The sequence below is a fragment of the Lampetra planeri genome, chromosome 30 (genome assembly GCF_965212315.1).
Source record: "Lampetra planeri chromosome 30, kcLamPlan1.2.h2, whole genome shotgun sequence".
Taxonomy (NCBI): Eukaryota; Metazoa; Chordata; class Hyperoartia; order Petromyzontiformes; family Petromyzontidae; genus Lampetra; species Lampetra planeri.
Window position 1 is genome coordinate 5260201 of NC_136136.1, and position 71844 is coordinate 5332044.

General features: G+C 48.4%; 4 protein-coding genes across 4 annotated transcripts in view; 2 read left to right on the forward strand and 2 right to left on the reverse strand.

The window, feature by feature from the left end:
* Nucleotides 1–4436: 4436 nt before the first annotated feature.
* Nucleotides 4437–13327, reverse strand: LOC144728834 (breast cancer metastasis-suppressor 1-like protein). The gene is made up of 10 exons (XM_078608518.1): nt 13056–13327; nt 11233–11323; nt 10350–10477; nt 8661–8740; nt 8441–8537; nt 8229–8318; nt 7655–7725; nt 7491–7530; nt 6072–6198; nt 4437–4963 (listed from the first exon to the last, which is right to left on the reverse strand). Exons 1-10 carry the CDS (start codon nt 13192–13194, stop codon nt 4846–4848), a joined length of 981 nt encoding a protein of 326 aa, XP_078464644.1. The 5' UTR covers nt 13195–13327; the 3' UTR covers nt 4437–4845.
* Nucleotides 13328–23624: 10297 nt separating this feature from the next.
* On the reverse strand, nt 23625–24741 carry LOC144728740 (insulinoma-associated protein 1-like). The gene is made up of 2 exons (XM_078608347.1): nt 24674–24741; nt 23625–24445 (listed from the first exon to the last, which is right to left on the reverse strand). The coding sequence occupies exons 1-2, from the start codon at nt 24739–24741 to the stop codon at nt 23773–23775; spliced, it is 741 nt and encodes a 246-aa protein (XP_078464473.1). The 3' UTR covers nt 23625–23772.
* Nucleotides 24742–29302: 4561 nt separating this feature from the next.
* On the forward strand, nt 29303–58356 carry LOC144728833 (tubulinyl-Tyr carboxypeptidase 1-like). Its single transcript, XM_078608517.1, has 9 exons — nt 29303–29928; nt 31807–32099; nt 45501–45589; nt 46368–46424; nt 47727–47801; nt 52586–52871; nt 53636–53725; nt 54152–54288; nt 55401–58356. The coding sequence occupies exons 1-9, from the start codon at nt 29859–29861 to the stop codon at nt 55468–55470; spliced, it is 1167 nt and encodes a 388-aa protein (XP_078464643.1). The 5' UTR covers nt 29303–29858; the 3' UTR covers nt 55471–58356.
* Nucleotides 58357–63342: 4986 nt separating this feature from the next.
* The window catches only part of LOC144728741 (uncharacterized), a 14098-nt gene continuing 5596 nt past the window's right edge, over nt 63343–71844 (forward strand). Inside the window, exons 1-8 of the mRNA XM_078608348.1 lie at nt 63343–63421; nt 64854–65014; nt 65722–65829; nt 65917–66010; nt 66698–66747; nt 68539–68620; nt 69259–69344; nt 71316–71510. Of these exons, the coding sequence (XP_078464474.1) occupies nt 63343–63421; nt 64854–65014; nt 65722–65829; nt 65917–66010; nt 66698–66747; nt 68539–68620; nt 69259–69344; nt 71316–71510 (855 nt within the window). The remainder of the gene's footprint in view (nt 63422–64853; nt 65015–65721; nt 65830–65916; nt 66011–66697; nt 66748–68538; nt 68621–69258; nt 69345–71315; nt 71511–71844) is intronic.

The window sequence follows — 71844 nt, forward strand, 5'->3', positions numbered from 1 at the left end:
TTGCGACCCTGGTGCGGCCGGGTACGGGTAAGGAATCAAAACCCGTTTGCGACCTCTGTTCCGAGGTGGTCGGCCTCATGTCGCCAAGAACCGTATGAAATTACGTCAAAGACCGCATACATTTCCAAACAACAAGATGCTTTTCTTACGCTCAAGCTTACTGCTTAAACTCGTTTAAAAAAACAAATGCCAAATTGTGATATACGTTTCAAAGTTTTATTATTCTCATAGTAAAGATTCAAATATGCTTCCCTGTCAGTATCTAAAAAGACAAATACACCAAATCAACTACTCGGCCGTATGTACACGTAACTAGAAGCCCTTGCTGTACCCAAAACCATTGGCAACGCCACAAACCAAATACAATTTACAACAAATGAACGAATCAAAACACTGAACGAAAAAAAACACAAGTGTCAGTGATACATCATGAAGCTGAAACTACAGCGACAATATCATAAAGAGGTGGGGGTGCTTTTCTTTCCAGGAGCAACATCAATAATCGGAGGGATGGGCCAAAAAATGCAATGCCTATTCTCAGAAACATATTACTGTGAACTGATGTGAACATATATTCATTCACATAAAGTTCACGAACAGTTAGTTAATTTTCAAGTCTCCATCCTTTACTCTTGTGCCGTTATGGAACCAGGGCAAGCATTGTATCACAGCTGAAGAATTCATCAACGTTGCACAAGCGGACTCAACCATCTGCGGATAACATCCAGTAGAGCGGTATCATTTTCAAAATGATGTCCACACAGAGGAGCGAGTTACACACACAGTCCAAATGAACTCTGTAATGGCCACCGAGGGGTTCTCAGGGCAGAGGTTACAAACGGGTTTTGATTCCTTACCCGTACCCGTTCCCGAACGTACCAGGGTCGCAAACGGGTACCCGTACCCGGCCGGGTACGGGTAGCCGGGTGTCGGGTAGGGTACGGGTATCGGGTACCCGGTTGCGACCTCTGTCTCAGGGTCATGTTTGGTCTTGCACCATGGTGTCATAAGAGAGTTTTATCCGCCAGGTGACAAATGTGGTTTGACATAATATCAGCAAGAAAACACAAGTTAAGATATTCATAAATCCTTCAACAGTGATGTTCCGCTGGCTCCGGCTCTACATTGATACAAGAGTGAATAGAAAAGTAAAAAAAAAGCCAAATGTTCATGACACTCACACAATTAAATAACAAACATTTTGTATTACTTTTGCAAAAAATAAAGGCATTCTTTTTGGGTATACCTCGTACAATGTCGAATGTCACAAAGGGGATAATCGTCTTGTAAAGTTGTTGTGTTTATGTAATTTCTTTATGTAAATACTCTTTGGTTCTTTCGGTAAAGTCACGTAGGTATAAAATAAACTAAATCACGACGTTTCGGGTGCAACACAAGCGTCCATCATCAGGTGGGAAAGCATGGTCTGCTGCTGAGGCAGACTGTTTAAAAAAAAAAAACTTTTTTTATAAAAAAATGTTTTAACAAAAAAAACGTTTTTAACAGTCTGCCTCAGCAGCAGACCATGCTTTCCCACCTAAAGATGGACGCTTGTGTTGCGCCAGAAACGTTGTGATTTATTTTATTTTATACCCACGTGACTTTACCAAAAGAACCAAAGAGTATGGATTCCTGCAGTCACGAAAGCTTCAAATCAAGATTCTTTATGTAAATCGATTATACATGTTTGGCACAGAGCGGTACTGTTAGCATGTAGAACATACACTGCAAAGGTTTATTCAAATCATTTAAATCAACACGTTCCAGGACTCACAATGTTTTGTATGAGAGGTTATTAAATGAAAATGACTAGTTACATCCCTTCATGTCTATTAATTCTGTACTCGGAAAGTAAATGGTAATATGCCTATTGAGCTGCATTACCGATGAATCTGCCCTTCAGACCAGTTGTTGCAGCCTTATATAATAATAATAATAATAAAAATGGTAATGTGTGAATATTAGGAGGCGATTCAAAACGTCCCTCCACCAACCCTTACTGTGTCCTCCCGCAGAGCACAGGTTCCATTGCTCTGCGGGAATTCACGAGGCTCAGCAAACCAAATCAAGGCACGTGACCAAAAGACGCGGAATTGAGTAAAGAATGCAGGCCACATAAAATTGGAATTGAACCGTTAAAAACAGGTTTTCTCATCCTTATTTAATGTATCGACGTGGGCACTGATCACATTCTTACTTGCAAAAAGCTACCAAATGACCTGGTTAGGCAGGGACAGTCCTGTGTCCCAAACGATTGTGACATTCAGAGATTTTGTCCCGGTTTCAAGTATTCTGGTTCCCAGCTTGACTCATGATACATAGGGCAGGACTGCCTGGGTATAGGGCAGGGTTGGCAGAGGAGTGGGGGGGGGGGGCACGAGCGAGGAAACTCACTCTGTGAGTGCCGCTAGTGGCTGAATGAGTGTGGCTATTGATATATGGGCAGGTCTGAAGGAGGGAGGAAGCTGACTCACCCCGTGTTCTGGTTGAGCCTCCCAGAAACCTGGTAAGCTTTACCTTTCCACAATCATGATCAGTGACATTTCTTCTTTAATCATCTGTTCCCTCTCTCCCACTGCCCTTGAGTGGGGTGCACAGTCAATAATCACTGTGCTGAAACGTTCTCTTAAAATGTTAAACTATGACACAGGGCAGACATGAGCCATTCGAGGCTTTATAACTTACGCCTAGCTAGCTGTTGTACTTAAGAGTGAAGTTAGGAAATAGATGACATTAAAATGGACTTAAATCTGACACACAATAGCTAGAGATGATATCCAACCCAGGAATCGGGTCGAAATGAGAATTTTGGAGATGGGATGGATGCAGCCATGACCCCTTCTTGGTAAAGGAATAATAATAATTGCAGGACAATACAATTGAATTTGAATTTGTATAGCATCTTATTGCCACCAAATTGCAAGATTCCGAACGGGCCAAATGCGAGCTTTCACTCTGAAGTAAAAAAGAAAATCCACCTCAATTGCAATGCGAGTGTTGCATGTAATGCTGATCATAAAGTATTTTTGCTACCTGCCTAATAACATGCCAGGATCAAACTCTATTTCCAAGGACTGCGAAAGAAAAGCAATTTACATTGCAAAAACAAAAGAAAAAAATTATTCACACCAAACATTCTTCAAAGACATAATCATTATGTACATCGTCTAATATACAACACAAGAGTGCAAGCAATAAAGTTTCCATGCTCTTCTCTCCAACAGTGCAGCCACGCACTTACGCTAAACGCAACGCTAACTTGACAGGGAGAAAACCCCACCATCTCGGCTGAAACTGCCACTTTAGCACGCTGTACAACGTTGTTGAATTAAACGAACGTGCAGTATTTGGATGAATGCTGAGCCAGGTTCACACGTTGACGAGGCAACCAAAACTCACACAAAGGTAGATATAATGACTATTGGTGTGTACGAATTTTAATGATGTCTCCAGCAAATAAATGATCTTATTTAACAGGTTTTGGCCGTGATGCTGCAGACAGCCACATTTTCATCACAGATTGGATGAAAAGTACTTTAGACAACGTGTGAATCGGGCTCAAAATATGGTTGCTTTTTGCTTTGTGTAAATGTCTGCCAAAATGGTTTCCGTTTTTATATAATCTATGCGATAACATTTACTGTCGCAGCCCAAGAACGTCCAAACGATTCGCCTTATCAAGCATGTCTGTGTTACCCAGAAGGCAACGTGTCGTTGAAGGGCATGCAACTGTTCAATTGTCGCAGTTTCGGGGTGGCGATTCGATTGTATCGTATTGAACACGTCCATTGTGTTGTTTCTCCGGGATTCTTTTTTTTTTGTTCTCAGCGATTTGATGAATTGTCACGATTCGTGGTCGTCATTCGATAAAAAAAATAAAGATCCTGATTTGTCTCGTTTGTAATGTCTCCTTTTTTACATCTTGTTTTAAACAGTTCTGTCTGCTCCATTTGCCTAAATGCAATATTGGAATATAATTGTAATATCATTTATGTTAATCTAAAATCATCCAATTCTCACACGCACAGTGAAAAACGTGTACTTTTGAGTGCAAGAATCGATTTCCACTGATGAATCTACACCGTCACATTCCTCGTCTATGCAAATAGCACCATCTAGGCGATGCACTGCATTCCACTATTAGCTTGGTCAATAATTTCACTTTGACTGAACGATGTCACACGTCAGACAAGGGTAGGAGTACATCACCCTCGCGTTTAAAGCTACAATCCATTGCAATGCATTGTAGTTGCTTGTATATTCCCAACGGTTTGTCAAAAAAAATGACAAAACGGTTTAGGAATGAGTTTAGGATGGGTTTTGTTGTTAAAAAAATACTGTACACAACTACAAAAACACAGAACTGGAAAAAGGCTATATAGATATTTACGTTTAAAAAAAAAATGTGTGTAAAAACCATTACAATGCTTGCTGTATACTTTCAAACAAAATTTTATTCGGTAAAGCTAGCCTATGTTCATTTAAAATTAAGATTATAACTTTTATGAATAAGTTATTAACAAAAAAAGACCCACATGCAGCTTCCTATTTCCCTAAAAACGGCATAACAGCAAATCCTGCAAGGAAATCCTGTTTTTGTTTATCGGGTTGCTGTTGTCTTGTTAGCTGTTTAAAAGTGTCCATTTATAACTACTTTGCACATCACAGCTGCATTGGGAAGTTCCATAGCCCACACAAATAAAATAAAAAAACTGGGCTTACACAAACCCCTTTTTAAAAAGACAATGATACACCGCTGATTATATATTTTAAAAATTCACGTCCTTTTTCTGTTTTGCTCCAGCATGGTGCAGGGGAGTTGGAATCCACTTGTAAGGCAGGCGGCTACGCGTGCCTGATTGTATACTTTCCCTTCTGCAGCTGAGAGATGTACAGCTTTGACTTGCTGTTGTCCGACCGCTTGATCCACACCTCCAGGGTGTTGATGGCTGTTATCGTAGCGCTACAACGGCAAAGGCACGATCCAAAAACAACTCATTAGTTCTAGTAACGTGCAAATTATAAAAACCTCACGCGATTTTATCATCATAATTATTGATACTACACTTGTTTACCCAGTAAGGCCTCACAGAGTGTCGACACTTCTCAGCAAGGTCCTTCCACGTTTTCATAGCAGGGGGTGGCGATGTTGCTACTGTGACTGGAGTAATTTGCAGGTAATATTTCAGCATTGGGAGGTTTTGGCTAATACCGGCTGGATAGTGGGTTTTTTGTTCGCAATTGTAGGAAACTTGGAAAACCCACGGAAAACCCATGCAAACAGGCAGAAAACATATAAAATGCACGCAGAAAGGTGCCCGAGTAGGGAACAGAACGCCAGGACCTTCTTGCTGTGAGGAATAAATGTTACCATTGCACCACCGTGCTGCGCATAACACGAGCGATGACTAAAAAAACATGATTATCACGAGAGGTGATGGAAAAAAAAAGTTAACTATGGGCAGCAGAGGGCAGTCAAGCAACATCCATTGTATTGGATTACTGCCTCACATTAATGCTCCCCAACTTCAACAAACCAGCACCAACTAACGTGGTAAAGTGTGGCCAATTAACCCCCATGACAAGTATGCCGTTGGTAAGGCAACCATGTACACTTTCGCTCACTGCTGTGAAGGAAACATTTTCTGTACTCGTATACATGTACATATTGACAAAGGAATACCGTATACATGTTCACTCCTGAATTCCTCCACCCTTATTGAGGAGGAATCGGGTGGACTGAAGTTATTCTACCCTTGCTCAATTCAAGAAGTCTGAACTTTCCCTTATCTATTACACCTTTAATTTGAATGATTGTTCGTAGAAACTTGGCATTTTTGGCCATTGGGCCTGTGGTCTACAACCGTCATAATACAAACAACAATAATCACACCATGTAACAACGCAATGCCTGATCCACAAAAACAAAAGAGACATCACAGCGATACAATCCGCTACTCCTGACGCGGATATCTGGCTTGACCAACTGAATTGTGACATTGTAGTTGTTGCTTTGCATGTACATCAGCCGTATGACAAGAATATAATAATAAGAGATCAGCGTGACGTACAACATTGGCGAATCGTCCTTGGTGTCGATGATGATGCTGTGTCCCCGGCCATACCAGTCACCCTCGTAGAAGAGCCTCCCCTCCTCGAAGCGAGCCGAGTATTGGTGCTTATCCTGCTTGAACACCACTGCAAGAAATGCGTGGGAAATCACACGTGGCTATGTGTAGCCCGGCCAACGCCTTCCGTATTACCAAATCATCGTGGTCATTAGCGATGTGGCAGAACAAGCTATGAGAAGGAGATTGGATGTGACGAGGGAACAGGCGTAGAGTACAAGTAAATGAAGAGAAATTACACTGGTCAACAAAAAATAATTCTGGCCTGGACTTTTGCAGCTGTTTTAGACTAATTTCAGGGTGCTGATTCCAAATCTGATCTCAGATTTGCTCTATCACATCTCTTTTTTATACTATCGGCATACCCCATTTTCATTGATTTTACCCGAAATTAACTCTGTCACTTATGATTGCAAGTTGTTGCGAGTCAGTGACTGCTTTAGTGTTAAAATATGGTGCTGTATTTTTTAGGATAGTGTGTTTATAATATCATTTTATGTAGATATCCACATTTATTTAATATTTTTCTTCTGCAGTTTTTTTTGAAAATGCAATATTTGATATCTAAAAAACCTGATGTAATAGACAAAAACTGATGCCAGATTTGGAATCAGCACCCCAAAATTACCGTAAACCCGTTGGAATACCTTATGCCAGAAAAAGTGTGTTGACCAGTGTTATCAAAGCAGCCAACCACATACACTAATGGCAAAAACTGGACTTCTGACTTTGGAGAGCATCAGCATCGCATACAGAATTCTAAATGCTCAGGGACGTTGTCTGTGGTGCTGGTAAAAGATCCAGTAATTAAAGGAATTTCATGATTAGCAGAATTGCTCTATCTACTGCTAGATATATACCTTCCCCTGCCATCTCCACTTTGTGCTTTCTCACAATGCAACAATCCATCTAGCTCCTGCACACAGCCTAATGCCATCGCTCCACCTTTGCGGTGCATGTCCTCTTCGGCGTGCTCTCCTTTAGCTGCTATTCCATTGTTAGTCTCGATCGTCGGCCATCATCACTTCGAACGACGTGTCCTGTCCAAGCCCACTTACTTTGTCTAACGCCAACGTTGTCTGTAACGTGTGTATGTTCTCTGATCCATGGGTTACTTCTCTCAGTGAAATTCCAATTATACACCTATCCAAGATTATTTGTGCATCATTCAGTATTTGTTCCATTGTCCGAGTTAATGTCCACGTTTCTGATCCATGTCATAGCAAGTAGAATACAGTGACCAACAACATTTACTTTAGGCACATTGGTCATCGTTGTACTAAAATATCACTAAGTCATAGTGAAAACAACGACTATAAGCATATGCACGTCTTCAAAGCATTCATTTATAACTTTCCTTACCATCAGGTTTCCTCCTTGGCTGGCTCACTGCAGCTTTACCCTGCACGTAAAAATATAAAAATAAACATGGCTTAATATGGCAGTTAATCAGGTAGTATTAAATTGTACAGGGCATACAGATGATGTGACAAAACATTATTTCGTGTAATGAGAAAACACCGTACCGTTATCTTTTTGATAGTCGTCCAGTCTTCTAGAATCTCACTGTCCCAAAGCATATAGACGATATATGGACGTGCAAAATGTTAACGAAATTAAGATGGATATTGTAAGGACACCTTAAATCCAAAGCACAATGTAGCTGTTTGAAAAAAACATGGAAAATATTTCTGTTGCTCAACACATTGAAAAGTTTCCACTGAGTTTATCAAGTCACAAAACCATAGGGAGATTACTTGAATATAAAGGTACAGAATGCTAACAAAACAATTAGTGATATAATGTATAACATTACAGGAGTGCAGCAATGGTGCATTGGCTAGTACACAGCACTATTAACCCAGAGAACTGAGTTTGATTCCCAACTACGGCTGAACGGGTCCTGGGCAGCCCCGGTTAACCAACCTGTACCACCAAACAGCGTGGAGAGGTATATCCAAACAACTCCCGTTACTGATACAACATGGGGAGGCCTTCATTCAATCGTGGATTTATATAGGCTGTGATTATCAACTAACAACTAAATACCAAACATACCTCCAGGATATAAATTAGCATAATATAGCTTTAAAAGGATATCAGTAACAGTAACTGGTTTTTTTCTTTTCTCTGGATTAAACGGATCAAATTTCTTCTTCTTTTTCGTTCTGAGTTCGTCACCCCAGAGTTCTAGGGGGGAAAAAACAGAGGTAAATACACGTGGCACATCAAACACAGAAGAACATTATACATTGTGAAGCGAAATCAGCCTTCGCGCAGATGTAACATTCCAGTCCGGTATGAGGACTTACCAGAGGTGATGTCAACATTCTGGCGGTCCTCTTCCAAACGCCTGATCTTCTCCTCCAGCTCATTTTGGACCGTGTCATACAACAGAAGTTTTTCACTCTAGCAAAAGAATCATAACCACAATAAATGTCCATTGAATCCCACCATAAGTGACACTGGCAGTGAAAAATAAGCAAGTGTAAACACACAATATATTCTTACGTAAAAACAACTTCAACTCACCTCCAGGTGTTGACGAGCACCTTGTAGCTCACACTCATACTTGTGTTTGACGACCGTCAAACAAAATTCCTTGTACACCCCTTGAAAAATACAAAAAATAAGTGTATTAATTTGTACAATAACAAACCACATTTTTGAGAATCTCAACCACCTCATATTTGCTAATGACATAGTTATTTTAACACGTAGGCTTTCGCGACCAATATTATTCATAATCAACGTTTTTCGGTTTAGATCGCGTTATTTATAAATGTGTCGTAACCCTCCACCACCCGACATGGCCAATCTGTAAAAAAGTGTCACGTTGACAAAAGACAAATAGTTCACTGCTTTAGCCCACCGGTGTGTTGAAGCGTGAAACCACAACATTTACAATTTTTGAGTACGACGTTTCGCTGGTAATTGCATCCAGCATCATCGGGCAATTCGCCAGAATGGTGAGGCTCTGCTCTGTCTCCCGTTCTTATATAGAGCAGCAGCAGGGTGACGTCATCATTAACTCATCAACTCATCAGGTGCAACGATTTGAGACGATCTAAACCCAAAAACGTTGATTATGACATAGTTATTATAATAACTGTCACAGAAATATGGCATTGCCAGCGATTGGCTCAGGGTCCACCAACCAACAGAGATGAACACTGAGCAAAGATGGTGGTTAAGTAGCTAACAATGATGATGGAGTTAACATTAAGCTTATGCAGATACAGCACCAAGATTTTTCCATGGTTACGAATACAGATGAAATGTCTTGATATGCCAAAATGCAAACCATTGCTTTGCAAACTCGCCACACTAATTTAAAACTGTATTTTACCAATAAATAACAAGATATATGAAATTAGCAGTTGTACAAAGACAAAGATCCCCTGTATAGCCTTAACAGACTGTGGGGGCAAGTGCTGTTAGCGAGCACCTATAAAGGCCGGCACGGCACAAGAGGGGGTGGGTGGCGATGTTTACATATCGCACCGGGTACTCATTTGAGGCCGAGTTGACCTAGGGGAGGCCCAGGACCGGTTCAGATAATAGTCACTGGGTGTTGGCCGTGCGCAGGAATCGAACCCGGGTCGCCAGGTTCATAGCGCAGCGCGCTAACCACTACACTACTGCTCCCCACCATTGTACAACACACGCTATCATATGCAAATCATATTACGAATTTTTTTTTATGATAGAAAGTATGGGCATTAAGGAAATTAATGCAATTACACTCGAGTGTACAGAGGTAAGTGGTCAAGCGAGACTCCTCTTTTAAAAATAAAAAGCTGAGGTTACTGTTCCCAAGAGATGTGAGGTAAGCAAGCTTGTATTGGGAACTACTGTCCTTATTCCTAAAACCGAAATATAAAACATATCCCTTTACCATTACTCCATAATCCTGACCCCACACCCCAACTCCTAACAATGAGCATAAACCCTAACCCTTCACAAAGACCAAAGAAGCAGCAGCATCCCTTCATCTTACATAAATGTAAAGCTACATAAGGAAATGGTGGAGAGGACCACTTACATGTAAGCGCAACTTAAAGAAAATCTTTGATTGGCCGACAATCTTCTCCATGATTGGATAAAAAAAAACTGTGGGAACAGCGGTGCCAGACTAGGTCTCTATCTCCACATCTATAGGGTCGGCATTAATTTCCTTGACAAGACTCATCCACAAGCGCCTGCCTCTCAATGACACACCTGCCACCTCAGTCCGGATCTGCATGTTCTGCTGCAGGGCAGCAAGTGGCTCCAGGTATTCAGACGCCTTCCCAGTCTTCACTTCCTCAAGTTTGGCATCAACTTGGCTTATCCGCTCCCGGTAGAGCCTGGCAGTTGCAAAAAAAGCAGTATTGTCAACCTCCAGCATACCCAGAAACCAAGTTATCACCTCATGCAGCAAGTGATGTTATAAATAACATGCGTAAATGCACAGACAATGGCACAACAAGATAAACGTTTCTGAGCGGGATAATTGTTTCTTTCCACTGTAATACAAAGTCACAAATTTTCAGAAATAAAATTGATTGCATATAAATAACAATAGTATCATAATTGGTTTTTTACCCTTTCATCTGCCAACAATTATCATATTTTGCTACTGGCAAAGGAGGTTCCAATGGTGTAAACAATAGTATCATAATAAATGTATATTGCATTATTACATTTATAAAATATCTCAAACATTGGTGCACCTGTGTACACAACCCTTTTTGTCAGACCACTGTTCGATCAGGGCCTCTCCATTTAACAGATCGATCATGTCGTTTGTTCTACCCTACTTCCCCACGCTGCTCAGTGCACATTCGCGCAAGGTGCGAGCACAATCGCAGGAGGGTGATGTAGCACAGCCAACCTATGACAATCTGCTGTGCATGGCGGTCACCCATCCAAGCATTATCCAGGTACAAGGCTGCTTAACATCAGACGTCTGACGAGATGGGGAGCATTCAGGGTGATTTGGTTATAGGCATTATGAATAAATAATAACGGCGATCCCACTCAGGCTGACAAGGACACAGGCAACATCACGGAATATTATACGTATGTATGTGTTGAACTTATTTCTCACAACCGCACTCACTGTTCCTTCAAGTCTGAAAATTGCCGCTCCAAGTCAGACATCTCACTGAGGCATTCGGTCCTCCGCCTTTCATAGTCCTCCTCGTTCATGTCTGCCACGTGAAGCACAAATAATAAAGCAGGTGAGCTGTACGCAGACAAAATTCGTATATTCATACGAACCCTGGGAAGCCCCTTCACGAACAGGTAACTTGGTTTTTTGCGAATAGCTGACGCATTCTCTTACGGGAATATAGACACACATTGGTTGAGACTGCCAGAAGCTTAACAAAACACGAATGTGTGTACTTTGATTTTATGTTACTTTAAATATTTAAAAAAAACTTACATTTAGATTTAAAGCTTTCGGGACTGCAGGGATTCATATTCTTAGTTCTTTCGGTAAAGTCACGTAGGTAAAAAATGAAATTAATAAAAATAAAACAATAAAAATCACGACGTTTCGGAGGCAACACAAGTCTCCGTTATCAGGTGGGACCATCACAGCCAGATTTGCTGCATCAAGTGAGGCAAGGATTCAAGATGCAGTCACGAAAGCTTCAAATCTAGAATTCATATTCTTGTTTTTTTCGGTAAAGTCACGTGACTTTACCGAAAAAAACAAGAATATAAAAAAAAACTTAGTCTAGACCATGATGCTAAACTATATCTGGCGAAGGTATGCCCTAATCGCCGCTGCTGATGATGATGAAGGAAGGCAAGGGCCAGATAGTTCAACTCTCTCCATTGCATCCAATAACAAGGAGTGGGATGCAATCTCAGGAGAGGTTCTTGAGCCATAGACCTGCACTCGGGCAGAGTCCTGAATAATAAGAAATCAAAAATAGCATATTATTGAAAAGGGAAGAGTTAAAAACAAATCATGATGGCTATATTATGCAAATAACATAGTGGGGAATAATTGTGAAGCTGGATTTGGAAACGGATAACGCGATGATAGACGTTTGTTTGTATTCCATCTCAAAATACTCAGTGCTGTGTGCCTTCATAATACACCATGAAGATCTGAGATGATTATAAAGTTCATCAAGTTAATGATGGTGACGATGACTAGGATACACCCGGGACAGACTCATTGTTTTACGAAAGCAAGTAATGTTCAATTTGCATCGACGAAGAGGATTTCACTTAACCTCAAGACTTAGTTCGTGTTCAAGAGGATCCCATGTTACATTGTGATGTTTAATAATTGCCGTAGTAAGAGTTTGTTTGGCTCAGCGCGTGCGGAAACGCTTACAACAGATTCAACAAATCCACTGCCTTAATCCTTGCCACCGGGCAGCAACAACAACAACAACAACAACGAAAACAATCGTCGTCGAAAGTGAAGCTAAAGATATATTTAAGCGTTCTGCAGCAACATAACAGCACTTGCGTGTGCGAATGCATTTACGGATGATCGACAGATGATTGGAATTCCATCAGGAGCAAGGATCACTCGCAATTCTTACTCCTCGATGTGCAGTTTATAAACACAATCTACAGACATGTTAGCGCATCAGTCGCCAACAAAACGCCATACGTTCAACACCAACATTCGGCAACTCGTTAAACTTGTAAAGCGTTTAAATGTTGTATTCCGTAGCGTTTGCAACGCGGGCTGACAAAATAAACACTTGCAACTTTAGAACCACATCCAGCCGTCAGATCCCGTCTTTACAAAGCAAACACCCAACAAACCCCACACACACACAAACCGCAAAACAAAAACTTTCAACAAACACGTGAACGCATTTCAATCGTGAAATCTAACAACATTAAACACGGAATAAAGGTGACCGAGTAGGCCGCCACGATGCCTAGCGCCTTTCCTAGCCACCTTACCCGAGCTGTCCTCCTCCTCCTCCTCGGAGCCCGTGGAGCTGCCGCTCTCCTCGTCCGAACTATCCTCATTCTCGGGCGACTCTTGATCCATTTCTTCTTCGTGGGCTTCGTCTTTCTTCTCCTTGGACTGTCCGGGCATGCCCGCTTGGCTTATCCTTCCCCTCGTTGTTGTTGTTGTGTTGTTGTTGACGCGGAGAGAACGAAAACCGCGGTGCTGCCGAAGCCGGACCCCGAACAGCGCCGCGCTCTGGTGGCGAGATGTCACTGCGGTTGTGGATGAACCGGTTCCCGTCATGGGCACGTGGAATGAACGAAAGTAAACTTTTTTTTGTAACTTTTTTTTGTCATTTTTATTTGACCTGGCATAGGCCGTCACTTCTACATACGCCAAGCGAGGTAGTTAACATTTCTAGATTTGAAGCTTTCGTGACTGCAAAGATTCATACTCTGAGGTTTTTTCGGTAAAGTCACGTAGGTAAAAATTTATAAATAATAAAAATCTTACTATTAAAATAATAGAAATAGTAATAAAAATAAAATTATAAATCACGACGTTTCGGAGGCAACACAAGTCTCCGTCATCAGGTGGGACCGAGGTAGTTAACATCCCCTGTATATCTTCTTGGTTATTTTGGTAAAGTCACGTAGAAGGGAAATAATACAATAATAAAAATAAAACATTAAATCAAATAAAATTCTCACGACGTTTCGGCCACAACGCAAGCAACCGTCCTCAGGTGAAGAATTTTATTTTATTATGTTTTATTTTTATTATTTTATTATTTCCCTTCTACGTGACTTTACCGAAAGAACCAAGAAGATGAATCCCTGCAGTCACGAAAGCTTTAAATCGAAATCTCCTGTATACCTGGCGAGGTAGTTAACATCTCCTGTACACCAGGCGAGGTAGTTAACATCTGTGTATCAGGCGAGGTAGTTAACATCTCCTGTACACCAGGCGAGATAGTTAACATCTCCTGTATACCAGGCGAGGCAATTCACATCATAAGGAAGGTTCATTATCTAAGGTTTTTAAATGGTAAGCCCTTCATAGAGAGTATGCTACATCATTGATGGACTGTCACTTTCACAGAAATGTGGCAGTGTCGTCACGAGCTCATCACTTCAGAGAGAGAACACCCCGTTAATATTCTTGTGTTGTGGACGGTACTGGTCACCGTCATATGAATGTGGAATTACCATGATTAGCTCCAGACTCTCAATGGAGGTGGGATGTGACCTGTATCGTCGTCCTTTGACACACTTACGAGATTCGCTCCTAATAACATACCCGTGGGGTGCTCTTTCCAAACTTTAGCTGCGGATGTTCTCTAACCCATCTTTCTGTCGATCAATGCAATTCCGTTGTTCAAATGTTTTTCCCATCCAGCAGCGGCTTGACAAATGAGCAGTCCTTTATTATTGTTAAGATGTTTTGCAAGTTGGACGCTGCAGTCCTGTAACGGTTATATCACACGGGGACTTGTAATCCAAAGGTTCGATTCCATCTCCCGGTGTTGCAGTAGAAACAAAGTTGCAAGTTTTTATTTTTAAAAATCCCTCCCCCGGGGCCTCTGTCCAAACCCAGCAGTGTTAATGGGTTCACCACAATGGTGGGGTAAAGTCTGGGTATCCCCCACTTCTTGCAAGACCTATTGCCAGCGTGGAAGGGGTAAGCTACATGTCCTCCAGAGGGTCGCTCCAGACATGGAGCTGCATGGCTGCATCTGCAGGGAGCGGTAGTGTAGCGGTCAGCCATGTGTAAACATCGCCACTGGGGAGACAAAGGCGGTCGGGCGTGGTGCTGGCCATCCACCACTTCGTGCCCCACAGTGCCGGCCTTCATAGCTGCTACTCGCTAACAGCACTTGGCCCAACAGTGTCGCATGGCTGCGTGTTTATATATTTGTATAATTATCTAAGGTCCATTAACCCGCACACAATGATCCGTAAAAAAAAGAAGGTAACTTAAAACCAACTAGTGTTCTATCACGGAAAATACGGAGAAAAAATATCTCCTCCATATACTGCATCTGTCCCTACACATACAAATACAAGAGTATCCTTACACACAACCCGTCACACCAACCAGGACGTCTGGGAAAAGTGCATGCGGTAATTTCAGCAACATTGGTTCAATCCAAGCCAACTCTGGACCGGTTTCGACAAACTCATACCTGTCAACCCCTTATCAATGTCCTGCCTTATTACAGATCAATTCAGAGCTTATTGGTCACCCCGTGCCTCTTACACATCTCAACGTTCATCCTACACAAGGGAGAAACACAAACAAATAGACACAACACATTTTTTTGTTCCCGTATTTAAACGGCTGTACGCCGTATGGACCTCAAAACTCAATTTCCCTGTACAAGAACACGGGCTAATCCGGATGGGTTGACACGTATGCGCACCAGTGTCTTATCAGCAGAGTCGGGCTTGCTTGTGAACGGCCAGATGTGTCAGGCAAGGACCGCACCTCCGATGGGCACGGTTGGCCACGTACGGTGCGAAAGAAGTTCAATGTACGTACGTACCCGTATTCTTTACGATACGTGGGTCCCAATTCAATACGTGTATGAGTTAGACGCGTGGCGTGACTGAATTGCACGCAATGATTCGCACCCACGCGCGTATTGCCTTACAATCACCATTGTCACCAGCACATTGCCTCTGGTAAGGTGACATAAGCCGCCTTTATGAAATTACATTTGTGTGTAATTAAAGAAACGAGTACTCTACTTACTTTTCATTTCCTGTATATAACAACATATATGTATACAGTACAGTATACAACATGTTAACCCACCCCCCTCCCCATATATGTTTGTGATTATTGTGTATCAAGTTCAAGTTCATTTATTTGGTATAGCCCTGTGAGCCATTCGGCTCTTGAATCGGGTGCAACCGCAACAAACAAAAAACAAAAACATGAACAAGAAAACATTTTAAAGTGACTATGTGCAAACAGAAAATCCAAGAAAAGACAGCAAAATATTGCAGGAAAAGCACCGTACACCAACGCTGTGTGCAAATATAAAAAAGTATACCATTTACCTGCAGCTGTAATTACCAAAGCAGTGACCAGCCGTGGTGAAGTATGGTCAAACCAAATCCCCACGACCCACGCGGCGTGGCAAAAAGGGCCTTAGTCCAGCAGTGGATTGGAGGGCTGCAAAGTTAGTATTAGTTGTTGTGACTAAGCACAATAAGATACATCTGTATAATAAGCAAATTAATTTGTGATGCTGCGTTGGCAGTGGGGCAAAAGCACGAGATTAATTATTGCTGTGCGATGAAAAACAGGTAATTGCCCGAAACGTCGCCTATGACATATTTAATTTCAAGGTCACACTTATTGATGAAGGTTTGTTTGAAAAAAATATATACAAGAGGCTAATTGATAATCTTGTATGTATCTTTGTGCGTATAACTCCTCCGAGAGACCTCTCCACTAATATCAATAAACGATTTGAAAGCTTTACGCTGTGTAGTTTATGAAAACGAGGTTTAAATTTCGTTAAAATTCTACCTTTGAACCAACCGTTAATTTCGGTTTATCCGCCCAGGCGTATGTGTATACGCTCTACCGTTTACAATATCACGGTGCGTGAGAAATCATACAACGGATAGGCTCGTGCTTATAGGGCGGAGTGCATCGAGAGCCGTTTCATCCTAACGGCCTTCCCGAAGAGGATTGCAGAAGTTGGTGAGGGTGTTAGGTGAGTTGATGACAGCTGAGCATCAGTTGTGTGGTGAATCATAATATAGGTTATTTGGGTCAGATCGCGTTATTTATAAATGTGTCGTAAGCCTCCACCACCCGACACAGCCAAACAGTAAAAAAAAGTAAAACATTTTTTGACTTAAAGCTTTCGTGACTGCAGGGATTCATATTATTTGTTCTTTCGGTAAAGTCACGTAAAAGGGAAATAATAAAATAATACAAATATAAAACAATACAAATTCTCACGACGTTTCGACTGCAACACAAGTAAAAAATGTGTCACGTTGTCTTTTGAAAAAGTGACACATGTTTTACTGTTTGGCCGTGTCGGGTGGTGGAGGGTTACGACACATTTATAAATAACGCGATCTGACCCAAAAACCTATATTATGAATAATATTGGTCGCGAAAGCCTCCGTGTTTAACTGTGTGGCGAATGTCTGACGACGGTCTGGTGAGTGACAAGTAAATGTCACCTCGCCCCGTTCATAGGACGGGCTGCCCGCTGGTCTCAAATGAATAGATTTAAAAAATGTAGTGTGTCGGTGGCGTTACTTTTGAAGTGTCTGTACTCTAGAGACTATTCCAAGGCTGTTGTTATTGCATACATACATATATACCGTATATTAAACATCCGCTAACTCCCACAGTTAGAATCGATTTAAAATATAACGTTTTTTTATCGCCTTTGTACTATCCAGTTGGTTCCCGCCTTGTTCATTCTATATACCTAAGGTTATGTTCGTAGGATATTTATTTTAATCTTAAATAATTGATTCTTTGACACGTGACTCGATGCGTGTATTGTGAGCGTAATTGTCAATTTTATTCAAGTCGATTGATTGTTGCATGTCTGGTCAGAGTGTATTCCTTTACTGGGTTGACCTTAATGTGGAAGGAAACACGCATTGAGTGGTGACACTCTGCACAAGCCTATAACACCTGGTATTATTGCCAGGAAATATCACATCCAAGTAAGAACCAGACTCGACCCTTGCTACGCGTTATCTTGCGAAATCCGACGAGAGATGCACATTCAGGGTGATTTGGTCGGAGGCAAAGGAAGAATTGACCAAACATTTCAATGCAGGGCCCTGATGATAAAATGAGTCTTAAAACTCGGTGAGACTTACCGAGATAAATCATCAGCCATGATCGATCCACTGCCGATGCAACAATCCACCTCGCACCAATACACGAGGGGTCATCGCTCCATCTCCCCGATGGGCGTCCTCTCGGATGCGTTGCGATTCCTTGTCTGCCACTTGACCACCGGTCATTATCGCTTCTGGCGACGTGTCCTGCCCAAGTCCACTGATCTGTATTGACATTTTGAATAATAACACTCATTAACATGTGGATGTTCTCTAATCCACGTGTTCCTCGTTCTCTACTGCAAAGTAATTGTATAGTAATCCGGAAGCACTCCATAGTTCTTTGTAAACTTCCAGTATTTTTGTTCGAAAATAGTTTTTTTTAAATAACCGTGTCACAGCATGCTATATATGTTGAACTTCTTTCGCACCGTACGTAGCCAACCGTGCTAATCGGAGATGCGGACATTGAGGACATAATTCTTATTATTGATCATCACCATCATTTGCTGTGCGGGCAAGCTGCGGAAAGGGTTAATGCCCGCGGGCGCGGGCCAGATGTATCGGTGGGTAGGGAGAAGGGGACTGAAAGACAATCCACGAATTGAACTCTCTCGCCAGATGGCGAGGTCCACAAGAACGCGGCGCTTCTCAGCGTCCCTTTCTCTTTGTTCTCCCTCCCCCCTGCCCTCTCCCCCTCGCCTCCTTCACGTGCTCGGCCCTATTACGTACACGTACATATTGTCCTGCCAGTTGCATACATGTGTGGCGGACGTATGATCATCTCGCTATTTTGTTGGGCGAGAGAGAGAGCGTTACCACATCGTGGGGTTTCGCGTTTGTGCCGTATTTATGACGTGTTTTCGGGTTGTACCGCGTGTTGTTCTACACGATGTCCGACGTTTCGGTCCACATACTGGGAACTTTCTTCTGAAGCTCAGTTCCTGAAGAAGTTCCCAGCACCGTGGAGTGAAAACGTCGGACATTAGGGCGAACAACACAGAGGGCGGAGAGGTGGACCAACATATGTTGACTTGCCGAACGCGACTTATGGTTTTGTTGCATTCGCTGATTATGTCCACCAGGAGTGTTACGATGATGCAGCAGATTATGAATTGTCATTTCTAGAGAAGACTTCGTCCAGCGGTAGATACGTAGAAGGGCGTCGCTTGAACGGGTGACCACTGCAGAGATGGAGCGATCTGGTCGGCTTTTGGACTGTGGAATTGAAAGACCGCAGGGGATGGAGGCGGCATGGGGACGCCTTCGTGTATAGATACTGACTGATGATTGGTGATGGTAATGATGGATGGTTGATTGATTGGGGGTACAACGATTCGGAAGATTGTGCATTGTTATATCTGTAGAATCTTTCAGCAGCGGACAGGCACTGCCTGGTGCATGATTGATGATTAATGATCGGGGAGTCACGATGCATACGGCAGGGTCAGCAACAGTTCTACATGCTTTAAGTATTGTGCTAAACACGTACAAACGTGCACTCCTCAATTTTCCACCAATTATAATTATTTCGTTGTAATTAGTTCCACTTACTAATACATACCGTTAATGCTGTCGTATATGGTACTGCTGCATTACTTAGTGCACTGCCCTACGAACCTAGCGGCGACCTGAGTTCAATTCCCGGCCAGCCGCACTGACCAGCGTGGTGAAGTATGGTTCAACCCCCATGATCGACACGGTGCGGAGGAGACGCATTCATCCAGCAGTGGATTGATAAAAAAAGGGGCTGTAAATTCAAGGGAAAAACTACGGATTCCAGCCAAACGCATATGTCAGTTGGGTTCTTTGTTTTCTTTTAGAACACGCGACCGTTAAGCCGTTAAATTACCCCGCCCGCCCAGGCACATTATCCATAGCGATCACCCCACACACACCCCACCCCTGACAATATAAATCCCCCCCCCCCAACACACACAGCTCTTTTCCGACCCCCCCCCATGCATCACGCCTGACACTCGACACCACGCCTCGCCACGTGTCTCCAGCCCCTCCCATGCAATGATGATTCGATGACTCGCGTTCCTGGCTCAAATCTCTTTTTGCCGCACCTCCGATTAGCACGGCTGGCTACGTACGGTGCGAAATAAGTTCAACGTACATAATAATATAACCACAATCAACAAATTCTGTATCCGCCCAGCCACCACTACCGTGTCCAATCACCAGCCCAACCGTCACCACCACCACTTCATCCAACCAGCCCAACCACCTCTTCCAGCCATCATCCCAACCACCAGCTCAACCGCTAACATTTCTATAACCACTAACACAAACACCACCAGCAGCAACACCTCCCATCAACACCTGAACCATTGCTGCTAACCACGTCCCGAACATCAGACACCCTAATCACTGCCAACCCTTCACCGTTATTGTCCCCAACCACCTCCAACTACACTAATTCCAACGATTACTCCCAATTCATTCACCACGACCCAACACCACACACACCACCACCATCCTTAATCCGTAACCAAAACAATGATGCCCCGTCTAGCCTTAACAAACTATTGGGGGAAGTGCTGCGAACGAGCACATATGAAGACCGACACGGCACAAGAGGGGATGAGTAGCTAGCACCACGCCTGACCGCCTTTATCTCCCCCGTGGCGATATTTACACGACCTCACCAGGTACTCATTTAAGGCTTATTCGACCTATGAAAGGCCCAGCACGGGTTCAGACAATCGTCACTGATATTGGCCGAACTTTGGGCCGCCGGATTTTCGCGCAGCGTGCTGACCACTACACCATCAATCCCCATAAACCATTAGCCACCGCCACCAATCAAGATTATCACAAAACACCTCCAACTTCAAACAACCCCACTGCCAGCTACAACTACCAACGACAAGCTCCCTCCCCACCTACATCCACCACTAATCCCCCAAACCACAACTTTCGACCACAACTTTCAACCACCACCTGTCCTTAAATTCCCTCTGTATCTCACTGGGGACCCGGGCACGTGGCACTCCCGGGAGAGGCCTTGGCCATCTGCCACATACGCCCCCCCCCTCCTATCTCTTTCTCTTTCCCTCTGTGTCCCTCTGTCTCTGTATTTCTCATCGTCTCTAACCTAATTGCCACTGTCTTTCTCTCCCTCTCTTATCTCACCTCATTTTCCTTATCTCCTTCTTAGATGTCTTTGTGTCTGTCTGTCTGTTCTTACAAATATATCGTCCTCCATTCGATGTCTTTCTTTTTCTGTAGATCTCTTCGTCTCTGTATATTTTCAGAGCGTTATCTCTGCGTTTCTCTGTATATATCTCTTATGTCACATGTCTCTCTTCGCGTCTCTCTTTGTCTTTTTGTTTCTTTCTCTATCTTCTCTCCCTTGTTTCTGTGTCGGTCTGTGTGTGTTTCTTCTTGTGCCCCTGTGTCTGCGTGTGTCTTGCTCTCTGAATATATGTCGCTCTCCGTAGCTATAACCTCTCAATAACATCGGTAACATACAAAGGTAGTGCTTACTTTGACATTATGAGCACCGCAATAGACATCAGCGTCGTTTTCGGACACAGTTACACAGCAAACGGAATGGAAAGGGGGTACAAAGGGGGGGGGGGGCACTAATATGGTGGAAGGGGGGCTTAAACAAAACTGGGCTTGGGCAGGATGATGGCTGGTGGTCGAGACTAAGGACGAAACGGAAGCCAAAGGATGGAACGTACCCGAGGCATGACCACCGTGGAGATGGAACGATTAAATCAGGACCTATATTGATTGTCGCATCGCAAGACAGTGAGAGATGGCGACAGCTTGGAGAGACATTCATCCAGCAGTGGGTAGGTGTTGAAAATGCCCTTATTCGACCCTTTAAAAGGGGGTGGAATCACCTGCATGTACTCGACCTCCACTGGTGATATTGACCCTCATCGGAAGGACGTTTGTGACAACAGCTGTCATTGGCTCTGCCATTCCACGAGCCGTTGTCGCGCATTGTCGGGTTCTGCTTAATGAATGACAGTGACTTGACCTTGCCAATGTGGCACCCTGACCTCTGCGCGTCCAGACGCCTTCTCGTGGCCTCCTGCTATCGCACACAGTAACCTCTGCTCGCGCACAATACACGGCTGCCCCACACACTCATTCACCCACACACTCATCCACACACTCATCCATCCACCCGCTCATCCATCCACCCGCTCATCCACCCACTCATCCATCCACCCGCTCATCCACCCACTCATCCACCCACTCATCCATCCACCCGCTCACCCACCCATACACTCACCCACCCGCTCACCCACTAACTCATCTGCCCTCCCACCGCCCCTTGTATGCGTGGACGTTCTCCTCTGGTACTCCGGTATCCTCCAGGATGCACTCGCCCAACCGCTCACCCATTCACCCGCTCACCCACTCACCCGCTCACCCACTCACCTGCTCACCCACTCACCCGCTCACCCGCTCACCCGCTCACCCACTCACCTGCTCACCCACCTACCCCTCGCCCACGACAAACATCTCCCTATAGCCTCAACAAACTGTTGGGGCAAGTGCTGTTAACGAGCACCTATGAAAGCCGGAATGGTACACGAGGGGGTGGGTGGCCAGCACCACGCCCGATCGCCTTTGTCTCCCTAGTGGCGATGTTTACACACCGCACCAGGTACGTATTTGTGGCCGAGTCGACCAAGGGGAGGCCCATGACCGGTTCAAATGATCGTCACTGGTGTTGGCCGTGAGCGGGAATCGAACTCCGGTCGTCGGGTTTGTAGCGCAGCGCGCTAACCCCCCCCCCCCACTCCCCCACCTACACAACAACCGCCTTTTGCTACTAAGCGGCGGTGATATCACCATGGCGCTTGTGCCAGGCTAGGTGCACCACCTACACACCCACTCGCACACGCACCTACTCACCCACCAGCCTACCGCAGCTTCACGTGACACCTCCTTGTATGCGTGGCCTCCGGTTTCCACTCCTTGTGTGCAAGACGCTGCTTCCAGTTGCAAATGGAATTTTCACACATCCCAGTTTATGACCCTCCCGAAAAATGATTGAGACCAGGTGACGTTGACGTCGATAAGTAGATTAAATTATCATTACAGTATTAACATATACTGCAGAGAATGTCACCATACAGCAATGCATACAAACCGCATCAAAGTAGAATTTTATCAAAAGGTACATTTATTGTATTGCAAGCAAATTCTGACAAAAAAATTAATAAACCTTCATCTAACGCAGATTCAAACAGTATCAACAACTTGGAGCATTACATACAAGAGCATAAACATGATCAAGTTCACGCTTTTCAGTTCATATCAAAGCCTGAGATGTGTTTTTTCAAAGGAAGATGATGATGATAACGAATCGCATCGACTGAAACATAGCTTTAGAAATCAGCGTTAGAAGAAACGAATACACGATAGATAGAACGAACAAACGGAAAGAACGAACGAAATAATACAGAACCCATGTCGGAACCGAGCAAGTTATAGGCGTCGTCTGGAACTGCGTGAGGCCGTGGGAGTGTCTGCGTCGGCGTCGTGAAGTGGCTCCGGGCGCTGGTAAAACCCGGTCTGGAACTCAGCACAAACCCCCCGCACCACCGAACGATTTCCGCAAAACCTCCCGAACGGCTAAGCTCGGCTCCGAACCAAAGAGCAGCTTCGGGCAGCTTTGGACAATATGCGGCGCTGTTTGCGCATCGCTCGCAAACTTCTGCTGCTGCAGCTGATGCTGCTGCTGTTGCTGCTGTTGCTGCTGCCGAGGTCGCTGTCCCTGGCGATGGTCCTGTCGCTGTCCTTGATGCTGCTGCTGCGCACGCTGCACTTGATGGTGCTGCTGCTGCGCACGCTGCACTTGATGCTGCTGCTGCTGCGCACGCTGCACTTGATGGTGCTGCTAGTGCTGCTGCTGACCACGCTATACTTGATGGTGCTGCGGACGCTGCTGTCCTTGGTGCTGAAAGTCGCCGTGCAGGGCGGCCAAATGCTTCAGCAGCGAGTCGCGTTTGCTGAAAGTTCTGCCGCATCGCGGGCACTCCAGGGCGAGCCCTCGCCGCCGGTTTTCCTTCACCTCGACCTCGTCGTTGCCGAGACGCGGTCTGTGCCACCGGCGGTGAGAGGCCAAGTTTGCCGAGCAGCTGAAGCTCTTGTCGCATTCGGGGCACGTGTAGAGCACACGGACGATGCGCGAGCACCCGTGCCGAGCGAGCGCCGATGGGTCCTCGTACGACAGCCCGCACAGCTGGCACACGAAGCTTCCCACCGAGGCCGTGGGCTCGACTCGGCACCAGGGTGGTTCCGTGGTGATCACGAGACCCAACACGGGTGAGGACAGCGCGTCCTCCACCAATTTGGGCTTCTTCGTCTTCTGATTATTGGGCGCGCTGTCGCCCTGGCACTTGTTCACCGGCCTCATCCTCTTATTCTCGAATTTCTTCGCAGAGATCTCCTTCAATGCCGGCACAGGCGGCAGGGTAAGAGAGCTGATCTGTGACGTCGAGTCGAGGTCGCCAGCCGATATGTTCCGCTGGCCACCACCGCCACCACCATCGTCCTCGTCGTCGTCATAATCGTCTTCTCCGGCCACGTTGCTCCGTGGAAGAGGTACGGCGGGGGAGAGATCCACCACGGACAAAAAGGGGGTACATGCAGGAATGTCCCCACGCGCACGGTATGCGTGGACTGCTCTTGCTGCTGTTCCTGTTATTTCTAATTCTGCTGCTGTTGCTGCTTCTAATGCTGTTACTTCTGACGCTCTTGCTACTGCTGCTGCCTCCGCTCGAGGAGTTTCTCCTTGCTCTGAATGATGGAACCCGCACAATTCCCATCTGTGCGCCGGCGCCACCGCGCGCTCTTTTCGCCGCTTCACCAAGAAGCCGCGAGGCATCGCGGCTGCCTCCTCTTGCCAAGTTGCAAACGCGAGCTCTGGGGAGACGGAACGAGGTGCCCAACAACTGCAACGGCCGAACGGAGGAGTGGCGGGGGGCGTGGCAGGCAGGTTGGGGGCGGAGTCATCAAGTCGATCAGACACTATCTCGACTATTCTTTGGGACTTTCGGTAAAGTCACGTAGAGAGGTTAAAAGAAAATTACCAAAAATATATTTTTGTTATTTTATTTTAACCTATCTACGTGACTTTACCGAGAGACCCAAAGAAATATGAATTCCTGCAGTCATGAAAGCTTTAAGTCAAGACTACCTCGTACCTTACCCGATACCCGGCTACCCTTACCCGGCTGGGTACGGGTACCCGTTTGCGACCCTGGTGCGTCCGGGTACGGGTAAGGAATCAAAACCCGTTTGCGACCTCTGCTGCAGCCCCGGAGCCGCATGCGGCTCCTTAAGGACTGCCTCGTGACTCGTTATTTATTCATTGAACGAATTCGAAAAAAAATGGCTCTTCTTATTATTTTGCTTTTGCCGACCCGTGCTCGAGCAAAAACCATTGAACCGACTCGCCAATGAACCACGAGCCCTCCTCTCAACTCGAGGCAGCTATTCAACGGAACACGAGTTATTTCCCGAGCCTTGAGTCGACTTGTCGGGTCAGACAGTGCCGGATTATCCTAGTAGCAAAAGTAGCATATGCTACGGGCCCCGCACGTTGAAGGGCCCCGTGCTAAATGCTTTCAAGCTATCAATTTCGATCTTGATTTGAAGCTTCTATGTCAGCAGTTCTCCTGCTGTATCTGTTCCACCTGTTGCTTGTGTTGCGATCGAAACGTCGTGATTTATTTTATTTTATACCTACGTGACTTTACCGAAAAAATCAAAGAGTACTATCACTTTCGGTTCAGTGATTCTGCACTTGCTCTATTACGAGAGTAATATACTGCCTTCAACTTTTATTAACGATTGGGTGTTTAAGGTTAGCGATTTGTCGTATTATCTGGCTGTATAGCAAATGAAAAAATACAATTACTTTATACTCTTTGTTTTTTTCGGTAAAGTCACGTAGGTAAAAAATTAAAATAAATTAACTCACGCCGTTTCGGAAGCAACACAAGCCTCCGTCATCAGTGTAACTTCCCTTCGGCGGTTAATTTATTTAAAAATGTTACCTTCGTGACTTTACCGAAAAAAACAAAGAGTATGAATCCTTGCAGTCACGAAAATTCCAAATCTAAAACAATTACTTTACTATGCAAGTAAAACATTATAATATGTACGTGTTTTTTTAGAGCCCCTTTGTAACACGTTACAGGCCCTGCACTAGCTTCATCCGGCACTGGGGTCAGACACCAGTGCTTTCCCTTTGTCAGTGGCGAATCCAGCCCCAATGAGCCACCCATCAACGAGTAGCAGCTCCACTTCTTACCCTCGCCGATTAGCCTGCAGCCATGTCCTAGGTCAGCGGTGGGGAACCTTTTTTTCTGCCAAGGGCCATTTTGGATATTTACAACATCATTCGCGGGCCATACAAAATTATCAACTTCAAAATGAGCCTGTTATATTTGGTCAAACATTTAATTAACTCACTACTATTGTGATGGCTGGAACTGCTTCTCTTTGGTGAGGCGTGTGATGTTAGCTGGTATTGATGATGTTGCTGCTACTCGCAACTGCTTTTCCAGGTTTGCTCCTAGATTTATTGATTTTCGAGTCCCGCCTGCGGTTGCCTTGGCAGGGCCAGACCCAAATGATTTCGCTGGGCCTTATACGGCCCGCGGGCCGGACGTTCTCCACCCCTGTCCTAGGTGAAAGCACGGCAAACCCGCGGCTCCGCAGCCGCATCCCGCTGTTGAAGGACTGTTTCATGACAGTTATTTACGAATGACCGCATGCATTGTGGCTCTTGAAATATCGAGGGGATTGTTACCGAATTAGAAAAAAAAAATTCGTTACTTTGGTTGCCGCCCTCTGTCCTAGATGTCACGTTCGACTGCACTTGGACCCACGATTTACATGACCACCGTGTGAATCGTCGCCCTCACGGTGATTGATTACAGGGGTGCACCGATGCATCGGTTCATCGATGGATTATTGAGATCACTCAGCACGCGTCCAATCACGTGTGCATTACTATTGATTAGCGCGCATCATATCACAATACTTAGACATACGATCGATTCCTGATTCGAATCACGACCCTGAATCGTAATAATTGAATCTTTACAACTCCCATTTGATGGATGGTGACAATGAAGAACAGGTGATGATGATGACGATGATTGAGGGCGGGTGATGATGATGATGGGTGGTTGATATTGCTGATGAATATGATGGAGAACTAATGATGATGTTAGACGGGTGCTGATACTATAAACGTGATAATGGAGAACGGGTGACGATAAACCGTTGATGAAGAATGTCCATTGTATTTAGGAAACTCTCACTGACGAGTCCGCTTCAGAAGGGTCTTTCCTCGGCTACTGGATCTGTGCCATTAACACCACCCCCACGTTATGATCACGGTCACCCATCCCAGGTCTCTCTTACAAAGAGGGAGGGGCCACGAATACCCCCACCCTCCACCCACTGACCAGAGGTCGCAAACGGGTTTTGATTCCTTACCCGTACCCGGCCGCACCAGGGTCGCAAACGGGTACCCGTACCCGGCCGTACCCTGTACCCTACCCGTACCCGGCCGGGTACGGGTAGGGTACAGGTATCGGGTACCTGATTGCGACCTCTGGGATGAAGCCATGTTGCAGGCGTGGGTGGGTTGATTCTAGGAACTTGAATTGTGAGAAGAGACAAGACGTTGGGAAATGAGTGACAAACAGTTACTCACCAGTGACTCACGGTCTAACCGTACCCGGCCGCACCAGGGTCGCAAACGGGTACCCGTACCCGGCCGGGTACGGGTAGCCGGGTATCGGGTAGGGTACGGGTATCGGGTACCCGGTTGCGACCTCTGCCACTGACTGGCCAATTACCTGGCTAAGATCCCGTTATCGCTAGAGGGCGGTGTTCACCAGAGAGTAGGGACAGGGATGCATAATACAGGTTGTTGGGGTGTTTTTTAGGAACGAACAGGTATGACCGAAAGGATTAATGACCTTCCTAAACCGATTTTTATTCCACCAGGTAAGGCTCACTGAGCTATACAGATCTTTTTCAAAGGCGACCTGGCCACAAATGATAGCTCAACGAAGTGGCTCATCATGTGTAAATGTGTAGCGGCCAAATACTCGAAACGCGTGTTCTCTGTCTCTCTCCACGGGGAAAGAGAGAACATGCAACTCCAAATATACAGGCGACAGGGTCAGGATCGAACCCACGACCTCCTTCATGCCTCCTGCATGCCTCCTCCATGCCAGGGGAGGGAGTTAACATATTTCCACCGCGGCGCCCATTAATATCGACACGTCCATTGAACCATGAGTTTAAGTGTGTTGTTATCGATTCTAGCAATCTGTATTCCATTTCGTTTTATAGGTACGACCAATATTACGGCGTATGATTCGATTATTTCGGAGTAGGTAGTGTAGGTCTCATGTAAAACATAAATATTGTAACCCTACAACACCCGACAGAGCCAATTAAATCAAATTGTCACGTGGGCAAATGTCAATTGATTTGGATTTTCGGCAAACCGGAGGAATGTTGAAAAGGAAGCACATTTTTGGACAAAATTGTAAAAATGTATGTTCAATTTCATACGTTTAGGGACAATGATCGGAATGAGCGAAACAACGTGGCACGCAGTAGAGACGAGAGGTCGAGACAGAGAGTGCAGGACACAGTACACACGAGACAGCCACTGCAGACATTATTCCACCAACACTCCACAAACCACCACCACCAGCCCCCACCGCCAATTCCGGGCTCAGCTGCAGCGCGTTCGCCACTTGTTCCAGGGAAGGGTTTACACGGTTCGAATGCAGCGGCCGCCCTGGTTATTACTGCGGGCTTAATATTAACCGTGAGAAAAAACCCACATTACAACGCGCCGTCTGCTTTTGGCTTCACAGGGGACGTTACAGATCTCCGTGACATCCTTCGCAAGCGGTAGGCCACCTTGTGCCTGCGTCAACGGGGCAAATTTGCCAAATTTGAAAGAACAACAAAAAATACACAGCGAATGACTCAAAGCACACTGATCGCCCCCTACACTGCGAGCAGAAGCAAACTTGGCAAGACCCTCCTAAGCCAGAGCCACGCGACTCGACGAGACAGACTTTGCCTTCGGTTAAAACCAGCGTACGCTGTCACAACAACAACAGCAACAACAACAGTAAGACGACAACATCTTGGAGGGGAGGCCGGGTGCGTACAAATGCACCGTCGCAGTGGATTCATTATAATTTTATGGTGATGTCATGCCCGGTTCGGAGGGGAGTGGACGATGATCGCGTCGAGGAAGCGCCGACCCGACCAATGGAGCAGTCGGGGCATTCTGAACGTGGCGAGCGTCACGGCCAATAGTGGAGGCTGGAAACGCCCTGCCGGCCCCATCAGCTGTTCGCTGGGTTGCTGTTGGATGCCCCCCCCCCCGTGCATTTTTTTGTGCGTTAAATTTGCTGTATACAACGCCGCCGGCAGGCACGCATAGCCTGTAAGACACACAGCCAGCCAGCCAGCAACAGCACACATCATAGTGGGGTAGCCGCATGTTGCTCGGCAGAACGTATACAGATCCGTAGCCTGTACAACAGCACACACACACATAGTCAGCCAGCAACAGCACACATAGCGGAGAGCCGTAGCCTGTACAATACACACACACAGTCGGTACAGCGCGCACAAGCTATACAAGAAGAAACACAGCATATAGAATAGACGCAACCTGTACAAAATACAGTACACACACAACAACCATCGCAACATACACACGGTAGATATGAGACGTAACATATACAATACACAGGTCATACCAAATGTAGCTTCAGTTCATTAGACGTTGCAGCATTGATACATGTGTATTACATGCCTACAGGCACACATATACACACACACAGATACACGTAACTTGCCGTGCGAGTGTAATATTACATTCACGTGTCAAAGTGTGACTTTGACAAGAGAGACTGGTAGGCTGTGGATATTAATGATTAATGAATGAACAGTCGGTGGTTAAAGGGTTGTGCGTACCCGGAATGTTGGTGTGACTCTACCGCAGCGGTGACAGGTAGGTGGGGAGCTCTAAGAGTGTACCACACAGCCACACACATTACACACAATCAACACAGACACCATCACACATACATCACACACACTCAACACACACACACTCAACACACACACACTCAACACACTCACTCACTCAATACACACTCAGCACACACACACTCAACACAGACACTCATCATCACACATACATCACACACACTCAACACACACTCACTCAACACACACACACTCACCATCACACATTACACACACTCAACACACACACTCAACACACTCACTCAACATACTCACTCAACACACACCACACAGCCATACACAACACACACACTCAACACAGACACTCACCATCACACACAACACACACACTCAACACAGACACTAACCATCACACACACTCAACACACACACTCACCATCACACACACGCAACACACACACTCAACATCACACACTCAATACACACATACTTCACACACATACAACACACACTCAACACAGACAACACACACACTCAACACACTCACTCACTCAACACACACACTCAACACACACACTCACCATCACACACTCACCATCACACACACACACTCACCATCACACACACACTCACCACACACACACTCACCACACACTCACCACACACTCACCACACACACTCAACACACACACTCAACACACATACTCAACACACACACTCAACACAGACACTCACCATCACACACACTCAACACAGACAACAAACACACTCAAAACACACACACTCGACACACACATCACACACACTCAACACACACAGACAACACAAAAAACCACTCAATACACATCATACACTCAATGCACACACACAACAGACACCACACACTCAATGCACACACTCAACACACTCAACACAAAGAACACAAAAATACTCAGTATAGTACACACCACACACTCAACACACTAAACACACATCAAACCCTCAACACACATACTACACTTAACACAGAGAACACAACACACACACGCGAACACACATAACACACTTAACGGCCACACTCAACCACAGATAACACAAACACACTCAATATACATCTCACAATAAAACACACAGACACAACACATATACACACATTCTAGATTTGAAGCTTTCGTGACTGCAAGGATTCATACTCTTAGTTTTTTCGGTAAAGTCACTTAGGTAAAAATTTAAATTTAAATTAATAAAAATAAAATAATAAAAAATCACGACGTTTCGGAGGCAACACAAGTCTCCGTCATCAGGTGGGACCGTCACAGCCAGCTGTGACGGTCCCACCTGATTTTTTTTTATTTTTATTAATTTTAATTTCATTTTTTACCTACGTGACTTTACCGAAAAAACTAAGAGTACATATACACAAACTCAACACACACACACACAACACGTACACACAAATTCGACAAACACACAACACACAGAGGGACGGGCCTGGGACGTCGTGGGAGGTGCAAGACACAGAGACCTCCTCCTCCTCTCACTCCTCCTCCCAGAAATTAAGTTGACAAAGAGAAATCCAGACTCGCAGACGGACACCGAGAAGCACAGAAAGACAAACCACCAAGACCCTGGTCGGATACACACTGACAGACACAGGAGGCACTTAAGACACTGGCAACCAGAAACAGACGCACAGACACACACAAAGGCAAGCGGACACCGACAGAGACCCACACAGATAGATACATTACATATACAGAGACACAAAGACAGACGGACACGCACAGGCACCCATACACAACGATACACGCAGACATACAACGACAGGCAACACGGGCAAACAGGGCAAAAGCGGCACCAGCAACGATGCCAGGAGCCAGAGATCGATCTGCGGTCCCCTCTAAAGCGGACGTGTCTGCAGCTCCACAGCAGGAGCGGGCGGTGATGGAGGAGGAGGAGGAGGTGGTCGTGGTGGTGGAGGAGGTGGTGGCAACTCGTCGACCTGGCCCAGCCGAGGAAGGAATGAGCGCTTCTGGGGACGAGGATGACAACAGTAGGGAGGGAGTGGGTGGCGGGTCCCTCTTCTACGTGAACAGGAGCGGCATCCCACTGGACAAGAGCACGTGGGAGCGCATGTGGAGCCACGTGGGCCGGGTCCATCCCGGAGGCAAGGAGATGGTTCGGAGCATACGGCAGTGCACAGAGCTACCCAAGGTGTGTTGAGGTGGGGGGGGGGTCACCTGGGTGCGTGTAGGGGAGCGGTAGTGTAGCGGTTAGCGCGCTGCACGCTCACGGCCAACAACAGTGACGATTATTTGAACCCGTCTTGGGCCTCGCCTAGGTCGACTCGGCCTCAAATGAGCACCTGGGTGGTGTGTAAATATCGCCTCTGGGGAGACAAAGGCGGCCGGGCGTGGTATTGGCCATCAAACTTTTTGTGTGCTGTGCCGTCCTTCATAGGTGTTCGCTCACAGCACTTTCCCTAAGAGTCTGTTAAATGCTACGTGGGGAACGTTTGGTGAGGGGTGAGTGACACTCAGAGGTCGCAGCTGGAATGGCGAGATTGGTGATGTGTGGATGGGTGGATGGGTGAAGGAGGTGATCAGGTGGGTGGGTGGGTGAGTGAGATGGAGAGGTCGATGATGTGGGTGATTGAGGGGCTTTGTTGGGTGGTCGGTTATGGGGTTGGTGGTGATTGGGTGGGTGGTGGTGGCAGAATTTGTGACGTTGATGGAGTTGGTGGTGCGGATGGAATGGATTTGTTTGTGAGACACAGTGACGGTGTTTTGTTGCGGATAGCGATTAAGGAGGTTTCGATGATGGGACACACATTCAGAGAAGGATCGCAGAGCCTGTCAGTGACATGTTGATTGAGTTGATCTTGTGATGATGGGGTCGGTGTTTGGAGGTGTCAGTGATGGGGCAGTTGGGTCAGTGATGTACTGAGGAGCTTGTAAGTGCTTTGAGGCGTTAATCGAGTTGGCTACTAGGTAAGGCCCACCCACTGGCCACAAATGCTTGCTCAATAAAGTGGCTTATTACGTGAAAATGTATAGCAGCCAAATATGATAAATGCATGTTGAGTCTAAATGTGGAGGGAAAAACCGGAGGACCCGGAGAAAAATTCCACGCAACCACGGGGAGAACATGCAAACTCCAAATATACAACAGGCGTCAGGGTCGGAATTGAACCCACGACGTCGTTCATACCAGGCGAGGTAGTTAACATCTCACCGCCATGGCACGAGGTAATGTGATGGTGCGATCAGCGACATATTGATAGTCTATAGTAATTCCTTTGATGGTTTTTGTCATTTAAATTATGCCGAATTTCCACGTGGTAATGGATCAATCTAATTAAGCTAATTGTGAGAGTGACAGGGCTGATGCAACGTTCATCGTTGATGCTTTGAGTTTTGTAAACCAGGGGCGCGGTCGGTCATCATTGATTTACGAATGCCAGTTGCATGTTGATCATTGTTCAAAGAGGCTCATTACGGGACTCTTGAGTTTCAAAGTCATGGTGGCCAAGTGACTTAGAAGTCAGAGCACTGAACCTTCACCGTGTGAGACCCTGGGTGCAAATCCAAGTTTCATTCACCCGTGATTAATCCGGGCTCTCAAGTGTATCGAGCCGATGGTCCCAGCCTGATCGGCAATGACTGCACAGGAAATACCAGAATCTGAATCTTTATTTAGACTGGAGAAATCCGATGAGCTTCGGAGCTGTTTTTCACAGATGTCCACTATGGGCTGGTCAGAAAGTGGCAATACGCCCCCCACATTGCAATAAATTTGGTTCTGTACTTCATAAAGCGATTAAAGTCCATCTCTTGAGAATTAAATGTATCAGATCGACTGTCGTGCGGCGAGCGTTAATCTGTGTGGAGGAGCAAGGTGGGAAAGTGGTGCCCCATCACGTCTGGCCCTGAGGTCACTCGAGATCTCAGAGGTGGCTCTGTGATGGCTGCTTCTGGGGGCCTTTCGCTCGTAAGTTACAAAGGGTGACGAGGAACTATCCTCGTCGCCCTTTGTGACTTTCGCAGTCATTCGGGGGTGATGTCAAAGTTGATAGCTACAAGTTTTAACGAATCTAATTATTGCCTAGGTATATGAAATGCTTGGGTAATATTATTTGCGTTTTTGGAGTTTTGTTGTGGTCATTATTCAAACGGCCATTTTGGTCATGGCACCTCGTAATTCCACGATTGCAGGTTGTACGTTTCAGACGCTGTAAAGATCGGGGTCAAGTTTTTTTGTATTTGAAAAGGTGAGAGCTTTAGAGGCCAGGAATAGTCTCTTTTGCAAGAGTGACCCGGGGCATTAGCCTGTCCGTAGGGGGCAACGATTGCCACGGTGTACGATCCCAACGGAGTAATTTGTGGGTAATACTCATGCGTGCAACCGTGAAGTGGCCTTGACTGTAACTGTGATAGTTAATTTTGATTAGACCACCGTTCTTGTGACGTGAGACATTCTCTTAAAACACATGGTTGTCGGACGCACGCATACGAACTGACGCTTTCATCCATGCTGGGTCGACGACGATGCATGTAATTTTGTGTCCGTGTCAACTGCATGCCATAAATAAGCCATATTTTCTAAACCTACAATTACCTTTCAAATGTTATGCCCCGTACGTATCATTAGGGTGACTTCGAAATGGTGACTGCAAGATTGCCGGATTGTGTGGGACGTGTCCTGCTGTGTTGTCCCATCTATTATTAAGAAGCAATTGCGCAGAACCGGCCAATTAAGGGTGGCACATTAGTTGGGGATGCTGCTGCTGCTGCCGCCGCCGCATTGGCAATGGTACACAGGCACAGTTAACAACAAGAACAACAAAAGCTCAACATCTTCGTCAATAGCCCTGCAATGCAAAACTTCGGGCAACGGCCCTTCTCGTTTTATGTTCTAAGATTAACAATGAACCACATTGCCTGCAACGTCACCGATTATATGTATGTATACTCTCTGGTTCTTTCGGTGTTGTCACGTAGATAGAAAAAATAACAAAAGAAAACACGACGTTTTGGTGTGCAACACAAGCGTCCGTCTTCAACTTCAACTGAAGACCGACTTTACCGAAAGAACCAGAGAGTGTTGATTCCTGCAGTCACGAAAGCTTCAAATCAAGACCACAGTGCAGGTAGTCCCCGACTTACGATGGTCCGACTTACGATATTTCGATCTTACGATGGCGATATCGATACGACAAAATTGTTAAACATTTTACATTTCACGCGGCAGGCAAACGCAGCAGCGTACGAGGTGCGATGCTGTACGTTGGGACGCTGCCGGGATGTACTGTACGCATATAGTTTATACAGTACGGTACTGTAAATTGCTCTGTTTTGCTAAATTATCACCATTCTTTAGGACTCCTGGGTAGGCTAGGCCATTTTCGACTAACGATATTTTCGACTTACGATGGGGTCGTCGTAACGAATCTCCATCGTAAGTCGGGGACTACCTACATATGTGTTTACTTTCAAGGTAGCGTTATTGACGAATGTATCGTGTGTTTTTATTTATTTCGTTCGGACGGCAGGTAAGCGCAGTGGTAAACGCTCGTGCCTCACAGCAAAACGTCCCGGGGTTCATTTTCCGACTTCCGCGTGCAGTTTGTATGATGCCCCGTCCTCTGCGTGGCTTTCCTCTGAGTCCTCTGGGTCATAGCTAAAAACAAGATCGTTACAATGTTATTGGATATTGGCCAAACATTGCAACGCTGTGAAATTACCTGCAAGTTTCAAGTTGACTTTGTTTAACCAGGTGGTGAGAACGCGTAAGGAGACGAGGGTAAGGAGTCTGAGTTGCAAGCGTGACCTCGGTCACCACAATGACCAAAGCAAAACGCAACGACAACATAGTGTGGCATTCAAGGGAACATAAATCAATTGGGAGTACACACAACAGCAGCAGCAGCAGCAACATCGCCGCCTCCTGTGGGAAAAAAAACCTGGCAGGATCCTCCTGAAAAGGAGCCTTGAGGCTCGGTGAGGCCTTCCTGGCAAAGCGAGCGCAAATCACAACCATGAAGCAAGAGCTCATGATTGAGGGACCCTGCAAATGGCCATGTTTCCAATAACAATGCTAAACTAGAGCAGGGTGTTTGTACTTTGAGCCTTTCCTTCGAACACTACTTGCCAGTGCAATGCCTGAGAGATTGTGAAGCTGTGTGTCTGTGTGTGTGTGTCTGTGTGTGTATGTGTGTTTTCTATTGTACCTGGTGCGGTGTTTAAACATTGCCAGGAGAGAGCTTAAGGCGGGCCGGCGTGGTGCTGGAGACCCACCCCCTCGTGTGCTGTGCCGGCCTTCATAGGTGCTCGCTAACAGCACTTGCCCTAACAGTCTGTTAAGGCTACACGGGAGATCTTTGTCTTTTTATTTGTCTTTGTTTGCTATAGTGTGGGGAGCGGTAGTGTAGCAGGTTAGCGTGCTGTGCTACGAACCCGCCTCCCCTAGGTCGACTCAGCCTCAAATGAGTACCTGGTGCGGTGTGTAAACATCAGCACTGGGGAGACAAAGGCGGCCGGGCGTGGTGCTCGCCACACCCCCCCCCCTCTTGTGCTATGTTGGCCTTCCTAGGTGCTCGCTAACTGCACTTGCCCCAACAGCCCATGTAGGCTACACAAGGAGTCTTTGCCTTTGTTTGCCAACGTGTGGGGAACAGTGGTGTCGCGCTTACCCGTAGTGCACCGGGTGAACCTTGTTCAATCCCGCTCACTGCCAACACCGCTGACATGTATCTGAACAGTCCTGGGCCTCCCCCCGATCGACTCAGCCTTAAACCAGTACCAACGTCGATGTGTAGACATGAGCACTGGGGATACAAAGGCGGTCGGGTGTGGTGTTGGCAAACCCATCTCCTTCATGCGCTGTGCCAGCCTTCATAGGTGCTCACTAAGAGTCGTGTGTTTGTCTCTGTTTTATGTATTACGCCACCACTCGTAATAATCATTGTCAGCCATGAGCTATCTACTGCTGGATGAAAGCGTCGCTCAGCCGTCGCCATCTCCTCCCACACACCACGAGCCAATTTCATCGCCCCGTATTAAAATCAGCGCTGGCCTCTCCCCAACTTTTCCGACTCACAATGACCAGCATGCAGAGGTCGCAAACGGGTTTTGATTCCTTACCCATACCTGTACCCGGCTGCACTAGGGTCGCACCCTACCCGTACCCGTACCCGGCCTGGTACGGGTAGGGTACGGGTATCGGGTACCCGATTGCGACCTCTGGGATGAAGCCATGTTGCAGGCGCGGGTGGGTTGATTCTAGGAACTTGAATTGTGAGAAGAGACAAGACGTTGGGAAATGAGTGACAAACAGTTACTCACCAGTGACTCACGGCCTACCCGTACCCGTACCCGGCCGCACCAGGGTCGCAAACGGGTACCCGTACCCGTACCCAGCTGGGTACGGGTAGCCGGGTATCGGGTAGGGTACGGGTATCGGGTACCCGGTTGCGACCTCTGCCAGCATGGTGAAGTATGGTCCCACACAAGGCCCCATCACTGACGTGGTGTGGGCGATGCCTCCATGCAGCAGCGGATCGACAGACGGCGGTGCGGCTGAGTGGAGGAGGTTGACTGGAGGCTTTTTTGGATGATCCACTGCTGGATGAGGGCCTCCCCACGCTATGCGGGTCTTGTGGGCTATTTGGACATACTTCACCACACTGGTCAGTGTGCACCAGTGAAGGCTGAGACATAGACTCACAGTACAGCAGTGGACGTTTCTGCAGTGCCCCTCTGTTGCCCACCGCATGGCACGCACACTGCATCCATGCTGGTACCTCGCAGCGGCGTACGTTGGATGCCACGCTGGGGTTTTCTCGCTTTAATCTTCGCCCAAAATTTCACCTTGTGTGAGACAAAATAGAGCACGCACTCGGATCTCTCGGAGACCTATGGCGACCCTTGCTGTTAGAGATGCCCCCCCCCACCCCCGCAAGTTGATATCATACGTGCATTGAATCAAGAATCGAACCACCGATATTATCGATCCATACACGTAGGTAATCGGTTCGCGCGACCACTGCAGTCACTGGAGGTGATACGTCCGCCCACCATATTCGAAAGCTGGGTATAAAATAAAAACTATCATCGATTGTTGATATGTGGAATGATATCTGAGCCGGACCTGGGGCCTCCCTCCCCTTCGTCAACGTGGTGAAGTATGGTCAAGCCAGCCCCCACCCCCCGTGGCCAGCCCAGTGTGGGATTTAGTTTGTCGTCCTTCCTCCGCACCTCCGATTGGCACGGCTGGCTACGTACGGTGCGACAGAAGTTCAACGTACAGCACGTACGAACAGCACGTACATACAGCACGTACGTACAGCACGTACGTACAGCAGGTACGTACAGCACGTACGTACAGCACGTACGTACAGCACGTACGTACAGCACGTACGTACAGCACGTACGTACAGCACGTACGTACAGCACGTACGTAGAGCTACCTCTGAGATCCCTTCAAGCGACCTCTGGTCGGGCTGAGGCGTATTTCACGGTGTGACACACATCGGCGGCGGGCACACTTTATGCCCAGTGCAAATAAAATGTTCAACGTAATCCCTCTCGAGATGAGGTCAGCGCTCAGCCAGACAGCTTGTTTTGTTTTGGGCCCCTAGGGCCAAGACAAATCTGGATTTCCGCGCCTGGCTGAGCTGACCTGTGGAGAGTGACGGCGGTGGTGTTGTGAGGCTCAGGGTTCCCGAGTCCCTTCAAGGCATTCGGACAAACGGGCGAAATAATCACAGCGGTGCACGTACGTCTTTGTGTGTGTGTGTGGGGAGCGGTAGTGTAGAGGTTAGCACGCTGCGCTACGAATCCAGCGACCCCGGTTCGATTCCCGCTCACGACCAACATCGGTGATGATTATCTAAACTGGTCCTGGGCCTCCTCCTGGGTCGACTCAGCCTCAAATGTGTACCTGGTGCGGTGTGTAAACATCGCCACTAGGGAGACAAAGGCGGTCGGGTGAGGTGCTGGCCACCCACCCACCCCCTCGTGTACCGTTCCGGCCTTCATAGGTGCTCGCTAACAGCACTTGCCCCTACAGTCTGTTGAGGCTATACGGGGGATCTTTGCCTTTGTATGTGTGTACATTTAACTTATTTCGCGCCGTACGCAGCCAACCGTGCTCATCAGAGATGCGGGACCCCTTTCCAATGGAGAGCATGTTGGTACGCTTTTGCCAAAAATGTATAATGCATAGAGGGATGCTAGCCAACAAAATATGAATTGGACTCGTGATATTCATCATCATCACCAGCCTTGATCTATCCACTGCTGGATAAAGGCCTCCCCATGGCATTGCTGTGGTCTCGCAAGACAGTCGAGAAAGTGTCGTCTATTTTTCCTTCTTCCCCCGGCACCTTGCTAATTAAGTGGTCGAAGGTGATTACACTCAGGATGGTCTAGTAACAATGGATAGATAAGTAAGTAAGTAACGGTAACTGATCCGTATTTAAACAATTCGAGTCTTTATTAAACAACTTTGGGGGCAAGAGCAACACACGATCATTTCGGTAACCAAAGACGCTTCTCGATTGCCAACTGACATGGTCTCTCGACTGATAATTGTTTTTTTACCCTTTTATCTGGCAACAAAACTGACACCTTTTTTACAAGGAGTCATGTTTGCATAGACCACAATACCTGCAGTCGGAATGCAAACAAAAAACATAACTCTGATAATGTATGCACTGTCCTTGAAGTTGATTGGTCCACACCCGAGACAGCTTTCCCTAGAGCCTAGTCTCACATGGGTTGGACCAGATGACGCCAAAAGGCGCACAACTCAAAGACAATGCACCATCAGAGTATGAGAGCTCGGGGTAAGCATTTACACCATTGGAACCTCATTTGCCAGTAAAAAATATGATAATTGGTTTTTACCCTTCTATCTGGCAACAAAACTGACACCTTTTTTTACAAGGTCTCTCGACTGTCAACAACCCATCTAGCACCTGCACAGGAGGTACATTCCATCGCTGCGTTTCCGCGGTGAATGTCCCCTCAGTGCATGTTCTGTCGTTTGGTTGCTACTCTGTTGTTCGTCTTGACCATCAGCCATCATCTCATCTCATGACGTGTCCTGCCCAAGCGCACAGTCAATGCGATGTCTCCAAAATGCAGTGTCTGACCCACACTCTCCTCTACCTGTTTGTATGTTGAATTTCTTTCGCCAACCGCGCTAATCGTAGGTGCGGGGGAAGGACAACAAACTAAACCCAAAAATCAGTTCTAAAGAAATGAGTTTTCAATCTAGATTTAAACATGCAGAGCTCCAGTGGCTGCCAAAAAAGATTCTCAGTGTAGTCCCACGCGTAGGCTTTTCCATCCTTCTGCTTTCACGCTAAAAACAATTAAGCGGTGCCAAAAACAGTGGGACCTATGGTGATATAAACTGGAGCACGACAATAAGGAATGACTATAGTAGTAGGTTTTAACCCTTTTAAACTGGTACAAAACTGACACCTTTATTCAAGGAATCATGTTACCCTTTTAAACTGGTACAAAACTAACAACTTTATTCAAGGAATCATGTTTCCTTGAATAAAGGTGTCAGTTTTGTACCAGTTTAAAAGGGTAAAAACCTACTACTATATTTTGCCACTGGTAAAAGAGATCTCATAGTGAAGGAATGACTAGTCTGGGCACTAAGACGCAAGGACGACGTCACTACCCATCCTTGGGCGAGGATAGAGTGGGGGGGGGGGGTAGCGATTGTGGGGGGGATGCGGTGGGGAGGGTCAGAGTTGAGTTAGGGGCGGGCGCTGTGAATCGATGGGGGGGGGGGGGGCACGTGTGGATAATGCTTAGGAGCACGACAGACTCAGAATCCAAGGACACAATTATCCTGCAACAACCGTTTGCTAAATTCTGCAGCTGACCGCGCACTAATGCCATCCTCAAGCGCATCTTGCTGCCGCCGCTGCTGCCGCCGCCGCCACCGCCGGTTTAAAATAAAACCGGAAAATGTATTAATGGGAAGAAAAACAACCGGACATTGTGTGTTTTTTTTAATAAATATATATTCGCAGTCGCTCAGCAGAGGCCCCCGCAGTTGGTAATATAAATTGTCGGCGATCGCAAGTTGGTCTTTGGCCAAGTCCTGTCAGTGGATCGCACGATTGCCAAGTGTCGCGATGTGGCGTGTGTGTGGTGAAGCGTGGTCCGTGTGTGCTAGCCGAGAGCCAGGACGAGCTCCGTGGGGAGGGGGTGGCATGGGTACATGGCGGAGACACCGAGACACCGAGTCTCGGTGTTCTTTTTAAACGTGCGCTTTGTAAATATTTGCTTCATAATTTTTTAATAACGATAACGTCACAAATCGGGCACTTCTTCAGGGGCTGTTCTGCATTGATGACGATGACGATGAATATGACTTTTTTATAATTATAAATAATATTGGAGTTGACGATGACAAATATTTTTTTGCATGACTGTAAGTGATATAATCCTTTGCTGGTAAAGATTGTAATTATTCCATTTGATTCAGGAAGGCCTCAACTCGCCTGAAGACACTTTTCTCAGCAGTGTCCCACTACATTGAGATGATTGTCCAATTCCACGCATATGTGGAGGGGGTGGCCCTCAAGAGGTGTGCAGAGATAGGTTCGTAAACGAACTTGCTGAACTATCGTCTTTTTTGAAAATGTCGAAAATCTCACCATGATCCACCAATCCTTGCCTCCAGAGTGTTGGATTGCAGGTGCGTGCCTGGCTATTTTTTGAAGATATGAGAGGCCGCAAAAAAATAACATAAATTGTAGCTTTGGTGAATCAATTAACGTAAAATGTATGCAATTATACCGTACAAAGATGATACGACAAATATTGCAAGTCTACTCCCGTACTAAACCACATGTCTTGCATTGACAGGCTCCCATCAATAAGAGGGAGTGCTCTTACCAATAACATCTGGTACAACAACAGCATTTGTTTAGAAAAGCCCTGACCCTGCTGATCAGACCCAGAATCTAGAGTTCACTTGCTTTAGACCAATGCTGCTGCTGCTTAACATTAGCTAGGGCAGGGGTCGGCAACCTACGGCTCCGGAGCCGCATGCGGCTCTTTACGGGCTGCTTCTTGACGATATGTACGTATGTACAGTATGTACTCAGATGCATTGCGGCTCTTGAAATACTGAATTCTGTACCGAATTGGAAAGAAATGGCTCTTCTTGTTATTTTGGTTGCCGACCCCTGAGCTAGGGGAAGTGTTAATACCGCGCTACAATAAAATGATATTGTTACATGGAGATACTGAATGGAGGTGAATTGATTTCATTACGACTGACCCAGATTGCCAGATGCGTCCCATTCCTCAGCTGGTTAACCCTTTCCCGTTCCGAGACATCTGCAAGTTGCAGGGTGGGGTGTCCCGTTCACCGCTGACTCTTGGAACGCGCAAGCTGTTAGCGTTACATTTTATTTAGAGGCATAGCGCCGCCGTATTTAAAGACATTGTGCTCACCGCAGAGAACTGTAGCGACACGACTGCACTCTGTGATAGATGGCGCCAAACTGTGCCACACAACCCTCCCACATGGCCTTTGACTTCCGATTCCGGAAGAAAACCCAATTATGCAAACGCACGTCATCGGAATGGTAAAGGGTTTATAACGCAGCCCATCATCCACTGCTGGATGAAGATCTCCCTAAGCACGGGAAATGAGTTGCGGGCTGGTGTGATACAAGTTGCCCTTCAACACAACCAGAAGAGAAGATGAAACTAAACCAAGATAGTTAACATAAAGCATCAAGGGCAGCAGTGCGGCTTGATTATCAAATATCTGGTGCATAGCTCTTTTGCAGGAGGCTACCTGGTCACACATGATGGCTCGTCGAAGTGGCTTGTAACACGTGTGGGGATTTTTTTTCTGAGTAGCCAAATAAACGAAACGCATGTTTTGAAATGTGCAGAGCAAAACCGGAGAAGCCTGGAGAAAAAATCCACGCGACCACCACGGGGAGAAAACACAAACTCCAAATATACAACAGGCGTCGTCCGGGTCGGGATCGAACCCACGAGCTCCTGCGTAGCAGCCAAAAATAATCATTTAATATTCTAACAATTTTAACACATGTTGCTGAATATAATTCGCAGACAGTTACAAGTGTAGATAATAGTGTGTGTGTGTGTGCTCGAGGGGGCTAAACGGGCACGGCACGGGCTAGAGAAGAGATGGAGTGATGTGGTACAGGAGGACGTGGAGTTGAGTGGACTTGCCAATGACTGGTACCAGCGGTGTCAAGATCGGCCTCTGTGGAGGAGGCTCGTGAATGACGCTACTAGGCAGTTGGAGGCAGTCGCCCTCCAACAACAACGGAGGGCGGAGGAGCGATGCTCACAACAACGAGCGGAGCGCCGGGTGGATAAAGCACAGCAAGTTGGCACAGTAGGGGGCACAGGTGGTGCATCAGCCAGTCATCTCAGTCAGTCGACCCGTGGCACCTGCTGGGTCTGCCCCGTGACCTCCTGCCAGCGGGCGTTCGACACCTCACGTGGCCTCAAGGTGCACTTGGCCTGGCACAAGCATCGTGTTGACGTCACCGCCACTTAGTGGCGAATGGCGGTTGTAGTTGTTTAAAAAACAATTCTCGTTGCTGCTGCTGACGTCGCCGCCGCACTGGAGCGTGTGCGTCGTTAATCGCATCGCGGCCCACCGCCTCGCTGCCGCTAATTCAGTAAGCACCACGGACAGCGATCGGCACGCCTCGCGTTCCCAGCGGTCGTCCGCGCCCTTCAAGCGCCGAGTTCGTTAACCCGAGCTCCGTGCGCCGGCTGCAATAAATGCTGATGCTGATGTTATTTCTGGTCAAGGCGACCTTGATTGTGCATCCGTCCGCTCTTATGATAATGGACCTCTTTTTTGTTAACCGAATCCCCGCTCCCGAGATTCCTCGCTCGCATATATAAATGAGAGCACATCACCCCCCACCCAGTCCTCCAATCGCTCCACTGGCTCCCGATCCAATCACCCTTCAACTCCAACATCACCCATCGTGCCTTCACGACTGTCCACCTCTCCCCTCTCACTCCACGCAGCCTCATGTCTCTTCCCTCTCATATTCCTTTCCTCCCTTCAATCCACTCTTCTACATCTCCCCTTTCACATCATTACATTTCCCTCCACATACTCTCCTACTTCTCATCTCACTCTACTCCCTTCCACATGCTCTCTTTTACAGTCAACCTCCTCCACTCAATGTGATGTTGCTCCTCTGCTGCTGTTTCTACAACCTATAACTCCTTCTGGTCCTCTGCACTGTTGACTTCATTGCTGTTCCAGTCCAGGCTTAGTGCCTCCCTGTTCTCCTCTGCCTATGACTGATCAGTTTCCATCTGTCCAAACCCTCCTTTCCATGACCTCCACTTCACCTTCAATTAAAAAGATGTTTTTTTTTACGTAAAATATTTCACCCTGAATACATCCTTGAGATGGAGCATCTTATTTGCAAGGATGTCTATTGTGTGACACATACAAAGCGAACACACAATTACATTAAGGATGCCCTCCTCGTCCCCCCACATTCTCATACTTTGCACGCTTTCCTGCACGCACAGCAGCTTCAAATGCGATCACGTTAAGCCGCTTTATAAATTCAAATTGTGCGTACAGTTTCACACAGGGTGATACAATTACAGATGACCCACCGAAATAATTTGGAAAAATACAGAGAGGGCAACAACAGTGCATGCATTCCAGTATGTGGAACTTCTTTCGCACCGTGCGTAGCCAACCGTAGCTAATCAGAGGTGTGCGTGTGTTCGAGCCTTCTTCATCAATCTCGGGCGCACGCGTGCTCTGTCTTCGCACACTCTCCCTCTGCAAGACGGGCAAGCCGTCGCTCTCGCAGAATTTGGTGGCCGGTTTCGGATGAAAGCGAGAGGGGGCCCAGCGGCAGGGCGCTCGTTGCAGAGGTTCATGGTTCGGTCCAGCGGTCACGTTGGTCAATACTGCGGCGTATAATAACCGTCTGCTTCACGAGGGATGTTGAAGATCCCCTGACGTTAGTCGCAAGAGTATGCCATTGTGTGCCAGCGTCAGGGTCCATTCAATTAGGATTATACACACAGCAGCAATCATCGCCCCCCCCCCCCCCGACTGGCATACCAATGCCCCAGGTCACTCTTGAAACTTCGACTTATCCTGATCTCTTGACTTCCTACATGGTTAGATAAAAAAAAATTAACTGAAAACTTGAAACGGAAAACGAAGTTCACGTTTAGCGAAGGAGACTCCCCCCTCACTTGATGCAGCAAATCTGGCTGTGACGGTCCCACCTAATGACGGAGACTTGTGTTGCCTCCGAAACGTCGTGATTTTATTGTTTTATTTTTATTAATTTTAATTTAATTTTTTACCTACGTGACTTTACCGAAAGAACTAAGAGTACGAAGGAGACTCGCCCGAGGGAACGCCCAACGCGTAGACGGAGCGGTGAGACGTGCTCACGTGGATCGTGCGGTCACGGCGCCGTGGGGGATGGCGACGGCTTGGGGGGGGAGGTCTTCATCCAGCAGTGGATGAGAACATGGCCTTTGCGGTCTCTTCCACGGTATTAATTTGTGCGTTCGCCCTCTTGCCACGCAGGTGCCCGTGCCTTCCCTGCCAACGCTGCTGCCCGCCGTGGCGATGCTGGACCGCCTTAAAGCCATACAGAAGTACATGATGGACCTCCAGTATCCTATATCGACTTGCATCTCCAGCTAACTGCCCGCTCTATCCTTCAATCCAACACTCCCCGTAAATGATGAGACTAGAGGGAATGCCTTCCTGCTGTCCGTGAGCGCGCCCCGGCGCATTGTTATTGCTTTCGTTTGTCCGAGCGTTGATTATCTCGGTGGCTGATCGTCCATCCTTAAAAAAGAAATCAAGCTAATTTTTTACACTCTTTCGTCCGAGGCTCAGTGACTCGGTCCCCACGTGACGGAAACCACGTCGGCAAGTAACGCGATTTACTCCCAAGAAGCGAGAAAAGCAAACGACGCCCTCGAGATGGAGCGCTGAAATCCGTGGGACTGTCGGGGATGGTGATAGTAGTTCAGGGCGGCATTCGTTTAGCAGTGGATTGACCATGTCCGATGATGATGCAGCTTCCTTGAAGGCGATTAAGATGACTTTAGAGTTGCTCTTTCTGTGCAAAGAAATACACATATGGGGGAAGTAACGCTTTGCTATGAGAGAACCCGTCTCAATAGCGATTGCATTGTCATTGACTGTTAAATGGGACACGATGTCTTAATATTCAACAACAACTGAAAACCATTGTCCGTTAATTGAATTGTCCATTGTCCTGCCAGACGTGAGCGGAAAGCCGGCATGTGCGGCGGTTATTTCATTTTCTTTCTGATGTCGTTTCCCTGCGAGGTAAAATCTTGTCTAGGATGTGAGAACAAAGAAGCTCGAGACGCCGTTTCAGTTTGCCAAGGAAACCCGCTTAACGTCCGCCGCTCTCAGATACAACCACACGGGAACGCAGTTCTTTGAAATCAGGAAAAATCGACCCATCGCCGGGTAAGTAATCTGTTCCTCCTCCTCGCCCGCTCGCTCGCCGCCAGACCTGGCTAACGATCATCGTCAATGCACTCAGCTCCAGAGGCGTCTCCCCGGCAAGGGTGGTGGACTGCCCCTGTTACTCCCCCCTCTCCATCTCCCCCCTCCCCACCCTACCGCACGATTGTTGTATGCCATGGGCCATTTTTGAGATAAAAAAAAATTAAATCCAGTCATTCACAATCCTTCAGTGGATAAAGTCCTCCACATATCATGTTGGTCATGAGGATTTTTTGTTGTACCTGTGCTTCACAGTGGGAGGGCAGGGAACAGTACGGACAGAAGGACCAATTCTGATTATCACTTCCCACTGATGTTCTCCATAGCCAGGGTCAAACTTGGGTGGTCCAAGTTCGTAGCGCGGCGCGGCAACCGATGCGCCAACCCGTCCCGCCCCAAATGTTTTGCGGAGAAAGCTTAAATGATACTTTCTTCGTCGTTGTTTCTCGAAACGAGTGAACTCTATATTACGGCGGAAACAATTTTACGAGATGTGCATCTGGGTTTGCCACCGCTCTAAAGTTCGAGAGCGGTGCTCAGCCGACCAAAGCCAACGCGGCGGCAGCTGTTTTCATTCGCTCGCTGGAATGTTTAAGAAAAGGCGAACTGCATTCTTTACATCAAAAGCAGCCCCAAGTTCTGACCCAACTGGCAAAGCACCCTGTGTAGGCCGAGTGTGAAAATGCTTCACCACTGCCGTCATTGACAAACAAGAAACACCGCCGCCCGCAACCCGCTCTGGATGGGCGCCTGCCGCGAATGGTGGCTCATCCACTCGGCTTGCCTTGATTAACGGGCTCATCGATTGACATGGATTTTTACGTTCGCGTGACGAATTGTGCATCGGACAAATGTATTTATGAGAATTGTTTGCTTATTTACCATCCGGGGACGAGTGGCAGTGTGGTGGGTCAGGACAGTTCGTTATGAACTCGGCGACCTGAACTTGATTCGCAGCCACGGCTAACGTTGGTGGAACGTCGTGCCTAAGAACGTGCGGTACAAGCCGGAATATACAGCAGTGATATCTGAACCGGTCCTAGCTTCCTCACCCTCTCACCTCTCTGCCCCCCAAACCCCACCGTTCTCTTCACCAAACCACACTAAGTATTTGATTAAGTATGGTCAACAAACACGCAAGACTGACATAGCATGGGGAGTTTTTAATTCAGCAGTGGATTGACAAAGGGGCTGTGAATTAATCCAGCCAGGTGCATGTGTGCCCCCCCCCACCTGCTGCCCCCCTCCCCCCGCTGCGTGCAGGCTAATGGACCTGGCACGGGACATGGTGCGGGAGGCGCTGCCCATTAAGTGCTTGGAGGCTGTCATCCTCGCAATGTATCCTGCCTTGGTCGCTCACTCGGGCTACGCGTGCATGCACCGGGGAGCGAGCGCGCGTGTAACCTGTGTGCCAGCATAGGCACGAACGCGTGTACCGACATATACGAGCGGAGTGGTTGCGGCGATTAGCACGCGGTGCTGTGAATCCAGAATCAGAATCTTTATTTGGACTGGAGGAACCTGACAAGCTATGAAGCTCTTTTTCACAGATGTCCAGTAGGAGATGGGTGAGAAACCACCGACAACGACAAAACAATACAAAAACTGATTGGAGTGCAAATCCGTCGACTTGTGTTTGATGTCCAGCTATGGTTAACCATCAGTGGCGAACCATTCCTGGACTCTTCCCCGTCACCATCTGGCACCGACACTTTACCCCACCGCACGCGACCTTGCCCATCACGGATTTTTTTTTTTATTTTGGTTTCTAGAAATGCTGCAAACCCTGAGGATTACAACCCGAATACACACCTCGACCAATGTGTCGGCTCAAAGGGGAATTCAGATCCACGCGAATCCAACGCAGCACCGAGTCGCATTCCATCTGACGCCACCACCATGGTTGAAATTCTGTGCAGGTTTGGGCTTGAGTGTCGCCTTAGACCCCTTGCTGCATGAGTAGCCGAGCCGTCGGCCCCCTGCTCCCAGCATTCCCCCCACCCCCTGCCAGGATTAACCGCAATCCGAGATGCGTGCATCATGGCAGGTGCTGCCAAAATGCGGCGCCCCCCCCCTCCATCCCCATCGCAGGCCCCTTAGCGTCTAAAACTATGGACAACAGGAGGTAGCCGCGTGGCTCGGGGGTCGGGACGCTTAGCTGGCTACATGGAAAGCCGAGGTTTGCATCTGGAATTCAGCTCCCATGCGAATCGGGGTTGTCGTGCGTAGCGAGTTGGTGGTCTCGGTCCATTCACCGGCGCCTACTTGGTCCACTCCGTGTCGCAGACGACGACGAGCAGCCCCAATGCCTCTGATCGTCGCGATCTTGTGCCACATCCTCCAGTCACTGATGTGCATAAATATGTATTTAATTAAATTTAGCTTTTTCACTTAATTTGGAAAATTTCCAGTAAGTATTGTAAATAATTTCGGTTCGACCGCCATACCACGAGCGTTTTCTCTGCAGCAGAGCAGGCTGGTTTGGTGCAGCATCCCTGGTGTAGATGAGACGTCACTGATTGGGAACTCCGAAGTGGCTCTGTGATGTCATCGCGCGCGGGTTGCGCGCTCTCTAAAAAAGGGCCCAAACATCTCAATGCAGGACATTTCAGGTTTTCTTGAAATAAACACATGGGGCATTGTTATTATCATCGCTATCGTCGTGAACCATTGTCGTCATCCCTTGCTGTCCCAGACACGCTGGGGGGAAGCGTCAATGCGAGTGATGAAAAGCCTCTGGCCGAGATTGAGCGTCGCACTCTGCGCGTCGGGCATCGCTCGAATCCCATGGCCCACGGCCAGCGCCAGCATCATCCAGTGCCCCCCCCGTCGTCGGTCTACCGCTCACGTTAATTGTGCATCGTTCTTTTTCTTTTCTCCCTCGCTCCCCGTCGCGTGGACAGAATCTCGGGTCACGTTCCTTGCCAATGTCGAGTGTTTTGCAGAAAAGATGTAATTGGTGAGAGTGCAAGCGTTTCGCAGACGTCATTACGATTTATTTTTCCTTCCCACAAGTCCTACGCATGCCATCTCTGTTCCGGTTTTGCCCATCCTGGGTCTCTTCAGCAGCGTCCGGCTCACTCAACAATTACTGCCGCTCTAGCAGATGTTCTCCCGGTGTTACGGATGACAGCACTCCCGCTAAATGATAAAGCCCTGGTGAAGTTAAAAAATAATATGTTGTAAAAAACAATTGTATTAATATTACCATGTTTATCTTTCTTCGGGATGCTGCCGTGGTTGTAATGGTTATCACACGGGACTTGCAATCCGGAGATCTCCGGTTCCACTCAATCTCCCGGCGTGGCAGTTGAAACAATGGGGGAATTTTTCTTAAATACCCCCCCGCCCACCCCGCCGCTGTCCACCAAGCAGTGAAAATGGGCTCGCCACAGTTAGTCAATCAGCAGGGGCACGTGTGACACGGTGGAGTGTGGGTACTCCCCACCTCTTCCAAAGTATCCGTGCAGCGTGGAGGAGTAGACCAAATACCCTGTTGAGGGGGCTCCCTCTCGTGAAGCACTTTGCGCCAGCAGTGGCGTGAGCAAGCAGTTGCAGGTCTGCACCTTTACCCTGCATTACGATTTAAAATGCATACGTAACGGGGTTTTATTTTTTTAAACAGTTTTTTTTGTTGTTGTGTCACTCCGTACAAAATAGGGAGGCTCTTCCCTCTTATCGGATGGGGCATCCTTCCGCTAAGGATTTCCGTATCGCGGAGGGCCTCTCCCCGCCGCGGCTGACCCCTGCTGCCGGCTTCAAGGTCGACGCGTCTCCGAGCGCGGCCCGTTGACGAGCCGACGTTTAGTCAATTCCCATTGGTGACGAGTAGCGCCCCCGGGCTCCTCACGCCCCCCCCCCATCCTCTCCCTTTATCTCCCCTCCACTCCCCGGGAGCCGCATTGTTAACGGGTGGACACGCGAGCCCAAGACAGCGGCGGGTTCGCTCGCCGCGATCCCTCCGGCTTGAGGGGCGGCCGCTGCGCCGGTTGGCGAGCGGTCGCTAAGCAGCGGCGTGCTCGCCCCCACTGCACTGTTCACGGCGATTAGATCCCAGCGCCAGGTGGATTACCGCATTGCGGGAGCGCCGCATTGCAGCAGTGGTGACGGCTTGTGGGGGAGGAAAGCCTTTCATCCAGCAGTCGATTGGCCATAGCTGATTATTTAAATCCAGGCGTGGGGGCAATGCGATGGCTTTATTCATTAATAGCAACTTGTGCTCGTGCATCATCTTTTGTATTGTTTGTTGTGGATATCGCTTGCCGACTCGCCGCGACTGGACGTGTGCGATAAAGAGCTTCATAGCTCATCGGAATCCTTCCAGGATAAATAATGATTCAGATTCTTTGGCCGATCGTTACTGACCCAGACGGCAGAGCCACCTGTCACAATGGGGAGGGCCCTGCGAAAGCCACATTGTCGGATTTTATGACGGCTCTTCCACCGGTCGGTCTTACGACACCCCTCGGAGAATGCTTCCTTTTACTGAAGAGCTGCAATTATCCACGTCTCTCTGTCAATCAAGTTGGTTTTGATCAACAAATATAAAAAAAAACACGTTCGTCAATAACACTGGCCCTTTTTCACGGCACAACGGTCACAATTGAATTACATGAAAAGAAAAGAAACGTTTATTTGTGTTGTGCTGCCGTTGCTGACAGCAGTTTCCCATTTGCGGACACTGAGAATCAAAAAACACCTCGACAGTTAAATATAAATGTACAATTTAATTTACTCAACTAGTCAAATGACCGAATGTTACTGCTAATCTGCATAGCGGTGTGTTCCACACTGGTGGAGCATCATCACTACCATCATCTCCTCTAATAACCCTTTCACAGCCGTAGTTATTTATATAACAATATGTGCGGCTATCATTACACTTAATGTTACATTGCCATACGATATTTATTGTGCCTTGTTGCACTCTCGTAAGCCATCACACTTCATGCCAAAACGAATAAGGAATTTACAGAGTGCTATTAGGGTTAGGATTTTCCTGTGATCAAATCGAGCTGAATGGGCCATATCTCATCAGATTTAATACGCGAAGCAGTGCTGAGCCGCGATATTTCTCCGTTCTATAATAAGTTGTAAATTCTGCTTCGCTTCGCTTGCATAACGAGGCCTCTGGACAACGGCTAACGGATTCACAAACCGCTGTAAGGTGTCCCCTTCCAAGACGTCTGGCCATCATGGAAGAGTAGGCCAAAAGTGCTCTCAAGAGGTGTTCTCTGGATATCCTGCCAGTGGATGGCCTTCCGACAGAAGTGGTGTGAGCGAGCAATTTCAGGGCTTCTCCTTTATAAACATACGTTTAAATTATTTGGCTGCTATAACTTCCACGTGTTGATAAGCCACTTCTTTGAGCTATCATTTGTGGCCAGGTTGCTTCTGAAAATAATTATTTGGCTGCTATAACTTCCACGTGTTGATAAGCCACTTCTTTGAGCTATCATTTGTGGCCAGGTTGCTTCTGAAAAATAATTATTTGGCTGCTATAACGTCCACGTGTTGATAAGCAACTTCGTTGAGCTATCATTTGTGGCCAGGTTGCTTCTGAAACAGAAGCAAATAACTCGATGGGCTTTACCTGGGTTTGGTTTTATTTGTATATCTTTTTAGTGATTTGCTTATTTTTCCAAACGTTTGCACTCCTGTTGTAGATTTGTATTGTTTGTTGTTGTAACGTTCTGACCTGCCCCTACTGGACATCTGTGACAAAGAGCTTTATAGCTCATCGGATTCCTCCAGTGTGAACAAATATTCTGATTCTAATTAACGTTCACCTATCCGCAGCCCCCACGCCCCTTTGCCTTGACAGCGCTCGTGTCTGCAGGGTCTGCTTATTCAGATTAGAAAAATAGAAATATGCGCGCGTGTGTTTTTGTTCGGGTCGGAAGAAGTTTACGTTAATTTTGGATCGGGTGACGCCTGTCTGCCCGCCCGCTCACCCGTTCGCTCGCCCGCCTGCCCACCCGCTCGCTCGCCCACCCGCCCGCCCGCTCTCATGACGACGTTGCCGCGCATTTGCCGTCTCGGCATCACCGAGAAAAGCTCCCTTGACGGACGCCGCCGCCGCCGCCGCCACCACCACCACGTCCTCCCCCTCCGCCGTTCAGCTACCTGACCAACGGGCTGCCCGGCGTGGAGCGCTTCCCGCTTAGCTTCCGCACGCGTTTCGGCGGCTCGGCGTTCCGCCACGTGGTGCTCGGCGTGTGCGTGGGCGGCCGCTACGGTGCGCTGGGCCTGAGCCGCCGGCCCGAGCTAATGTTCAAGGCGGCGACGCACGCGGGCCTCGCGCCGCTCGTCGCCGACTTCCGGCAGGCGTACTCCGGCTACCGGCACGCCGTCACGCGGCTCAAAGTGGGGCTCTACGTGCCGCACGACCCGCGCAGCTTCCAGCAGGTGGGGGCCCGCTGCCAGAGGCCGACTGGGCGATCGGGAAGACGCGTTGACGTGAACGTTCAGCGAATGTTTGTTCCTCAACATGATAAAGGTTTTTGTTTTTTGGGTTAGAGCGCGTAAATGTAAACGTGGCGTTCACCAGCCACCACCTGACGCAGCCAATTTGTTACGTTTTGTCGCGTAAACAAAACGTGTCAATTAGTTACCACTTGAGCACCGCGGTGATTTGGAGAGGAAACCCACAACATTTACAATTTGTTTACGTGACAAACCTCCCTAATTGGGTGTGTCGGGTGGTGGTGGGGTAAAGACACATTTATATTTCCGCGATCTAATCCCCAAAAACGTTTTTTTTATATATATAATAATATTTGTCGCGAAAGCCCTCCTACATGTTGATCCTCCCCGCCCCGATAATTCGATCATCCTACAGATACGTATTCTAAACGTGTGGTAGGTTTTCACAGCCTGTATGCTGATTTGCAATCTAGTTTTGAGTTAGGCCGCAGTCCCGCGACAATCTGGCCAAAGTTGTGTCGCGAGACCCTCCACCGCCCAACGCAGGAGTGCGACCCCGCGTTAGAGAACGCAATTGGAAGTGGACATCACGCGACTACTTCTGAGATACCTTAAGGTATTTTTATTTTAGCATCGTTATAAAAGGGTGGAGGAGTTGGGGGGCTGGGGGGAGGGCTAGGCGGGGGGGCGGAGGGGGTTGCGTCTACGCACGGACGCTGCTAAAGCGATGTCGTGGTCGTGCGCAGGTGGAGTGGAGGCACCTGGTCGTGGACGTCAGTCGCCTGAGCAGCGAGGAGCTCCGCAGGGACCTGGACAAGCACGCGCGCGACATGAAGGTGCCGCGTGACGCTCCGGGCCTCGCTATAAATAATTACGAAAAAGAATAAAGCAATTTGTAACGCGCACAAATTTAGTGAAACGGACAACACGCCGTTGTTTGATCGTGAAGTTGGGAGGTAAGAATGATAGCCAACATGGTGATGTTGGCTATCAACAACAGGGCAACTCCTATGACTAATTGGGCATGGGACGCAAGCGTAGGATTGATCACCCTGTCGCTGGCCGCCTTTGGGGAGGGTGTATAGTGTGAAAGGCCGAAACACCCTAGGAACCAAAGGTTCACTACTGACGATGCGCTCCCCAAATTTCACCAGGCTCACTGTTCATGAACTCTTGGAAGTGCTTGCACAAAGGATAGTAACATCTCATCCTGTGTTCTTGGAATCACTCGTTCATTCGTTTGTCTTCATTGGGCCGTTCAGGTGCTGAAGGGCGTAACGCTGCCCGTGTCGCCCGGCAAGGAGCGGAGGAAGAGCGTCGCGTCCACCTCGTCCACCTCGTCCCCGCACAGGGCACCCTGTGGCAGCCCGCAGCGCCGGGCGAGCAGGGTGGAGAAACTGTGAGCATCCCCGCCCCCCCCCTCGTCGCCTGCCCGCCCGCTCATCACCACACTCGCCTGCTCGCTCACTCATACACTCACTCACTCACTTTCTCGCTCACTCATCCACCTAATCACTCTCCCACTCATCCACTCAATCACTCTCCCACTCACCCACCCGATCGCTCGCTCACCAGCTCAGCCGTTTATCCGCTCACCGGCTCACTCTTGTCATTTGTTTATCTGTCCATCTGCTCACCCACTATTCCGATCATCCACTCACTCGCTCATCCACATGCTTACCCATGCACTCGTTTACCTACTTATCTGCTCACTTACTCACTCCCCTACTTGCTCCTTCACTCGCTCACCCATTCAGTTTCTCACTCGGTCACCAATTAGCTCACTCACCTGCTCAACGCACTCACCTGTCTGCCTACCCCCCCCTGTCCTCACTTACCTGCTAACGCACTAACTCGCTCACTTTCTACCTCACTCATCCACATAGTTTCTCATCTAATCTCGTGCCCACTCGCTTGTTTCCTGACTTGCTGCTTACTCCCTAACATTCCCATCTCATCTCTCACTTTCCGCATATACTGTTGGGGCAAGCACTTATGAAGGCCGGTACGGCACATGAGGGGGTATGTTGGCCAGCACTACGCCCGACTGTCATGGTCTCCCCAGTGGCAATGTTTTTACACACCGCACCAGGTTCTCATTTGAGGCTGAGTCTACCTAGGGAAGGCCCAAGGACCAGTTCAGATAATCATCACTGGTGTTGGCCGTCAGCTGGAATCAGGTCGCCGGGTACATAGCACAGCGCCCTAACCGATGCACTAACCCCCATCCGCCCACTGTCTCACTCACAGATCCACCCACTTACTCTATCCACTCCTGCTCACTCAGTGGGGCACTTAACAACGCAAAACGAGTGACTTGACGGACCTGGGACCCAGAGCCGGTGTCACTCGCCACCAAATTTGTCGACGGCCATGAATCGAACCGAGATGGCCAGCTTCATAGCGCAACCAGCGCTAACTGCTGCGCTGCCATTCCAATTATCGCCAACGTTTAATGGACTCATTGGCAACATTTAAAATCCGTTTTCTCCTTTGCTTTATCTCCCCCAGGCCCCTGGCAGCTGAGAAGAAGCCCGAGCCGAACTTCCTGATGGAGGAAGGCTACAAGATTCGCGTGTGAATCGCGTGCGGGCGAGGACGGCTTGCAGGATTGCAGGATTGCACTTTACGATATATTTCTTCCCAAAAAGTGCTTTCTCGAGACCATAGGAGTATTTGCGAGCCGCGTGTGCGATTACGCTTACTACCTTATTTTATCCGGGCCAACATCTCGCTTTCACGGGCCAAGTGTTTTTTAAAGGCAGTGGATGTTGGTGTTCGACGCGTTTTTTTTGTTTTTAAACAAGGTGCTTATTTTATCCGACAGATGCTTCACGTCGTTCGGGCGCAACGATCAACATTTTAGGCAAGGAAAAACGTTTTAAACTCCTCAAATGCGTGCCTGAGCGCCAACACTCTGACAAACGCGGTAGCGGTGTTGGAACGGACAAGGGTGGCTTTGCTCGGTCCTAAAATGTCAAACTTTTATCAGCGATCAATCAACGTGGCGTTCCGGGGTTTTTTCTTTTTAGAATTTTTTTACTTTCGTAACAGAAAAAAATCAGTGTCGCGCAAAGGCACTGACTGACGGATGGAAATTGTGTTTAGAGTGGCACCGCCAGTGAGGGCACAGGGTAACAAAATTTTAATTAACGCCAGATGAATTCGAGCACCGTCGGGTGGCCCGTGGTAGTGCCAGGCTCAGTGCTGCTGGGCCACGGTCGACGTCAGTCGCTCATCCCGACAGGTGAGGTGGTAGCTATGAGCAGCAAGTGGCTCGCAGTTTGGAAGGTTGCGAGTTCGATTCCCAGTCGGGGGGTTGACTCAAGCACCCCTTTTTTTAAAAAAATCATGGTTGGTAGAACGAGTGCCGCTACGTGGCAATCGAGGGCAGTTATCCTAAGGATGGACTCGACCCCTGCCGTAGCAATGTGGAATTTACTGCACCGACTCGCGGCCATGAACAGAAGAGGAGCATCGTCCCATGCCCGTACGAGCGTGGGAAACCATCGCAACTTTTGAATACAAATTTTTGCGACGTGGGATTACCTTTTTGAAAGTGGTAATTAAATTATCGTGGAATGCACAACCACTGGAAACGTCTTAAATCACGAGCAGAGATGCCAGAGAAACGTTGCCTCCAACAATCGGCGCGCGGCGCCACGGAGCGGACATGCGGCCGGGGGATTTCGGTCGCAGAAGAGCCGATGGTGATTTTGACGCATTGTTCTAAAAACGTCAGGCTAGGGCAGAAGACGTCGCTAGAAGGGGGAGTCGGTCTGGCCGCCGGTTCAGATTAAGGGGATGGAGCGCCCGCCAAATGAGGAAACATTCGCTGCAGAGATGGGAGCGATTAAAAAGGTCGTGTGCAGGTGCAAGGTGGATTGTTACTGTCTCAGTCCCATGATGTAACAATCATCTTGGAGAGGCCTTCATCCAGCTGCAGATTGATCGTGGGGAATGATGACAAGGATGATGGAGCACTACGTTTTCAAGGGACAAATCATATTAGTGTAATCCTTGCGATGGATTTGTACCATGCCTCCCTCCTGCACACCACTTTCCACCGCTTCCCGCTGAGAGGGCCACATCTTTGAGATCGAATGGGACACCGAGGGCTCAATGGTATCCGAGGGAGGCCCGCGACCCGAAGCTCTTATCGTCTTTGGGAGCTTCTCCTTTGTATGTTCAGTTCTCTCCCCTCACTGTTTTACCAAACCATTGTATGCCCACTGGCAAACGCCTCATTATTCACCTTGGTTCCTTCAGTTGCGGTTGTTAAACGAGTGGTAAAGCTAAATCAAAATTAAAACAAACGACTCAATTTTTATTTCGGTTCACAACTGGTCATGATACTCACATTGCTGCTTTGGCTTTTGATGACCCCCCACCCCCATTCCCAGTAGGATGTATCATGGTGCTAGGGTTACTACATTTCAGCCATTATAAAGCGATCTTTTTAGATTTTTGGGGCGGGCCCCTCCAAGAACTGAGGCCCGGGCCTGCAGGCCCTGGAGCCTTTCGCGTCCCCCGCGTGAATTTGCGCTCTGCCTGAGCGGAGATTTTTTTTTTGTTGAACCCTGGATGACGATCTTGCCGAGCGGTGCGCCGAACCACCTTTGGGAATTTTGCCGAACGGTGCGCCGGGAGCAGTCGACTCGAGGCGACGCGAGACTGGACAAGTGTCTGTTGACACATTGACCCCAGACGGCCGCACCTGGGCTCGGACGCAGCAACTTAACGAGAAATTCAAAGCTTCACCCGCTTAGGTCCCGTCACTCGGCGTTGCTTGAACGGTGGGCGGGCGCGCGCTTCGGTGTGGACGGCACGTCCAAGGAGTCCAATGACGCCATTGGCCGGAGCAGACTGCCACGAGCAACTTGCAGAGATGGGCAGCATTGAAATTACATGTAATCTAGATAAACAATGTCATTACATTTGTAATCTATAATTGCATTTAAAGCATGCTCCTCGAAGCAATCGGTAATTTGTATCAAAATGTACATGCAATTGAAATAAATGTAATTACATTTGTAACTGGTATCTAAATTACACACCTCAAGAGTAATCGGTAATTTGTATTTTGCCCATCTCTGCACTGGCGAATCGAACAAATATGAGCACTCGTCATAACTCCTGAGAGAGCTGTGTTCAGCTAGAACTGAGCTGCCCCTTAGCTGTGTGTCTTTCATTCTCTTAACAAAATAAAACTCGTAAAATAAAAAAATTATTTAACAATTCACTTTAAGTACTGCGGTGTCAAGACCAAAGGAACATTTCAAAACCCACGATGCACGGCTCCTCGTTGCCGTCTGGAATTTTTTATCGACCGTTCCTTTGACGAATAAATTTGTGAAATGTTTTTTCGTGAGGGAAAAAGTTTACACTTTGTTTTTTTATAATGTTTCTTGATTATTCTCTTGGTTGTTTCCTTTTCCAATAAAAATGAAAGCGACGGTAAACGAGATTTCAAGAGTGCTGGCTGCTTTACCTCAAAACGTATTTTCAGGTTGTGCCATCGGTGACGTGCCCAAGGTAAAGGAATTTACATTCGGAGCTCAGGATGGTCGAGGGTGGTGTCACCACCCTGTGTTGGAACTGCTTTTGAGGTCACTTCAGTAAACATCTTGACCCATAATAAGAGGGCACACCTTTTATATGACCTGTACAGTGTTATTCGATCTTGATTTGAAGTTTTCGTGACTGCAGGAATCCATACTCTCTGGTTCTTTCGGTAAAGTCACGTTTGTAGAAAATAAATAATAAATCTGTGATTTTTTTTTTTTCACGTAGGTAGAAAATAAATATTAAATCAGTGATATATTATACATTTTTCTACCTACGTGACTTTACCAAAAGAACCAAAGAGTAAAGTATTATTCGTTTGTCAAACTAAAAATGTGTTAATTTTCTAGAGTTTGAAGGAGCCAAATCAAGTGAACACAATTTACGATCATTTTTTCGTACAGTCATTGGTGACCAGGATGAGGCCATCGCCTCGCTGCACTTGAGCACGGTGTTTAATGACGGGCAGTCGGAAATCACGATTCCAACCCCGGATCTCGGCAGATGCCAGCGTTGGCAGTGACGCACAAGCACAAATAGCAAACAAAACAACACTTTGGGCGCCACGATGCTGAGATATTTACTACCTCGCCTGGTCCTGGGTTCAATCCAGACCCTGACGCCGATATACTGGGAGTTTGTGTGTTCTCCCCATGTGGTCGTGTGGATTTTTCTCCGGGTCCTCCGGCTTTTCCCTCCACATTTAGAAACAACGTGCGTTTAGTGTATTTGGCTGCTAACATTTCCCACCCGATAACCCACTTTCGTTATGCTGTTATTTACGGCCAGGTCGCTTGCGAAAAAGAGCTATTTAGTTCGGTGAGCGTTACCTGGTCAACAACACTTCCCAAGAGAGCAACACATATATAACAGGTGACGTTTCGGGCAATCGCCCTTCTTTATGGCAGAGGGATCGCGGCGCTCAGCCACCTCTAAAGCCGTGTCGTAGAGAAGACATCAGCTCAGGGGGTTGCGGAAATCGGTCCGATGTGGTCCCAATATTTCATTTGTCTCGTACGGTCGCACCGAGGCTATGGATCGCGGCTCCGCTTACCTAATCACATCATTGCGCTCACGGCCTCGAACATTTTTCGATTTAAAGCTTTCGTGACTGCAGGGATTCATCTTCTTGGTTCTTTCGGTAAAGTCACGTAGAAGGGAAATAATAAAATAATAAAAATAAAACATCATAAAATAATTCTCATGACGTTTCGGCCACAACGCAAGCAGCCGTCCTCATGTGAAGAACAGGGCTGTCGGAAAGACAGCGTCTGAATGGGCACCACCATGCTTGGCAGCGTATATTTAAGTTGGGTCGAACATTTAAACCGCGTTTTAGATGCGTTGTTCTTTTACACTTTTGTTGAAAACAGATCTCAAGGTGGTTGTCAAGGGGCCCCCCAAACTCGTACCTTTGGCCACCGGGGGGTGGGTGGGGAGCAAGGCACCTCCCCTGCCCCCACGCGAGTCACACGACTCCGCGTTGTGTTTATCTGACGGCGCGATCGAGAACCTCCGAACTGACGGCACTGATGACTCGGCGCTTCGTGCCGTAGCGATCCGAGGCTGGCCCCGTGCCACCCCCTCCCACCCGACTTACCGCTAATGGGATGCGTCTGCTGAGCGAGCGCCAAAGTGGTGAGCCTCAACAATGGGGCGCGTGCGTGCGGCATCAATGAGACATGCAGGAGACGGGGGGGGGGGATATTAATCGTGGCGGCACCCCCATTCCCCCTCGGGGTTGCAGGCAGACAGACAGCCGCGCTTTCCAAGAATCGCTCTTCTGGGCCACAAAGCGGCTCATTTATTGCGTGGCGTCGGATGCTGGCATTTTCTGCCCCCGCGTTTTAAACAAAAAAAGAAGCAAATTGAAGTGCAACTTCGTTCGGCGTTTCCACATTTTTATTTTTTGTCAAGTCCATCGGCGTGTTGGGTTTCGAGACCGATAATATCGGGATGCATTTGTACGTATGGTCTGTTGAACTTCTTTCGCGCACCGTAAGTTGCCAACCGTGTTGATCGGAGGTGCGGGATTTGTATAATGGCTCTTAAGTATCCTTCCTAAAAATATATATTTGTGTTGGATTTGGCCACAACTTAGAGCTCGAGATGGCGGTAAGTACAGAGCTGCAGGATTCTCCACGAGGGTCGCCGGGCGACTGCAGTATAACGTGACTCGATGCCACAGCCGTCGCGAGAAGTATACTGAATGTGGTGTGCCGGGTGCAGGAACATGTTGCGGGTCTCCGACCAGGATATTATCCCTGGTTGAAATGAAACCCATCGGCTTTTATTCCAAAAAAATTTGGAGCAGGCAAAAAACAAATTGGGCGTGAAAAGCAAATCTCTCAACAATGCATGGGATTGCGATCGATAGAGGTCGCAGTGTAGTGGGGTAAAGTGTGGGTACTCTCACTTCTTACAAGACGTCTGGCCAGTGTGGAAGCGTAGGCCAATATCGCCTCGAGAGGGGGCTCTGTTGAGTCGAGAGCTCCCTCTCTTGAGCTCCCTCGAGTGGAGTGGCGTGAGCAAGGCAGTTGCGGATCTGCGCTTTCACCGTTACGCACCGCACGTTTATTGCCCACGTTAAACACGCGGTGTGTCACAGTGGACAATTAACGCATCAGGTGCAACCAAATGCCACGTGTTGCCACCTCGGCTATCAATTAATTAGGGCGCTCCGGTGGTGTCCTTGGGACACAAGCCACGACTGTTAAAGATCGGATTACACTCTCCTGAATTATTTAGTGGCGTGCGTGTGTGGGTGTGCGCGTGTCGGCATGCTGCTGGCCACCCACCCCCTCGTGTGCCCTGCCGGGCTTCATAGGTGCTCGCTAACGGCACTTGTCCCAACAGTTTGTCCAGGCCATAAGGGGAGGGGGTCTTTGTATTTGTGTGTGTGGGGGTAGTGGTAGTGTAGCGGTTAGCGCACTGCGATACGAACCTGGCCCACCTTAGTTCAATTCCCTGCGACGGCTGAAGCGTGAACCGATCCTGTCGCCACGGCATCCACCCTCGGTCGACTCAGCCTCTCAAATAAGAACCCGGTGCAAGGTGTAAACATCAGCCAGCGTTAGAAGAGACAAAGGCGGCTGGGCGTTTTTTGCTGTCAACAGCGCGTTCTCGTGCGTCATCCCGGCTTCGATAGGTGACAGCTCATAACACGTGCCCTCCCTCCCTCCGGATCGGTCTGTAAGGCCATACGGGGGGATCTTTGTCTCTGTGTGCCGAGGAGTGCCTGTATCGTTCGTTACCTTGGCTGCCCGGCAGGGCAGATACTTGAGGAGTGCCCTTACCGTGGGGTATGATAGAGACCCGAGCGCAATTGTTCGTCCTATAATTACACCCGCTGACGTGGATTTCAGACGCAGAGCAGGTAAGGTGAAGAGTATATCGGTATTTATTTATTCCTTATGCGGGTATCTTCACTCTTAACTATGTGCAGACTCAGTATAGGTACAGACAACCACGTGTAGCACTCGATAGCCATTCAGTAGAGCACTGGGTGACCATTCATTCTAGATTTGAAGCTTTCGTGACTGCAAGAATTCATACTCTTAGGTTTTTTCGGTAAAGTCACCATTCATTGTGTGAATGATAGAGGGCAACTGTCGAACTGTTGTGGGTTCTCGCGGTTGTGTGCTGTGTTTTCGGTCTTGTACCGCGTGTTATTCAGCGTGATGATGTCCGACGTTTCGCAACCACGCGCTGGGAACTTCCGAATAACGGAATATTCAAATCGCGCAATGGGGAAACTCCGAGCACATGCGGCGTAACGTCAGACATCCTGTCGAACCACACACGTGTGTTTGTGTGAACAGGACCCGATGGATCAAGGACTGAGCGGGGAGGCAGACGAAACGGAAAGCGACCAGGTCGGTGTCTGCGACCTGCAGCGTGTTGAGTGGGAGCGGTGGCGCAGCGGTTAGCGCACTGCGCGATGCGCACTGTATGTATGTGTGTTGAACTTCTTTCGCACCGTACGTAGCCAACCACGCTCATCGGAGGCGCGGATGTGTGGTTGTAAGCCTTTGTGTTCCATGCTGAGATGAATTTCGTTACCGTGACATTGACCGCGTGTTGTAACGGGATGTGTGTCGTGTTTGAAATTAGAACTGATGATGGTTGGTCTTCATAAGTGCTCGCTAACAGCACTTGCCCCAACAGTCTGTTAATGCTATACGGGGGATCTCTGTCTTTGTATATGCATGCTTATATATGTGGATTAATGTGTCTTCATATTTGTATACATGCGGAGTGGAGGAGCGATGGCGCAGTGGTTAGCGTACTGCACTCCAAACCAACGCCATCCAAGTTCGAATCCCGGCCACGGCTAACATCAGTAGCAAGGTGGTGTCAGATCTCGGGTCCTGCGCCTCCCTATCAGCTTCAAACGATTACCCGGTGCGATGTGTAAACACCACGTGGGGAGACAGAGGTTGCCGGGCGCGGTACCAACACCAAAACCGCTCGTGGGTCGTTCAGACCTTTAATTGGTGTTCGTTCACAATACCTCGACACTGGGGGGAGGGGGAACGGGTGGGCGATCTTTGTCTCTGAACAAGAACACACCCAGGTGTGTGACCAGGTATGTGATAAGGAGTTTGTTGAGCTGTGGAACCAGGTGTGTGTGTGTGTGTGGTGAGGTGCATGACCGGTCCCTGGGCCTCCCCTAGGTCGACTCAGCCTCAAATGAGTACCTGGTGCGGTGTGTAAACATCGCCACTAGGGAGACGAAGGCGGCCGGGCGTGGTGTTGGCCGCCCACCCCCTCGTGTGCCGTGCCGGCCTTTATAGGTGCTCGCTAACAGCACTTGCCCCTACAGTCTGTTAAGGCTACACGGGGATCTTTGTCTTTGGTGAGGTGCATGACCAGTTGTTCCACCGCAATGTGCAACCCACCCGCCCAGGTGCGCGAGCAGACACGTGACCAGCCGCCCGACCACGTGCGCGAAAAGAAGTCTACAGGTACGCGGACACGTGGCGCGATAACCACACAACTGCCTCTGCGGTCGGATGGTGGAGACGAGTTACGGAATGGCAGCGGGAGTTGGGGGAAACATCTAGTGCGGAGCTAGGAGTGATGAGATCGTGGAGGGCTTCACCCAGCAGTGGATAGATCATGTCTGATGTTGACGCTCAAGTATGATGATTGATTATTATACGTTTCGTTTGTAACGGAGGTGACACGTGACGTAAGGTGACCAAATAAATATGCAATGTTTCCTTCACATATAACCCGTCTCTGCACGTGAAGAATAAACGTGTTTCTTACGCAACACATCGGCCGCACGGCCTCCCGTTCTGGGAGTGCATCATTTCAGCAGCATTTATTCAAGACGGGCAAAACTCTGGACCCGGTTTCGACGCGCAGTGTCTCATCAGCAGCGTCAGGCTTGCTTGAAGCAACGGCGGTGAACTGCTAATCTTACATGAAATGAACCTCCCTTTACGATATGGGTCCTATTTTAACGCAAAACTCTTTCATACATAATCACACGGTTATAAAATGCATGATACAATACAAGGAGGTGTATATTATGCTTGTTTATCTTGACATAGTAAAAAAACGGTGACAGAATAGAACGATTAGATGCATGTACGTTGAACTTCTTTCGCACCGTTCGTAGCCAACCAATCCGTGCAAGCCCCTGTTATTATTAGCTGACAGGGGCGTGCAAGGATTGAGGAATGAGTGGCCGCGATCGAGGGTACCACACTTCGGAATCACGAAGCGTTAGGGATGGGGGGGGGGGTGCAGGGACGAGGGGAGAGGAAGAGGAGGCGAATGGGCAATCGGGAATAGGTGAGGCTTTATTTTGTATTTAATACTCGCCACAACGACGCCAATTATGATGACGATTTTGTTCTTAATACTCACCAGAACAACGCGAGTGATGATGCTGACGACGACGATGTTGTTCTTAATACTCTCCAGAACGCGAATGATGATGATTTTGTTCTTCATATTCACCACAAAAACGCGAACGATGACAACGATTTACACCATTGGAACCTCATTTGCCAGTAAAAAATATGATAATTGTTTTTTTACCCTTCTATCTGGCAACAAAACTGACACCTTTCTTTACAAGGAGTCATGTTTACATAGACCACAATACCTGCAGTCATAATCGCGTCATCTGGTCCAACCCATGTGAGACTAGGCTCTAAGGAAAGCTGTCTCGGGTGTGGACCAATCAACTTCAAGGACAGTGCACATTATCAGAGTTGTGTTTTTTGTTTGCATTATGACTGCAGGTATTGTGGTCTATGTAAACATGACTCCTTGTAAAAAAGGTGTCAGTTTTGTTGCCAGATAGAAGGGTAAAAAAACAATTATCGATGACAACGATGTTGAGCTTGCGATGAAAGGCGGTGCCTGCGTGCGCTGGTGCAGAGGCCGGGCCGGCGGCGGTGCGCGAGTACCGGCGGGCGTGCGGCCGCCTCGGCGTCGTGCCCTGCTCGCCCCTGCTCCGGGCCCTCACCTCCTCCACCGTGTCCATGAACCACCGTGGCCTCGGGCCCCAGGAGGCGAGGGCCCTCTCCTGCGCGCTGGTGGTGAGAGTTCTCCTGGCCACGCAATCCCCACAGGTGTGGCCAACGCCGATGCTGCTGGATAATATTGGTGTGGAGCAGTGTTCTTCATCGCAAGGCCTCAGGCCCACTGGCTGCCCCTGGTGGCCTTTAGTGCGGCCCTTGACAATACACAATTGTGAAAACACCCTCCCATCATCGTGCTGTCAAACCCTCAATTGTTTCAAATGTGTGGTGGCCCTCACGCTGATGATATATTATCGGCGAAAGTGGCCCACCCTCTGAAAATCAGTGAAGAACACTGGTCTGGAGAATGCGAAAGCGAATAGGCAGGTGGACTGAAACGTAATTGTATTAACACTGGTCGACAACCCATTGCGCTGCAACGGAAAAATACAGGCAGCTATCATTTTATATTTATGTGAGTCTATTGGTGTCTGTGTGAGTCTGTAAGTCGCTGTGTGAGTCTGTGGGTCTCTGCGAATCTATGGGTCCAGATGATGTATGCATGTTGAACTTCTTTCGCACCATACGTAGCCAACCGTGCTAATGATGAGATACTGTGAGGGCAGGTTTTGAGTCTACCATACAGCATCCGCGGGATCTGTCGGATGGTGGAAAGCATAGGAAGTGAGTTGTGGCGATGGTGGCATCCAAATGGCTCTGGCCATGATGACTTTTTGATCTTGTAATTGCTGATATTCGGCTCCACCTGTGCGCGTGTGTGGCAGGCAGACCAACAGGTGCGTCACCTGCAGCTCAGAGACAACTTCCTGACGGGGGAGGCAGCGAGACACCTGGCCGACATGCTCACCAAGAACTGCTGCATCGAAGTCTTGGTGAGAAGCATACAGCCCCTTTGTCGATCTACTGCTGAATGAGGGCCTCCCCACGGCTGTGAATCTGTCTGTCTGTGTCTCCTGCAGGACCTGGCAGACAATCGTCTGGAGGCTGCGGGTGCAGAAGCCATAGCTCAGATGCTGGGAGACACCACCAGCCTGCGGGTCATCAACCTGTCCGGTCCGAAACACCAACTCACCTCCACCCCTCCACCTCTCCACCCATCCACCCATACACCCCTCCACCCATCCACCCATCCACCCCTCCACCTCTCCACCCATCCACCCCTCCATCCCTCCACCCCTCCACCCATCCACCCCATCATCCCTCCACCCCTCCACCCATCCACCCATACACCCCTCCACCCCTCCACCCCTCCACCCCTCCACCCATCGACACCTCCACCCATCCACCCCTCCAACCATCCACCCCTCTACACCTCCACCCCTCCACCTATCCACACCTCCACCCATCCACCCCTCCATCCCTCCACCCATCTACACCTCCATCCATCTACACCTCCATCCCTCCACCCCTCCACCTCTCCACCTCTCCACCTCTCCACCCCTCCATCTCTCCACCCCTCCATACCCCCAAACCTCCACCCCTCCACAACTCCACCCCTCCACCTCTCCATGTTCCACCCGTACACCTCCCCCCTCCACTCCGCTCCTCCCCCCCCCTCCTCCACCCACCTTTCACTGAAAAAAATGTTGACTGGTGTCTGGAGTAGAGAGTGTGTGAAAGGGAGTAGAGTGAGATGAGAGCGCAGAGGTAGGGGAGTGCATGGAGGGGAATGGAGACGAGATGAGTCGATCACGGGATCAGATTATTACCATCAATGTTTTTCCTCTTTTTCTCCATCAGGAAACCACTTTAAGGACAACGACGCGAAGTGTCTTGCCGACGCGATGGCCGTGAGTATGCCGAGCACACCCAGGGCATGCGAGCCGCGTTTTCTAACGCGCCTCTAGCACCGCGCTCCACGGGAGGAGAATCACTTGGTTTCGCCGACGGCAATTGAACGTGCGTGTGTAAGTGTTTAGCGTGAGATGTAGAGCCACGTAGAGCTTGAGGCTGAGCCCTCCCTGTGAGTTAATCCAATCGACCTAAAACGACAGTTGAGATTGTTTGTGCCGTAACCATAGACTTCGCTACATTTGCACCAAATGTCAGCCGTTCTAGAACATCGTGAGAATTTGCACCAGTCCCGCGGTCATGGCCTTCTATGCAGTGTTACATCGGGTGGACAGAAACATCTACATATCCTTGTGTTTTAGATATCATCGCTTATAGTGGTAAGGGGTATAGGCAATGGCGGAGCCAGGATTTTCAGGTAGGGGGGGCAACCCCTCCTGCAATGAAAAATGCTAGGAGTTGTTAGTAAGTAAGGACTTGTCCCTTGCTTTTCATTCGACGCGTGTGCGGCGATGGCGCAGCCATTGATCGAGGGTCGAATTCGAACCGTGCGTGATCGGCATCGCGCTCACTGAAGGTGTTTGCCTTCAGGAAAGTCGTGTACTGTATATGCAACTGCGCACAATTCTGTGAGTCACTTATAACTGCTTTGACGTTACTTATTGCCAATTATGGACTCAAGATTATTGTCTTGTCATCTCATAGAGTTCCTGGCACGTGATAATATGCTACACAATGGCAGTGGGGGTCGCAAAGTGCCGATTTATTACTAATAAACCCCAATGATCCGATCGAAATTAGGGATTTCGATCGGATCATTGGGGGGGGCACGTGCCACCCCCCCCCCCCCCCCCACTGGCTCCATTAGTGGGTATAGGTACTTCTCACCTATCCTCTACAACACGGACATTGTTCCATACTCAAACCTACACCATACTTCTGTTAAAAAGGGGTGACTACGAAAAGATAGTTATTCTCACAATCCCTGATAAGGCCGTATCCCTGATTATCACAATTTATTTTGGACCATTTTATCTTTTCAGTCTTCTTCTTTTTGATGCCAATTTGAATTTGCAATGTTGTGTGTGTGAGTGTGCTTGTATATCGACACCAGTGACGATTATCTGAACCGGTCTTGGGCTTCCCCTAGGTCGGCTCAGCCTCAAATGAGTACCTGGTGCAGTGTGTAAACATCGCTACTAGGGAGACAAAGGCGACCGAGCGTGGTGCTGGCCACCCACTGCCTCGTGTGCCGTGCCGGCCTTCATAGGTGCTAGTCGCTTAACAGCACTTGCTCCTACACTCTGTTAAGGCTATACAGGGGCTCTTTGTCTCTGTATGTTGAGGTTATTAAGCCACTCGGCACCCTATGTGGAGGCTTGGTGGATGTCGCGGTGATACTGCTCGTGATTCGGCGGTGCAGGGGGACAGTGTGGCATTACGTGCTGGACATCTGTGAAAAAGAGCTTCATAGCTTATCGGATTCCTCCAGCATAAATACAAATGATCGATTCTGATCATGTGATCCACGATCTGGATCTGGTGACCGCAGCAGCCACATTGTGGACCGTCCTTCATTTGATGCAGGAGGTGACGCACGGTTGCCATGGCCGATTCTTCTGCAGCAGTTTTACGGCTGACCATTGTTTCCTGTGTGTGGCGTGCCTTTGGCTTTTGTCTAACGCGGTCCACTTCAAACACTTGTAACTGGCCGTGTTCCAAGTCCGGTGACACTGGATCTGCACGCGGTGCTGACTGACGCCGTGCTCCTCACATTCCTTCCCCTTCAGTCCAATCACAGCGTCAAGGAGCTGGACCTAAGCCACAACGAGTTCAGTGAGATGGGAGGAGAACACCTGGGCCAGTTGTTGGGTAAGTGTCTCTTACAGCCAAGTTAGCTGGCAAAGGGCCTTTGAAAAGATGATGATGATGATGATTGAGTTGCAGATTTATTGTGTACGTATTTTGAACTTCATTCGCATTATAAGTAGCCAGCAGTGCTCATCGGAGGTGCTGATGATGATGATGCACCATTTCCCCTGGGAAGCCACGTGGGCTGCACGTGCCCATCTGGTAGAGAAAGTGCAGATGATGAATCCACTGCCGGCGCATCCTAGACAATGAGGTCCCGTTTGGCTCTATGGGCCTCTGTAAATTTGTGCATTTCTATGCCACAATTGGCATCTATGCCACTCTATGGGTCTCTCTGTGTAAGTATATTTGTGAGTCTGTAGATCGCGATGTGAGTCGATGGGACTCTGCTGAAGAAGGAAGCCGCTGCCAGCGTATTTCAGTTTATCGATAAATCCACCTCAAGTTGAAAGTTTATTTTGCTTAACCAGGATAGTCTCCGGATTAACATCAATGACAAAAATACATTGAATAAAGTACTGCAATGAAGCAAATAGAAATCAAAGGAGACCAGCATACGCCCCCCCCCCCCCCCCCCATATGTACTCTAAACATGCTCCTCAGCGTTTGCCTTCACTTGATGCCATTTTTTCGTGCAGCGCACAACGAGACCCTGGAGGAGTTGGAGCTCAGCTGGAATCACCTGCGGCTCAAGGGCGCGGTGGCTCTGTGTGCCGGCCTGCGCGTGAGGCCCTCCAGCAGCGCTGTCCCCCGTGCAACGCCCCCCGCCCCCCCCCCCTCTCGACACACTTATTAAACGTGCTCTGCGCCGACCACCGTAGTGTTGAGTTAGACAACTGCACGCGTTCTTGGCAGCGACGTAGTAACTGCATTAGCAGCTCAGGTGGTTGGTGCGGCGATCGGTCAAGTGGGGCCCAAAATATTTCATTGGTCTCGCACGTTCGTACCCAGGCTCTCGCCTAATCGCATCGTTACGCTCACGGTCTCGAACATTTAATGCTGTCGGGGCCCTCCGTCTTCGCAAGATGCAGCCGCTACGGCTCCGTAGTACCCCTTTGCAATATTACGTTACCGCTCTAATTAAATTAAAATAATACGTGGTACGTAAATGAAAGCACTTTCCTAAAAAAAATATTAAAATCGCGTTAAAAATTTATTTTTAAATCACGTTAAAAAACTTTTTATTTAAATCGCGTTTAAAAAAATTTATTTTGTCTCATGGTGGTTGTCAAGGGGGCCCCAACTCGTAGCTTTGCCCACCAGGGAGGGGGAGGGGGGCGAGCAAACCCCCCTGCCCCCACGCTGGTCACGCTACCACGTGTCGTGTTTATCTAACGGGCCAATCGAGAACCTGCGCCTGGAAGCTACAGCGGCACTGCGTGATGACTCGGTGCCACATTCCATAACGATCTGAGGCTGGCCCCGTTCCACCCACCACCCCTCGCTATTGGGATGCGTCTGCTGAGCGGGTGCCAAAGTGGTGAGCCTCAACAATGGGGCGTCTGCCCCCACCTCCGTTTCGCTACTGATCCTCGGTGCACTGGGCCTGCATCGATGTGCTGCCAATATGGGGCACGACCAGTCCTTCCGACCATATCTGACCGCCAAAATTTCCGTTCCTTTTCCAACCAAATCTGACCACAGATCGTCGCGTGTTTCGTGAGGATCGCAGTTCTCGATCCATTGGACATCTGTGAAAAGAGCTTCACAGATCAATGGATTTTTCCAGGATAAATAAAGATTCTGATTTCGAGGCATGTTATGGGATTGCTCTTCAACAGCGATAACAACACTGGCGGTGCTGCTGAGGCAGTGATACATTTGGCCACGTTTAATTCAGGGGACACTTTAATTAGTTTGCTGTGTCAGGTGGAGGAGGGGTTAACGACACACATTTTATTCACACGACGATCTAACCCAAAATAAATCAATTATGAATCGTAACATTTTTTGGTCTGTGAAAAGCCTACGCGTAATTTTTTTTAAAAACTTTAGTTGAAAAAGTGTTTTAAAAAAAACGTGGCTCCATCAAGTCCTCTTGCAGGGGCCACGCGCCTCCTCGATTGGTTCAACGCAGCCCCCTCTACCCCTCTCCTCTGCTCAGCGCCTGCCCAGGTGAACTGCGTGCTCATGCGCCTCCATGTGTCTTTGTGTAGGGGAGTAGTGGGTGACGTCACGTCACGCTCGCCTCGGAGAGAGTGGCGTCGCAGAGCGTGCCGCCGTCAGGCGGACCTTGGGGGACGGTGACGTCATGCCCCCGGGGGGGGGGGTATTTAAAGGGCGACCCGGGATGTAACCGGGGTTCGTAGGGGGTAGGAGTGGGTACTCGGGGTAGGTGATCCTCACACGAGGCTAGGGGAGGCTACTCTGCCCGACAGACCGAGGTTGGGGTAGTCCCGGCCCGGGGCAGGGAGGAGAGCCGAGTTAGCCGGAGTTGTAGGGATCACAGTCCCCTGTCCCCTGGGGAGTTATAGGCTAGGGGGTGGTTTTGTTTCGGCGTAAGCCCTCAATAAACTCGGCGTGAGCCCCTAACGGAACCTGCCTCGGAGTCGTACATTGCGCCGCAACGTTTGTGAACGACCTCGGGAATGAGGGCGGCCCTCGCCGTGGCCTTTGCTGGGGGCAATGCGTCTCAATTGTCTCGACGCGGCTCCCTCTACCCCCCTCCTCCCCCTTGCGCTCGGTGCCCGCCCAGGTGAACTACGCGCTCACCCACCTCCACCTGTCCGTGAACGGTCTGGGGAACGAGGGCGCCCTCGCCATGGCCGAGGCTCTCAAGTTCAACGGGGCCCTGCTTCATCTCGACCTGCGCAACAACCGCATCGGCAACACCGGCATGGAGGCCCTGGCACGTGGCCTGCTCGCCAACGACAGCCTCCGGGTGCTGCAGGTAGTAGGCCAGCAGTGGAAAATCCCTGGCAGGGGAGGAGGGGGTTTCCCAACAAGGGGGCGGTGGGTTCTCGTAAAAAAATATATTTTGTTTTGTGTGGTCCGGCCATCACGGTTCGTTTGTTACTCCGAGTTTAGCAATTGAGTAATTTGTAAATAACAATTTGCAGCCCTTTGTCAGTTCACTGCAAGATGAAGTTCCCTTGGACCGAACCTCATCACACCGGTCATGGTGGGCTGGTGAAGGGGGAGGTTCAGTTCGTGAAAGAGCTTCCTAGCACGTAGCGAAACGGCCGGACATTGTGCCGAACAACGCACGGCACAACCCAAAAACA

Bases quoted from the DNA above. Each gene is read 5' to 3' on its own strand.
- LOC144728834 (XM_078608518.1), bottom strand. From the start codon at position 13,194: ATGCCCGGACAGTCCAAGGAGAAGAAAGACGAAGCCCACGAAGAAGAA. The intron at 7,726-8,228 runs ATATCCTTTTAA...AACATTTTGCAC, and splicing joins AAAACCAGTTACTGTTACTG to GTCCATATATCGTCTATATG. The intron at 4,964-6,071 runs GTACGTCACGCT...TTGCCGTTGTAG, and splicing joins AAGGACGATTCGCCAATGTT to CGCTACGATAACAGCCATCA.
- LOC144728833 (XM_078608517.1), top strand. From the start codon at position 29,859: ATGAACAGTCGGTGGTTAAAGGGTTGTGCGTACCCGGAATGTTGGTGT. The intron at 46,425-47,726 runs GTAAGTAATCTG...CGCTGCGTGCAG, and splicing joins AAAAATCGACCCATCGCCGG to GCTAATGGACCTGGCACGGG. The intron at 52,872-53,635 runs GTGGGGGCCCGC...GGTCGTGCGCAG, and splicing joins ACCCGCGCAGCTTCCAGCAG to GTGGAGTGGAGGCACCTGGT.
- LOC144728740 (XM_078608347.1), bottom strand. From the start codon at position 24,741: ATGCCTCGCGGCTTCTTGGTGAAGCGGCGAAAAGAGCGCGCGGTGGCG. The intron at 24,446-24,673 runs GTGCGGGTTCCA...TCTTCCACGGAG, and splicing joins CCGGCGCACAGATGGGAATT to CAACGTGGCCGGAGAAGACG.